The sequence below is a fragment of the Thalassophryne amazonica genome, chromosome 12 (genome assembly GCF_902500255.1).
Source record: "Thalassophryne amazonica chromosome 12, fThaAma1.1, whole genome shotgun sequence".
Taxonomy (NCBI): Eukaryota; Metazoa; Chordata; class Actinopteri; order Batrachoidiformes; family Batrachoididae; genus Thalassophryne; species Thalassophryne amazonica.
Genome location: NC_047114.1, coordinates 35,475,118 through 35,547,206, shown reverse-complemented (window position 1 = coordinate 35,547,206; position 72,089 = coordinate 35,475,118). Strand labels below are relative to the sequence as shown.

General features: G+C 41.8%; 1 protein-coding gene across 1 annotated transcript; it reads left to right on the top strand.

Annotated features, from left to right (window-relative positions):
* Nucleotides 1–37,226: 37,226 nt before the first annotated feature.
* Nucleotides 37,227–61,926, top strand: rgs18 (regulator of G protein signaling 18). Its single transcript, XM_034183803.1, has 5 exons — nt 37,227–37,481; nt 39,104–39,211; nt 43,984–44,045; nt 45,153–45,319; nt 60,833–61,926. Exons 1-5 carry the CDS (start codon nt 37,360–37,362, stop codon nt 61,088–61,090), a joined length of 717 nt encoding a protein of 238 aa, XP_034039694.1. The 5' UTR covers nt 37,227–37,359; the 3' UTR covers nt 61,091–61,926.
* The last annotated feature ends 10,163 nt before the right edge of the window (nt 61,927–72,089 follow it).

Genomic DNA, 72,089 nt, shown 5'->3' with positions numbered 1-72,089 from the left:
GTGTGCATACACCCCGTAACAATAATGGTGGGAATTCCACCTCCACCTTTAACACACACTCGTGCAGCGTCTGTTTAACCACTTATCTGACGAGACGAAGGACGAAACAGTCGTGACCCACGCCGGTCCTCTGGTTGACAGCTGCAACACAATAGCTCTGGAAATCACTGAATGCTGGCAGAGAATATTACCTCTCACAGAAGTCGATATCTCGGAGATGTGGTGGAGGTGTCATCCTGCTTTTATCCCGGGTGAGATGCAGATGATCGGTGACAGCTGTCATAGTTGATGAGTGACAGCTGTCACCTCGGCTGTTCCTGTAGGCGGCAGCGCCCTCTCGTGCCTGAAGCCCGCACTTCAGGCAGGGCGCCCTCTGGTGGTGGGCCAGCAGTACCTCCTCTTCTGGCGGCCCACACAACAGGACCCCCCCCTCAACGGGCGCCTCCTGGCGCCCGACCAGGCTTGTCCGGGTGGCGTCGGTAAAAATCGGCCAGGAGGGCCGGGTCCAGGATGAAGCTCCTCTTCACCCAGGAGCGTTCTTCGGGTCCATACCCTTCCCAGTCCACCAAATATTGAAAGCCCCGGCCCATTCGACGGACATCCAAGAGCTGGCGTACTGTCCAAGCCGGCTCCCCGTTGATGATACGGGCAGGAGGCGGCGCCGGACCGGGTGCACAGAGGGGTGAGGTGTGATGTGGTTTCAACCTGGAGACGTGAAAAACTGGATGGATCCGCAGTGAGGCTCCAACTCCCGGCCTCAGTGCGGATCCATCCAGGACCTTGAGGATGCGGAACGGCCCTATGTAGCGATCTTTCAACTTCGGGGAAGCCACTTGGAGAGGTATGTCCTTGGTAGATAGCCATACCTCCTGCCCGGGCTGGTATGCGGGGGCCGGGGACCGTCGACGGTCTGCATGGGCTTTTGCCCTCGTCCGGGCCCTCAACAAGGCCGAACGGGCGGTGCGCCAAACCCGACGGCATCTCCGCAGGTGGGCCTGGACCGAGGGCACACCGACCTCTCCCTCCACCACAGGAAACAAAGGGGGTTGGTACCTCAGACACACCTCAAATGGGGAGAGGCCGGTGGCAGAGGACACTTGGCTGTTATGCGCGTACTCGATCCAGGCCAGGTGTTCACTCCAAGCCGTTGGGTGTGCGGATGTTGTACAACGCAGGGCCTGCTCCAACTCTTGATTGGCCCGTTCAGCCTGTCCATTAGTCTGAGGGTGATACCCAGACGAGAGGCTCACATTGGCCCCCAGTTCCCGGCAGAAACTTCTCCACACCTGCGAGGAGAACTGGGGACCGCGATCCGAAACGATGTCTGTTGGTATCCCATGCAGCCAGACGACATGGTGGACCAGGAGATCCGCCGTCTCCTGGGCCGATGGGAGCTTCGGGAGGGCCACGAAGTGGGCCGCCTTGGAGAACCGGTCCACTATCATGAGGATGGTGGTGTGCCCCCGGGACGGCGGGAGGCCCGTGACAAAATCCAGACCGATGTGGGACCAGGGGCGATGAGGCACAGGAAGTGGCTGCAGGACTCCCTGTGCCTTCTGGTGGTCCGCCTTGCCCCTGGCGCAGGTGGTGCAGGCCTGGATGTAAGCCCGGACGTCAGCCTCCAGAGACGCCCACCAGAAGCGCTGCCGGACCACTGCCACGGTCCTACGCACCCCTGGGTGGCAGGAGAGCTTGGACCCGTGACAGAAGTCTAGGACGGCAGCTCTGGCTTCTGGTGGGACGTATAGTCTGTTTCTCGGTCCTGTTCCGGGATCCGGGCTCCGTGCCAGGGCCTCCCGGACGGTCTTCTCCACGTCCCAGGTAAGGGTAGCCACAATAGTGGACTCCGGTAAGATGGGTTCCGGTGGATCTAACAGCTCGGTCTTGACTTCATGTTCGTGCACCCGGGACAGGGCATCCGACCTCTGGTTTTTGGTCCCGGGGCGGTAAGTGATCCGGAAGTCAAAACAGCCGAAAAACAGTGACCAGCGGGCTTGCCTGGGGTTCAGTTGCTTGGGGCAGTCCAGGTTCCGGTGGTCAGTAAAAACCGTGAAAGGCACTGACGCTCCCTCCAGCAGGTGTCTCCACTCCTCAAGAGCCTCTTTCACCGCAAGGAGCTCTCGATTGCCCACGTCATAGTTCCGCTCTGCTGGGTTCAATCTGCGGGAGAAATAGGCACACGGGTGAAGAACCTTATCGGTCTCTCCGCTCTGGGATAGCACGGCTCCTATCCCTGAGTCAGAGGCGTCCACTTCAACCACAAACTGGCGACTAGGATCGGGCTGCACCAAGACGGGTGCAGTCGAGAAGCGCTGTTTCAACTCCCTGAACGCGGCATCGCACCGATCCGACCAGGTGAAGGGAACTTTTGGTGAGGTCAGGGCTGTCAGGGGGCTAACTACCTGACTATACCCCTTAATGAACCTCCTGTAAAAATTTGCGAAGCCGAGGAACTGTTGCAGCTTCCTACGGCTCGTAGGTTGGGGCTAGTCTCTCACCGCTGCGACCTTGGCCAGATCCGGGGCGACGAAACAGTCATGACCCACGCCGGTCCTCTGGTTGACAGCTGCAACACAATAGCTCTGGAAATCACTGAATGCTGGCAGAGAATATTACCTCTCACAGAAGTCGATATCTCGGCGATGTGGTGGAGGTGTCATCCTGCTTTTATCCCGGGTGAGATGCAGATGATCGGTGACAGCTGTCATAGTTGATGAGTGACAGCTGTCACCTTGGCTGTTCCTGTAGGCGGCAGCGCCCTCTCGTGCCTGAAGCCAGCACTTCAGGCAGGGCGCCCTCTGGTGGTGGGCCACCAGTACCTCCTCTTCTGGCGGCCCACACAACAATGGGCTTTTCAATATTAAATTCAAATATCCACAACATCCACAATTTGGATCAGGTCCAGATCAAACTTTGCCAGGTGATAGTGAGTGCCAGTCTGCACCTCACTTTCCAATATGAGAGTGATGGAGGCATGTTTGATTGAGATATAATGTAAAAAATAAAAAACATTAAATGGGGTTTTCAATGTTAAATTTAAATGGCCACAAAATCTATAATCTTGATCAGATCCTGATCAAACTTTGTCAGTCCATAAAGACTTCCATCCTACATAACAGTCCCAAATATGAAAGAAATTAGATCTTTTTTTACACAGTTGTGATTTTGCTAAAAAAAATGTTCAATGTTAAAAATAGGGATTTTTTTCCAATTTTCCAAACTTTTTCCTGACTTTGACCTTTGACCATGAAAATTTAAGTTATTTGCCTATCAGGATATGAATCTTCAGTAAAAACTCAGTAACAATATACTATAAAATTGTGGACTTCAGGATCTTCACAAACAAACGGGTGAAAACATAACCTCTTGGAGGAGACATGCTAATGCGCCTCAATATTGAACTTTTTTATTCTTCATTTGTATTAAATCCACGTCTTCATACCACCCACTCAGGCCCTCAGGCAATCTGATAAAGTCTGTTTTATACATAATATTCAAGCTTTGTTATTTGTTCAGCTTTTGGAGGAGAAACACAACCGTTTTATTACTTATTAATTAATTTTTATGCACATGGGTATATTAATTTTAAAATGTAGTTTTGTTTATTTTAAATCTACTATCAGTTCTTTGGTGTTGTACACTAATTTTTAGCTTTTTACATTACAAAATAATTTCTTTCACTTTCTTGTGTCCTCTGTATATTTATTAATGTGCATATACCTTTGTATGTGTATTGAATTTTACTAAATTCAGTCAATCAGTCATGTTGCACAACTTTAATTCATGCTACTGAAAACCGGATTAATGTAGGTATATCACAACCCACATACTGGCTAAAAGAAAAATAACTATGCAGGCCTGTTTTGACCTTTGAACCCGATGACCCCTCTCTATATCTCAGTAACCACTGAGGCTAGAGAGCACATCTTGGGCTTAAATTACTCCATGACACCAAGTTCCTATTTGACCCAATTCAACATTTTTCATGAAATTACAGAAAAGTCATGTTTTGACCTTTGCCCAAAATGTCAAGAATGAAAATTGAATGCCCATTTCAAATAATTCCTTACGCATAGAAAGGAAAAGATTGAGTGTCTCCTCGGAAGAGCCTTTAATGTCATGAGGTTGCTAGACAGAGGTGTTTAGCAGTGCTTATATCTTTGCAGGAGAATGAAGGTCCAAGTCCTGGTACTACCTGTCTTGCTGTATGGTTGTGAGACTTGGACGCTAACCAGTGACTTAAGGCCATGACTAGCTAGATGTCTTTGGTACTAGGGTTCTTCGGGGGATCCTTGAGCGCTGGAATGACTTTGTATCAAACAAGCAGTTACATTTTGGCTCCACATTCTCGCACAGTTTGTTGTGACAATCCCACCTGCTTTGTACCGCTGGATGCCACACTTTGTGTGTGGGATGCTGCGCATATAAAAATAATTATTTTGTAGTGGGTTAGTCATTCACTCACTGAAAACACCTCTAATCGCTTCCGGAAAATCGCTTGGTAAAACAGTTGCATGTTCATTCCTTCTTATGAGCAGCTGTGAAATTATGTTTATGACAGATTTAACATAATCTTGTTATAATTGATCAGATGAGCTGCGCTGTGATGCAGTGCACTGACGCAAACACTCGCACTCACACGCAGTGTTTTTGATTGTTTGTGCAATGTTCACATGAAGTTCATGTAATGAATGCGTGATGGAGATTTTCGAATATTTAAAACTTTTCTTTGCGCATTTGCATGAAGCCGTGCGCAGTTCACAACTGTTTGCAATGAGTTTACTCTCCTGCATGGCAGAGTGCTTGCAAGTACATGGATCAAAGTCGTGCAAGTGTCAGGGCACCTTAAGATGAGGAGTATCACTTGCATTGTTGAGTGTTGAGGACCCCAACATCTGGATAAGGCCAAGGGGACACCCAATTTCACTTGGCTGTGGCAGAGACATGGTTATTTTAGAGATGTGGGAATGGACCAGTATTCTGCACTCTGAAAATGGAACTGTTGTCTCAACAATAAAAATTGACATTACAATTTTCATAATTTTTTTAAGTTATTTAAACTTTTCACTGAGTTAATGCCACAAGACTTCTCTAATTAAGTTGAAATAATTTTAGTTATGTTGAAATAACTTTAAAAATATCTATGCAAATTGTTACATCTCTTTTTCTCATTGAGAATGTAGTGTGTGTAGTGTGGTGTGTGGATGTAGTGTGTGTAGTGTGGATGCAGTAAAGTGCAGCAACAGCACATGCTCCTAGACTTAATATGACTTGTAGTAGGGGAGCTAGGGCCACTCCATTTGTATCCCACCCCATAAATAAATTAAACCAACTTTTTTTTAGGTTCCTTGGGTGATCCAAAAAATAAAATCTGGTCTCAAACCACACACTGAAGATATTGTCCACATTGGCAATGAAAATATAATGTTCTGTTCATAAAATTCTGTTGCTTTGTTGTTGTTGTTATTGTTTATTTTGTTTAGTTTTTTGCTATGATGTATTTTAGGTGCATTTTCACCGAAAACAATCATTATGAACTACTGTCTCTACGAGAAAAAGTGATGTACCAATTTGCATAGAGGTTATTTCAGCTTAACTAAAGTTATTTCAACTTAACCAGATAAGTCTTGTGGCATTAATTCAGTTGAAAGTTGAAATAACTAAGTTGAAATAACTTTAAAAAAAATCTATGCAAATTGTTACATCAGTTTTTTGTTTTTTTTTGTTGTTGTTGTTGTTTTTCATTGAGACAGCACTTTCTTATTTAGAGTAAAGTCATTTTGGACACAATTTAGATTTTAACACTCATGAGTTACATTATTTAGGCACAAATAATTGGCATATTTGAATTGTAATTGTAACAACCAGTGGTCCAAGTCTCAAAACCTTGTATACGTAATATCTTGAAAACAACTGAAGCGTAGAATTAGTTCTGGTAGAATACTGACAATTCAGCATCTAAATGAATCAGCTAATTTAATGCAGCCACGAAACTAATCGTTAGCAGCTGTCACATATTAACATCACCTTGAATCAATACAGCACAGGCTCCACCGTTAAGAGCTCATTGTCTTACTCACCCTTCTGTTTGCAGTTTGCCACCCAAAGCTCCCTCCACCGCCACCATTTGGTCCCTGTCCACTGCACGGACACTGCTCATCCCGCTCCCATATCAGGGATCGAGAACACTGAACACTGAATTTTAATAGTAACTATCCTAATAAACTCTTTTTCTCTATGCAACTGAGTCTTCTAGTAGAATTCAAAGTGGCACTGAAGGTCACCTGATTAAGATCTCAGCAAGTTCTATGCTGGCTGTGTTTCAATTCTAACTGTAGCCACAAGTGGGCCAAGTCTCTGAGGAATTATAGACACTATATCATGAAAAAAGCTTGTGTATTAGTAAGAAATCTTGTCCACAAGTCCACCTCAGTAAGTCCTTGCACAAGTACAACTTTGGACACATTTCACTTCTACTTATAGTCACCACTCAGTCTCTGAAACTTTGTGTACACAATACCTTGGCAAAAAGGTTTTTTATTAATTAAGGTGAAACCTCATCCACAAAGCCACCAAATAACTTGGAGAAGTTAAATATTGGGCACATTTCAATTCGAATTGTGGTCAAGAGAGGGCAGAGTCTCTAAAACATTAGACGTGATGAAACTTGCTACCGTAGATTATACCGTGATATGACCTCACACAAGTTCCACAATGGGATCAGCAATGTAGGTTGAAATAAAGGATTGTTCTTAGTAAACAAACATTAGCCCATGTTAAATAAACATTTAGCGTTAAAAAAAACCCCATGAAAACGCACTGTCATCGCAAATACAGCATTGTTTGGGAACTACTTTTTGCGCAGGAATTCAAGCACGTTGGCCGCAGGTGTGTACTAACACAAAATATACAAAAACTATGTAGTAGTTCAGCCAAAAACGAGAGCATCCACTTTTAGCTTGCCATAAGCTAAGCTAGTGGTGCGCGTGAGAGTGTGCAACCGCCAAGGACCCTGCTGTCCCTCTGCCTGATCATAAATTGAATAAATGTATTTTTCTTATATTTTTGTCTGATACTTCATTTTAAAAATTTAAGTTATTCATGAATTTGCAATGATATATATTTAATTTAACTTGATACAATGAAGTTTGAGAAGTTTTGGTGGATGAGGGGGTGGGGGCACAAAAGCTTGTCTGGATGGGCATTGCAGCAGAGAAAACCCAAGAAACTACTACATTTAGCAAATAGGACATAGGACAGAGACAAAGGGTGGATTATTACAGCCCAGTGTCACTTTTTTTTTTTTTCGTGCTCCCATCACAACATGAATCAAATTTTCGTGACGGGCTTTTTTAAATACAGTATTACTAACCCTACTCCTACCCCCAACCCTAACCTTAACCATAACCTAACCCTACTCTTTCCCCCGACCCTAACCATAAGCATCCCGACCCCCCGCTTTACTTTTAATTTCATGTAGCCATCACAGAATGAATTATAATGAATTTGTGCTGCAGTAACGAAAATGAGGCACAATATCACGAACCAATAGATTAATGTATATTTCGTGCTGCTGAATCATGACTTGCCATGAGACCAGGTTGATTATTACAGTGTACTGGTGCTTCAGTGCTGAGGGTCCCAGAACCTGGAAAAAGGCCAATGAGAGATGGGGCTGGCTGTCTGCTTGTTATTCTGAAGGCAAGGCACTTCTGTACTTTGGTGGAAATGGCAACACATGGACCCAGTCTGTGCTCTGGGACATAACCTGACCTGAGATTTTGTGCAATCTGTTGACAATAAAACAAAGACGCCAACCCAAACCCAACTTTGTGATGGCTTCACAAAAAGTGAATTAATCTATTAGTTTGTGATACTATCACAAAATATAGCAGTAATGGTATCATGAAATTTGGGATGACATGAGGACGGAGGTGGGGGGAGGGGAGGTATTTGGGGCTATGGTTAGAATTAGGGTTAAAATTAGTCAGCAACAGGTGACTACTTCACAAAAATGTACTACATTTCGTGACAGTATCACAAAAAAGTGTGAGACGTATGGGGCCATTATTGTAGCAAAAGTATTTGCAAATGCATATTTTTATCTGTGTGTGTGTGTGTGTGTGTGTGTGTGTGTGTGTGTGTGTGTGTGTGTGTGTGTGTGTGTGTGTGTGTGTGTGTGTGTGTGTGTGTGTGTGTGTGTGTGTAAACAGATCCACAAATGCGTATAGTAATCTGTGTGTGCGTATTCTGATCTGTGCTTGTGTATCCGTGTGTCTGTGAAAATCGGGCCACTCGATTGGATGTGTTCTTACACGTGACTTTTGCTACAGTTCTGCCGCGTTAGTTCTGTAAATGCATGCAGCGATTTGTGTGTGTGTGTGTGTGGAGACTTGTCTGTGTGCTTCCACCAGAGGACGCAAGCACCAATGACATCACTCATCGCTGTCGTTTTAAGCCTGGCTGGTCCCTCGAAGAGATCAAAATACACATTTGCAAATGATTTTCCTACAATACAAGTAATGGCCCCGTAAATGTCCAAAAGACAAATGTCAGGCTGGAAAAGACAAGACAATTTTCCAAGTCAACGATGCAACAGTGTGTCGTTTATGCTGGACACACAACATAAAAAACATACTGCTGAAGATTGGGCTGAAAACATGAGCTTTTTGGTGGAACTAAAGAAAAACCTCACAAAGGCCACAAACGTCCAGCTTACAGGTAACATCTGGCACTGGGGCCACCAATTTGATGTCTCCGATCTTAAAGATATTTAACCTCACCTTGTACCAGAGAAGGCAGAGAGCTATGGAGTAGGAGTCAACCAATACGGCTTTTTCAAAGCTGATATAGATACCGATTGATACTAATGTAGGAGATGAATGACTGATATTTGAAATCGATATCTGCTTACAGTAAAGAAAAGTGTATCAAAATTTAGAACAAGGCAAAACATTATTGAAATGCCTTCGAGCATATGTTTAATTCACAGAGCCGTTCAACATGACCTTCATCCAACAGTCACCACCACCATGCACTAATTTTAAAAGTGGATTTACTGCAAAATACCAAATCCTCTATCAAGACCAGCAGGATCCAGGTGTAGCGGGATGAAGGTCCCAGATCCTGATTGAAAAGACGTTCCCGCTAGCTTGGCTAATGGGGAATTTCCCTTTGGCTGACCTGGTAGAGGAATGGTCTTTAGTGTGAGCTGTCTGGGTTCGATCCCACTGCCGTCCCGGCCACAAAGGTCCTGCGGTCACACAGGTTTGGATCCAGATTCCATCATTTTAGATTCTTTATAGATGAAAAGGCCATTGTCAACATTTTTTCCCTTTATCTCTGGTGTTGACTGTCTATGATATTTTTTAACAAGATTCATCAGGAGATGACATATTGCCCCCCCCATTTTCCATATCTGCTTACTCCACGGGGGCTGGAGCTTATCCCAGCAGTCATACGGTGAGAGGCAAGTCCATCCAATTCACCTAACCTGCATGTCTTTGGAAGTGTGAGGAAGCCAGAGCACCAAAAGGGAAGCCACGCAAACATGAGAAGAACATGCAAACTCCACACAGAAAGGACCAGACAGGCATAGATATGGAATATGGATCACTTCGAAGATGTGTGGAACCAAAAAGCCATGTTGAGGGTTTGCAATCTGCCATTGCTTTAGTTTAGTTTTTTTGTTGGCATTGTTATTCCTCAGCACAGCAGGTGGCAGCATTTGAGCCCATTTATTTGACTGTCCAACAAGCTTATATGGAAATAAAATATCTGCTGGGCTGCATTACATGAAATTACACTGTTAGTGGATCTGTATAATATTAATAATTACCACTTAATTACCACATAATTAACACTTCACTGTAACATTTTAATTGTGACAAGTTTTTGAAATTTAACCCCTTAACGCCCATCGTCGCATATATGCTACAATCTCTGACTCAAATATGCAACTTACCAAATTGACCTGTATGCCCGTTGTCGCAAATTTGCAACATACCATCATTATTATTATAACATAAAGTCATTACCAGAATACCCAATATTACTATCTAGTTTTTGTGCAAAAGTGAAATGAATAATCTCAACATTACTTACCATCTACTTAAAGGCAAAAACACACACAAAACATTTTTTTATATACAGCTATATAAATTCGGGCGTTAAGGGGTTAATATTGCTTTCAAACAAGTGAGTAGTTACCTTACAAGATCCACAACCAACCTTTTGGTTGGTCTAGCTGAACACTAAAAGTGGTTTAAAAGCACCATTTAAGAGAAATCTGGGGAAATCTGTGTAGGTTTTGGAATCCAAGCATGTGTTGATGAGTCATTTCCCCTATTACAGACATTTCACATCAAACCAGAGCTAAGAGCGTTTGATTTCCTGTGCATTCCCGTTCACCCCAATACGTTCACTTGATGCAGCGAGCGTGTCTCGGTGATGTACAGTGAAATGCGGCACAGCCTCCGACTGTGCTGGGAGCACCTGCGTGACAGGATGAAAGAGAAATGATGTCATTTGCTAGCAGATGCTTCTTGTCTGCTTCTCAGACGCATCACAATAAAGCGGAGCTCATTTCCTGGAACCTCTCAACTTTCTTGTAAAGTCTTAAAGGGAGATACCAGACCAAAAGGGTGTACAAGCCTGTGAAACCACCAAGCCCCAAAACTATCTGTTTCACAAAGTTGTGCATATTTTTTATGATTTCACTTGCAACTCTCAATGTAATGGTGTATTTCCCAAACTATTGTGAAAATAATGGTTGATTTACTCTACTAACAAGGGCCAAAAATATTACCTTGGAAGACACACCTGTTTTCTGACAGCAATACCTGACCAGCTGGGCTGCAATTGGATTCAATTTGTCCATTGACTCTGTAACTACCCTGCGGCCTAAAGGGTCCGAGCTGATTTGAGCAGTAATAACCAGGTTAGTCTGACTGATTCAGTGACAATTTATCTTGGTTTTGAATTAATCCAAAATAATCCCAGCACCATCTTTTGGTACAGCCAACCCACTGGCTGACAGAGGCAACTGTATGGCTTCTTCCAAATACTCACATGAGTTTACTCTATGGGTTGCCGCGGAACCACGTCACTTCCGCCGAAGTGGCCAATCCGAAGGCAAGAGTTCGTACCAACTGGCCGCCCAATGAAAACAAGCTCAGGCTGCATTGATTGTCTATTGAAATCAGCTGTTTTTTTGTCTCTAACTTGCTTCTAACAGCCAGCTGACAGCTATCACTTCCTCGAACGATGAGATTCATACACCAAGCTGACCTGAAATTAACCATTGTACATTAAACTGACTTTATTGACGATTCTCACCCCTTTGAAGTGACCAAATTACATGTATTTGTATTGAGCTCAGCGATGTTTTCATCTGCCAAGAATGGCCACCAGAGGGCGCTCGGTGTAAAGTCTGCGGCAACCCATTGTAGGCAAAAAGCTGTATGCCCCAATCTGTACGGAGTAGGCATTTACATAGAAGTAGCCGAGCAGTGCCCAGTACTCCACTATCCCATGAGGCATCTGGAGCCTGGCAAAGGAAAAACAAGAAATTCCCAGGAAAATTCAAAGAAGACAGTGGACATATCAATCAATCAATCAATTTTTTTATATAGCGCCAAATCACAACAAACAGTTGCCCCAAGGCGCCTTATATTGTCAGCTACTGATAAGCCAGTTTCAAGTTTAAGCACCGCTGAGGCTCCTGAGTAAAATCAAAAGGTGATCACAAATCCCAAAGGAAAAACGAGCCAAAGCTTCTGTCTTTATGCACCCTGCCGGCTGCTGCCCCCCGCCCAAAAAAAGTGTCATTTACTTTCCACATACAACAACACAGACAGTGGCAGACGCAAATCACTTTCACTCATGGTTTCACTTATAAACAAAACTAATTCCGGACAGTTTATAGACATTAACTTTAACTCTGTCATTTTTACAAAGTGAAAATATCGCACATATCTTTTAAAGTAATGCACTAATTCTGAAGGTTTGAGCATTAACAGACACAAGTGCCAAAAGGCAATGACCAAATTTTGGCACTTAAGGCCCATTCTTGCTTTCATGGATATGCATCCCTGAAAGCCACGGCCTATAACTGCAACAACCCACAATGTGAAGATCATGTGGTGATCTTTTACATGGATTGATGAAGCAATGCACCAAATTCATACCACGTAGCATGTGCACAACTGTAACACAACCTTATGTATGTCTGACTAGGGGCTCCAAAGAAATGCAAAGGATTACCAACATATGTCAGTGGTTGCAATGGATAAAAGGAATTTTCAAAGATCTTGAAAGTCTCAGTGATGTAATATCCCAGTTCTCCCACCTCTAATGATATACTCACATTCTGAACTCTGCACCATGCCCAAGGATGTGACACCCACCCCCACAACATGCAGTTTTTCGCATTAGTGTGAATGCTCCAGGCCATGGCCTGGGGCATGGTCTAGCTGAACTCGGTTCAAATTAACAATGACTACTAATGGTACTATAACTACTTGGAAAGTACAATCTTCAATTTGTTACTTTATTAATGAGAATCATGGTGAACAAGCAAGCCGCAGAGTATCATCTGCTGCCCCCATAAACATCTTGTTGTGTGCAGTACAACTGATTGATAAATCTCTTACTGTATAAGTTATTTGGATGGGGAAGGGAAGGTTCCTGGAAAACAGCATCATCTGTTCATTCTATTACTTCCTATATTTAGTGCCTTTTACTGTTTCATTGGTCAGCAGAAACTGGTCAACTAGACTGGCATTTACCTGTTGCAATTTATTTTTCATTACTGCTAATGTGTCAGGTCCACCAATTCATCCATCCATTATGGGGCCAGATTATGGTGAAGGTGAAGTAGCTATCTCTTGCACCAGCCAAATCCTGCTGTTCTTGCTGGTTGCTAACCTGAAAGCTAACCCGGGTTTATTGAATGCCTAAATTGTCTTGTGTATTCCACCCCAGAGCTTCTTCCTGGTTGGTCATAAAATCATCCAGAGTTAACTATCCATAGAACTCTCAAGTGAGATGCCCAACTCATATAAGTCACATCAATTGGCTTGTAAGAGCTTGATTTGGCTTACTGCATATACTCTGACTTCCATCATGGCAGAATACCTTAACTTATGTTGAAGCATGAGTTCAATAACCTTGCTGAAGAACATTTCAAGAAGATTTCATTTTGGCTGTGTATCAAGGAGGTCATTATTTTGGCCACAACCCAAGATATCAAAGGTTTAGAAGGTAAATTTGAGTGAAAAAGCAAGGCCTTCACCTTTTAACTTGCCTCCCTGTTTTGAGCACTCCAGTGCTGGAAATGGCCACGAGGACACCCACGTTTCAGCTGGCTGTGTGACTTAGATGGCTACTTTCATCAGTTGGGAATGGACTCGACAGGTTAGATAGTTGCCATCCAAGACCCAATGGTTCTGTAGTGTGTTGCATGTGGTAAAACACTTGCCCACATTCCTGACCTGAATGAACCTTTTTTCATGACACCAATAATGCCCAGTTGGCCAAAAATACTTGAATTTCTTACCTTTGGATTACAACTTGACCAGCTTGTCAGGCAGTTCTGTCAACATGGCATTAATAAGTAGCAACATAAACCTTGAAAGGAAAACAACACACCTACGAACACGAATACTTAGTTGACAATCCAACAAATGAGGAATTGTAGCCTTTGCATTGTCTCACATTTTGTCCACTACAGGCCTTTTTAGTATCAAATGTCCAGTGGTAATTTGGACTTTTGGTCTCTACAGTAGTCTACCTGATGGACCTGACCTTAATGTCTTTGCCATTTCTAACATCACTCTTACCAATCACAGAGCTTCATCCTGTGGGTTTCAAAGTTATCCCTGCTTGTTCTTACATAAAGTTTCCCAACTGAAATACATTTTAAAATATACTTTTTTTTTCGCTTGGCTTTCCTATTTAATTATTTAACAATTAAATGTGTTGACAGCACAGTTTGGCTTTTAAAAACAAGAGAGAAGCTCATAATTCAAAGCTGATGTTATTAAATAGAATGCCAGACATAGCAGCTACTGAAAGTACAAAGAGTGAGTTCTTCGGGGACCATAACACACACAGTCCTGCAGGAAAAGATCCATCATCTACAGTCGGCTCCCATGTGTACTCCTGCTCATCACATCATGTGCACTGTCCCACTTGTTTGTCAAAAAAAAAAAAACCCACTAAAGTGTGTTGTTTAATTCACAGCAAAAACAGAATATACTAATTATAATCTTATGTAAATTTAATGCTCGTTACAGTTTCTTATGGGTTTGTTGTGAGTTTGTTATGTTGGATCTGAGAGACAGATGAGGGGGAATGTGTCTGTTGCAGGTTTTCATGGAGTCTGGCAGGTTTTCCATCGATTTTCTTTGTCTCTGAGGCTGTCTTCACTGTTTTCAGTGTGCAGACTTGACCAAAGCAAACAGATGTTTTCAGACAGGAAGTACCACCACGCCACCTTCCCTCTTCGTCCGTGTCAGCACTTTGCAGTTTGAAGTCATCACTTCCCTTTTCACAGAGCGACATCCATGGCTCACTCATACACAGCTGTTTGAATTTTATCATTTTATGCACATGTGCGATTTAGTGATGCACTAATATGGGAGTAGCAGTGTGTCTGTGCGTGCAAAATGATCTCAATTTACGAGTAGCAGACGTCAAGTTATTTCATATTAGTGTGACTGCTGTGAACTCTATGAGCTCAACTACTTTTTGTGTCCTTTGCTTGGAAAAAAAAAAGCAGAAGTCTCCTCTCGTATACTCAATATAATCTGACTGCTTGAGGAACCAAATGCAAATCTTCAACTTGATGCAGAAGCCACATAGTATTGGACCAAAATGATAAAATAAATAAATAATAAATGAAATGAAAATAATAAATAAAATGTGTGTCCAGATGGTGGAAGCACACTGTTGGCTGTAATGACTGTGTTGATTTTCTTGATCATTTCATTACCCTGTGCGACGCTGCTTGAAAATTGCTACATGGATTTTTACCAAACTTGGCAAAGGGAAAACACACTTTATTTGGCTGTGGCAAATAGATTACTAATTTTAAGAGGCGGGGATGGACCAGTTGCCTGCACAGGTTGTTACAGCATCTGCTCATACTGCCAGGCTTGACTTAGTGGGAATATTCTCTTGATTAGTGTCTCAAGGTGACTAACATTTGGAACTGACTGGTCAAAGGTCAAGGTGAGGAAAAAACACAGCTAAAAGATTAGATTAGATAGAACTTTAATGATCCCTTGAGAAGACTCCCTCTGGGAAATTGAGGTTCCAGCAGCATTGTATAGCAGCACACAGGGTAAGAAGCACACAAAGCATCAAAAGTGAAAAAAGAAAAACACTTTGCAAATATAACTACAAATACACAATATAAATACCAGACATATTGATCAGTACTGGTTTACAGGCTACTACTGTCCCTCTCCTTCCCGTCCTCTGTCTTCCTGTTACTCCTCCTCCCCCCGAGTGAGGAGTTGTACAGTCTGATGGCCTGAGGGACAACGGAGTTTTTCAGTCTGTTGGTTCTGCACTTGGGCTAGACATTTAATCAAAAGTTCATACTGATCAGTAAAATATATGTGATTGATTGGTATCAGTGATGTCATGATGAAGTCAGAATTTTAAAAAGTCACATAGTAAGTTCTTTTGGCTTCTCTTTTCTTAAACAGAGTCATATATGGTTAAAATAAACCCTTATTTGTCTGTGTGATCTTTCAAAACTCACTGCATGTATTGATGACAGTAATTACTCATACTTCATAATGTAAACTTATATCTCAGTGTGTCGAGAGCACAGGGTATGCATCAGACCTCTGATGCCTTTCAGTTGATGACAAGAGGCAAATAAATACAGCAAGACTAAACAGCTGCTGTTTAATTTGTGTTTCAGTGAGTCACTGGTCTACAGGGACAGAGCTCATAAATGTGGTAGATGTGGCCATACCAAGTGATAACATTGGAAAGAAAGAGCATGTGAAACTGAGATGTATGAGGAACTGCAGGAAGAAGCAGAAAAAAAAGCGATTTGCCTCCAGTACATCCCAAGTGGGCACAACAACTGAGGTGTTATGTGTCGACGCGGGTTGAGGAGCGGACCTGCGTCAGACGGAACCCAGCGCTAAAAATAACCAGAAAGCGGTTCCAATAACAGAAACAATTTATTTATTTCACCCGCTGGTGCACAACAAAGTGTAAAAACCAAAATAGCGTCCTTCTGGTGGAGTGAAAGCTGGCACGCTCTCCAGCGCCAAAAAGGATCGAAGCCCGGCGCTCCTGGACCCACTACCACCGCCAAACACCCCCCAGGTGGACACGACAAACCAACTCTCTGCGAAGCATAGAAGAGGTGAGGTAAGTCAGCAGTTACAACTAATATCCTTCAAAAGACACACACTATCAGCAACACATTCAGGTCTGTATTTTAAGTTTTATGCAAATGAGCAGCTTCTCACAACAGGTAGAGGATCACTTGTCCGCACGCCACAGCAGTGAGAAGCAAGCTGCACAATTCTCATCACAATTCAAGTATACTGCGTAACAAAATACCAAGTTACTATCAACAATTAGTCAAACACTTAATCACCTCTGATGTGTGCTGACAGCATGTGTCCCTCACCCTTCCTGCTTCACTGGCTCGATGTGTCAAACCCAGGCGCGGTCCTCAGCGTCTCACAAACGAACATCACAAGGTCGAGTTCCCGGCAATTCTGCTTGAATCACACATGACTTAAATGCAGAACGCCATCCAATTATCTGCTTCAGCTGAAAGTCTTTAAGGCTGCACGTGAGCACCATTCACAGGTGCTGCACATGATGTTGATGAGGGTGAAGGACTCTTCAGCCAGCACCTTCTCCACAGACAAATCAGTTTTCATGCCACCTAGAGAGCAAAGAAAAGAAAAGAACACCAAAATGTCCAGCCACACCCCCCAACACACAACAGTACCCCCCCCCCCCCTTTAACGGGAAGCCTCCCGGCGACCGAACAGACCAGGCCCGAGAACAGCACCTCCCTCCGGGGTCCTCGTCAGGAAGCAGACAGCACAATGCTCCTAAAGTCCACCACAGACAGCAGGACAGGGCACCGCAGCTGGAAGGCCGGCTGGCATCAACAAAAGCCCCAAAACAGTCCCCAGTACAATCCAACACACAAGAAAAAACACAAAACCATCCCAAAACCTCCCCAGGGGACCGTCCCATCCAACCCCGGGAAGAAAAGAAAAACACCCAAACGCAAAAACCCAACACAGCCCCACAAACATAATACAAACATAAATGCATAAAAGAAAAATAACAAACAACCCCCCCAGAACGACCTGCAGAGCCAAACCCCCCCCCCCCCCAGAAGGCCTTTACCGCCAGTTCCAGGAGGAACAGCCAGAACCAGAATCCCACAAAGGTCCCCAGGTGTACATGGAGCAAACGGCGCCCCCCAGAGGACCGTACCATCAACCCCAGGAGGTACCCTCCCCACAACCCCGGAACCCCAGACCCAGCAACACTTGGCTAGTCGGCCCCAAGCCAATTTCCCCCCAGAGGACCGTCCTATCAACCCTGGAGGTGGAACCCGGAAGGAAACAAAACAAAATCAAAATCCAACCCCCGGAGGACTACCAAAAACAACCCCGGGGGCAAATAAAACAACCGTAAACCCTGTCACCTTCCCCGGCACCCCGAAAGACCCCAGGTCCCTCCCAGAGCCCCTCGGAGGCTCAATTTTGGCGAACGGCTCAAAACATTAAGCCGGGGAAGGGAACAGGAAAAACTAACCCAGCCCCAACCCCAAGGCGCAGCGGAATACTGGAAATACGTCCGGTGCCCCAACTCGACCATACCCCAGCCTCTCGGGAAGGGTGGAACTACCGAAATGGTGAACAGCAACAGATCGGCCCACCCCTCCGACTGAGGTAAGTTCCCGCTGCACCACACCCCGGCAACACCAATGACAAACGGTACAAAGGCTCACCGAGGCTGGAGTGGAACCGGGCCCTAACCAAACCAAAAAAAACGCCCCTAACCCCCCCCCCCCCCCCCCCCCTAGGTGCAGAGGTCTTCTGAGAACGCTCAGCGTGACCAACCTGCACCACCCCACAACCCACAAGACGAACGGTCTTGGGGCAAGTGAGGTTGGGGTTAGGGATGTAGGGAAATAAAAAACAACAAAATAAAACGACCCAAAAACCCAAACAGAAAATACCTAAAGACACATAAAAAATACCGATCAAGTGAGCCCAGACGGGCTTCTAACCGCCTAACATTCACTCCACCAGACACGCCTCTGACTCCCCAAACAAATTATAACCCCTATTTAAAGAAAACAAAACATTAACCCATACAAGATTTTTTTGTGTGTGTGTGTGTGTTATTTTGCCTGTCCCAGAACACCTGGAGATACTTCACCATTATTTTTCTTGATGCTTATATGTCGGGGCAATACAGTGACCTCCGCTCGTCCGAGCTGCATGGGCTCGTCAGCAAGAGGAGCCAGAGGTCCCGTCGGAGGAGCCTCAGTGGGGCGAAGAAGAGGCGGCCCAGATCTGTGTCGGGGAAAGCCCCGAGACGAAAAAACCCGCTCTGATGGCCGCCCTCTCTCGCGTCCACGCTCCTTCATCCGATCATCTAGACGAATCACCAACGATATTAGCTCATCTAAATCGTTTGGCTCGTCACGGACTGCCAGCTCGTCTTTTAATGACTAATTTAACCCATCTACAAACACTCCTCGTAAAGCTGCTGCGTTCCAACCTGACTGAGCAGAAAAAATCCAGAAGTCCACGGAATACTCCGCCGCACTCCGCCTCCCCTGCCTGAGATTCAGCAACCGTTGGGCAACGGTATTCGTTTTCACCGGATGGTCAAAAACCAGTCGGAACTCCCGGGAAAAATCCTTAAAGGATCCTAACAATGGCGAGTTGTTTCTCCACAACGTTGTGACCCAAGCTAAGGCGTCACCTCGGAGCAAATTTGTCACATATGAAACACGGCTCCCATCAGAAAAGAAGGAAGCCGGTCACTGAGCAAAAACCAGAGAACATTGCATCAAAAATGAAGCACAGGCTTCGACGTCTCCCGCATAAGGCTCCGGATGACAAATAATCGGTTCGGACGCCGAATCTCTGGGTGACGAAGTTATCTGCACCGGTATCGATGGTGCCGCAGCTGGAGCAGCAGGAAGTGGAACGGCTTGCGCTGCAAGCTCCGTAACACGGGCGTCTGTTTGTTTAATTTGGTTTGCGAGATGCTGTAATTGCTCCCATATTTTCTCCAAGTGTTCTTGAACTTTTTCGGCAAAAGGAACCGCCTCTGCCGCTGGGTCCATTATGGAATGGCCGGGAACTACTGTTATGTGTCGACGCGGGTTGAGGAGCGGACCTGCGTCAGACGGAACCCAGCGCTAAAAATAACCAGAAAGCGGTTCCAATAACAAAAACAATTTATTTATTTCACCCGTTGGTGCACAACAAAGTGTAAAAATCAAAATAGCGTCCTTCTGGTGGAGTGAAAGCTGGCACGCTCTCCAGCGCCAAAAAGGATCGAAGCCCAGCGCTCCTGGACCCACTACCACCGCCAAACACCCCCCAGGTGGACACGACAAACCAACTCTCTGCGAAGCATAGAAGAGGTGAGGTAAGTCAGCAGTTACAACTAATATCCTTCAAAAGACACACACTATCAGCAACACATTCAGGTCTGTATTTTAAGTTTTATGCAAATGAGCAGCTTCTCACAACAGGTAGAGGATCACTTGTCCGCACGCCACAGCAGTGAGAAGCAAGCTGCACAATTCTCATCACAATTCAAGTATACTGCGTAACAAAATACCAAGTTACTATCAACAATTAGTCAAACACTTAATCACCTCTGATGTGTGCTGACAGCATGTGTCCCTCACCCTTCCTGCTTCACGGGCTCGATGTGTCAAACCCAGGCGCGGTCCTCAGCGTCTCACAAACGAACATCACAAGGTCGAGTTCCCGGCAATTCTGCTTGAATCACACATGACTTAAATGCAGAACGCCATCCAATTATCTGCTTCAGCTGAAAGTCTTTAAGGCTGCACGTGAGCACCATTCACAGGTGCTGCACATGATGTTGATGAGGGTGAAGGACTCTTCAGCCAGCACCTTCTCCACAGACAAATCAGTTTTCATGCCACCTTTGAGAGCAAAGAAAAGAAAAGAACACCAAAATGTCCAGCCACATCCCCCAACACACAACACTGAGGTATTTGTCCAGAATGCAGTCCTAGGAGCAGATAATGGACAGGACCCTCAAACCCCCATATTAGTTGATGGGCCAAACAGGTTTTGGTACCATTTAAGGTGACTAAACAACATTTACAATGCAGCCCTCGTATGCCCTACACAGAAATGTTTGATGGCCATCCCAGAGTGCTAGCTATAGCCAGGTGGGGGTCAATGAAGAATTGCACAGGGGTGAACACATAGAAAATGCTCTAATCAGTTGGGAAAGTATGCAACATTATTTGTCTAATCTAAAGATTCCAAAAAGGTATAGCTTGGACTACCTACAATAAAAAAGAGAATAGTTGAACCAACTTTAAAAAGTGTTACAATTGGTAAAACCTACTTAAGTTTGTAAAACTTAAGTTCAAACAAATTATTTGTAACACTTTTTAAAGTTGGTTCTTTTTTCAGTGTATGACTGAATGTTGTGGAGTTATGGGGTAAAAACAGCAAAAATGGTGACAAAGGTCAGTTTCAGTTTTATATTTTTAGACCCCTGTGTAATTCTTCATTGGTTCTGACCTGGTTCCATCTACCACCCCAGGATGGCCATCATATATTTTTGTGTAGGCCACAGAATACTGAGGTTGGATTGTGTCGTTTAGTACCTTTAAGTTGTACTGACTAGGTCAAAATTTACTATTGGTTCATGGACTATATGTTCTTATTTCATGTTCATGATGTCTAACTCAGGTTGTCCTAGTTCCCCAAAACCTGACACAAACCTTGTTAATCCAGCCTTTGGATTTAACAAAAAAATATTGCATTAGACATTTATGAATTTAAACAGTTTTTATACAGTTTTCAAAGTCCATAAGTAACTGGATAACTTAATTGTAAGTATTAGTGATAATGCAAATGATCACTTTTACAGCTTGCTTTTCTGGCAAAAATCAGGGATGAACATGAACATTTCCAAGTCAATGAATATTTCTTGGAGTTCTTTACTGTCAATCATTAAAAAGTCTAAACAATATTTTACTGTTAGGTAAATCTGTCTGGAGCAGTTCTCAACCACGACCATTCAAGAAGGAGACTAGTGAGGGAAGCCACCAAAACACCCAGATAACTCTGAAGGTGTTAGAGACATCTGTGATTATGGATGGAGAAACTGGGCACCTTTTGTCTGTTGCATTACCAGTTATAGAGCCACATGGTGGAGTGGCACCGACAAAGATTTTCATACAAGAAAACCAATCAAATTATGTGGGGGCGCAAGTTAAAAGGGCGATCCAAGGCCCGACTGAACCCAGTCTAAAATAACTAGAAGCAGTTCCAAAGAAACACGTTTATTGATCACCCTGTCGTGCTGTACATAAACGTCAAAATAAAATACATCTGGTGGTGGCTAAACAGGCGGCGCGCTCTCTCTGCGCCTGGACTGACCGGAGCCCGAACGTTCAGGACTCAGGATCTCCGCCGACACCCCCCCCAGGTGGCCTTTCCCGGACTATACTCTCTGACGTGTGCTGACAGCATTTGCCTCTCACCCTCGTCCTCCTTCACAGATGTACGGTCAGGCTCTGAAGCGACCCTCAGCGTCCCCAAACGGTCGACACAACGTTGTTTTGAGCTGTGAAAAGTTGAATTCTCTGGCAGCCAGCACTCATCACCGCTGGCTTAAATGCAGCTCCTCATTTCTCTATTGACACCAGCTGAAAGTCCTTACTCTGCACGTGAATGCCACAGGTGCAGCAGATTGTCCTGAGTAAGTGCTGCACGTGAATGCCACAGGTGCAGCAAATCCTTGTATCAGAGGTGAGAGACTCTTCTGCAGCACAATTTACCCAGAGAACAGTCCCAAACCACCTGGAAAGGAAAACAAACACACAAACACCAACACAATATCCAACCCCGCCCCCCAACACACAACAGTACCCCCCCGTCAACGGGAAGCCTCCCGGCGACCACACCAACCAAAGGCCACAACAGAAGACAGGGCAGGAAGACGCGGCCCGGAAGGCCAGGCAGCAACAAAACAAAAACAACCCAGAGGACCGTCCCATCAAACCCCGGGGGACACCCCCACCACCCAGAACACTCCCACCCCAGCCAAACACGGCCGGCCGGCCCCACAGTCAACCGCCTCCCCCAGAGGACCGTCCCATCAAACCCCAGAGGAGGAAGACAGGAGGAAACACAAACAACACAAAAACACCCCAGAGCCCTTGGGGTCCAAAAACCACCCCAGGGGCAAACAAAAACAACAAAAAACCCCGTAGACCTCCCCAGCACCCCGAAAGACCCCGGAACACCCCCAGAGTCCAACGGCAAAAACGCTGCGGCAATCGGCTCAGGACCCCAGAGCCGGGAAGACAACGGGAAAAAACACAACCCAGCTCCACCCCCCAAGGGCAGGGGAAAACCGGCAACACAGCCGGTGTCGTCCCCCCGACTGTACTCCAGCCAACCGGGAGGGGTGGACAGCAGAAAAGGCGTACGGCTCTGATCGGCCCCACCGCTCCGACAGAAGTACATTCCCACAGCCCTACACCTCAGTGACGCCCCTGGCAAACGGTCAGCGGCTCACCGAGGCCGGAATGGAACGGGGAATTAACTAAATCTACATAAAAACCCAACAAACCCCCCAGATGCAGAGGATTCTCGGGGATACCCTGCATAACCAACCTGCACCCCCCACTCCACCTAAGACAAACAGCCAAAAGCGAGTGAGGATGGGGTTAGAGGATTGAACAAAAAAAAACTAAAAAGAAAAAACAAAACAACATAACCCAAACCACTAACAAAAAAATAAACAACTACAAACAATAAAACTCATGCTTACCTGAGTCCAAAAACGTACTCCGATCAGCCAGCCATTCATTCCACCAGACCACTTCAAGTGCTACAATTTAAACCTTTCACAAACAACAACCACCCAAAAAATTCCCACACTATTCTCCAAAAAACACCTGGACAGTGACCAATCATGTCTCCCGTCGCTCACCTGACCGGGGCACTGTGGCTGCTCTAACTCTGCCTAGTTGCATTGGTTCGTCCGCAGGAGGAGCTAGAGGTCCCGTCGGAGGAGATTCAGTGGAACGAAGAAGAGGCGGCCCGGACCCGCATCGGGAAAAGCCCCGAGACACAAAACCCCGCTCAGACCCACGCCCTCTCTCACGTCCACGCTCCCTAATCCGATCATCCAGACGAATAACCAAGGATATTAGATCATCTAACTCCTTGGGTTCGTCACGGACCGCCAGCTCGTCCTTCAAAGATTCATTTAAGCCATCTACGAACACCCCTTTTAAAGCAATCGCGTTCCAACCGGACTGTGCTGAAAAGATTCGAAAGTCCACGGAATAATCAGCTGCACTTCGTCGCCCCTGTCGGAGATTCAACAATCGTTGGATCTTGGTTTTTGTTTCAACCGGATGATCAAAAACCAAACAAAACTCACGAGAAAAATCGTCAAAAGACTCCAGCATTGGTGATTTATTGCTCCACAGCGCGGTTACCCACACCAGGGCATCACCACACAACAAATCTGTAACATATGCGACTCGGCTACTCTCATACGAGAAAGACGCCGGTCGCTGAGCAAACACTAAGGAACACTGCATACGAAATGGAGCACAAGCCTCTACGTTTCCTGAATAGGGCTCCGGATGGCAAATAACCGATTCGAGAGCTGAATCATTGGACGACAATCTTGTCTGCACAGAACGCGATGGAACCGACGCTGCAGCCAAGGGAAGCGGAGCAGCCTGCGCTATGAGCTCCGTTACACGAGCATCAGTTTGCTTAATTTGGATTGAAAGGTGCTGTACCTGCTCCCAGATCATTTCCAGGTGTTTCTGGACCTTTTCTTGAAACGGAACTGCTTCTGTCGCTGGGTCCATACTGGTATGGCCGGAGAATTCTATTATGTGGGGGCGCAAGTTAAAAGGGCGATCCAAGACCCGACTGAACCCAGCCTAAAATAACTAGAAGCAGTTCCAAAGAAACAAGTTTATTGATCACCCTGTCGTGCTGTACATAAACGTCAAAATAAAATACATCTGGTGGTGGCTAAACAGGCGGCACGCGCTCTCTGTGCCTGGACTGACCGGAGCCCGAACGTTCAGGACTCAGGATCTCCGCCGACACCCCCCCAGGTGGCCTTTCCCGGACTATACTGTCTGACGTGTGCTGACAGCATTGGCCTCTCACCTTCGTCCTCCTTCACAGACGTATGGTCAGGCTCTGGAACGACCCTCAGCGTCCCCAAACGGTCGACACAACGTTGTTTCGAGCTGTGAAAAGTTGAATTCTCCGGCAGCCAGCACTCATCACCGCTGGCTTAAATGCAGCTCCTCATTTCTCTATTGACACCAGCTGAAAGTCCTTACTCTGCACGTGAATGCCACAGGTGCAGCAAATCCTTGTATCAGAGGTGAGAGACTCTTCTGCAGCACAATTTACCCAGAGAACAGTCCCAAACCACCTGGAAAGGAAAACAAACACACAAACACCAACAACAATATCCAACCCCGCCCCCCCCAACACACAACACAAATCTAGGTTTAATCTTTCACGTGCCTTCGAGCAAATGCTATCTGACATTTTGCATCTTCTTGATACAAAAAATTCTTCTCAGTTTCACTCCACTTTGAAGCTGTGGAACTGTAGTGTAACGGGTTAAACTTTTTATTTTTTTATCTTGCTCCCTCTTCTTCTCAGACTGAGACATCACATTCGTCTCCATATCCTCCTGAATGCATCAATTCCCTGTTGTTTTCTGCTGTGTCACAGCAAGTTTGTCTTTCACCATTAAGGCTCTGATGTTCTGGAAAGAAACAAACCCGGAGTCTGCAAAGATGCATTTTATTATTCATTACATTCCACTCATTGGTATCTCTGTAATGTCTAACCCAGCTGGTGGTGCAGATCGAATAACAGAATAACTGTCACCTGTCTCATTATTGCCACCGTCTCACACTTGAATAAGACATTCAACATGGGGTACAGACAGTGTCGGCCATGTAATCCCATTACACCCATGAAAGTATAGACACAGAGACATTTAAGGAACTCTGACTGCAGCCTGTGAGATATATGCACATTATTTTGTGATTTTATGAGCTCCACTGTGATGTTATTAAGATCAGTGGGCCAAATTTATTTGAATATCATGTTTCATGATGTACAATTTAGACCCCCCCCCCCCCCACACACACACACACACACACACACACACATATATATATATATATATATATACATAAAGGGCTACGTGTGTCTGGGATAAACTCCCAAAGTATAACATGTAGCCCTAAAAACTATATATACTCTGAATCCTCATGACATGGGGAACAAACTGGTATCATTTTTTTTTTTTAAGTTGAACTGAAAATAACCCCCAGAATATATATATACGAGGTCTGTCCGTAAAGTATAGGTCCTTTTTATTTTTTTCAAAAACTATATGGATTTCATTCATATGTTTTTACGTCAGACATGTTTGAACCCTCGTGCGCATGCGTGAGTTTTTCCACGCCTGTCGGTGACGTCATTCGCCTGTGAGCACTCCTTGTGGGAGGAGTCGTCCAGCCCCTCGTCGGAATTCCTTTGTGTGAGAAGTTGCTGAGAGACTGGCGCTTTGTTTGATCAAAATTTTTTCTAAACCTGTGAGACACATCGAAGTGGACATGGTTCGAAAAATTAAGCTGGTTTTCAGTGAAAATTTTAACAGCTGATGAGAGATTTTGAGGTGATTCTGTCGCTTTAAGGACTTTTCACGGTGCGAGACGTCGCTCAGCGCTCTCAGGCAGCGTCATCAGCCTGTTTCAAGCTTAAAACCTTCACATTTCAGGCTCTATTGATCCAGGACGTCGTGAGAGAACAGAGACGTTTCAGAAGAAGTCGGTTTCAGCATTTTATCCGGATATTCCTCTGTTAAAGGAGATTTTTTAATGAAAGACGGGCGGACGGGTCCGCACGTCGGGACGCAGCCGACGCGGTGCGGCGGCACAGGAACAACACCTCCGTGTTGATAACCATTTGTTAAAATCCAGTTGGCTTTTGATGGCTTTCAGTGGAGTGAGTATATGAGAAATTGTTTATCAGCTGGACATGTTCCAACTTGTCCTTAAGGCTTCCAACAGAGGTGTTTTTCCTGTGGCGGAGCATCGCGGCGGCTGCGAGCCGACGCTGCAATCCGCCCGCACGTCTTTCATTAAAAAAATCTCCTTTAACAGTGGAATATCCGGATAAAATGCTGAAACCGACTTCTTCTGAAACTTCTCTGTTCTCTCACGACGTCCTGGATCAACAGAGCCTGAAATGTGGAGGTTTTAAGCTTGAAACAGGCTGATGACGCCGCCTGAGAGCGCTGCACGACGTCTCGCACCGTGAAAAGTCCTTAAAGCGACAGAATCACCTCAAAATCTCTCATCAGCTGTTAAAATTTTCACTGAAGACCAGCTTAATTTTTCGAACCATGTCCACTTCGATGTGTCTCACAGGTTTAGAAAAAATTTTGATCAAACAAAGCGCCAGTCTCTCAGCAACTTCTCAGACAAAGGAATTCCGACGAGGGGCTGGACGACTCCTCCCACAAGGAGTGCTCACAGGCGAATGACGTCACCGACAGGCGTGGAAAAACTCACGCATGCGCACGAGGGTTCAAGCATGTCTGACGTAAAAACATATGAATGAAATCCATATAGTTTTTGAAAAAAATAAAAAGGACCTATACTTTACGGACAGACCTCGTATATATATATATATATATATATATATATATATACACACACACACAGTGCATCCAGAAACTATGTACAGTGCTTCACTTTTTCCAAATTTTGTTATGCTACATTCTTATTCCAAAATTGAGTGAATTAATTTTTTTCCTCAAAATTCTACTCACAACACCCAATAATAACAATATGAAAAAGGTTTTTTATTTTTTGCACACTTATTAAAAAATAAAAAACTAAGAAATCACATGCATAGGGTGTCTCAAAAAGTACCCAACAGTATTTTGACAGCACAGAAAAACCAATCAATATTATCAGACATTTTCTGCATGACCATGTGGCTGAAGCATGTCATTTTTTTCCACAATGCAAAGTTTTTAGTTAAGTCTTTCCTTTTTGATGTTTTAACCCTTTATCTTTTACACCACATGAATGTAATCTCCTCATCTGAAGTTTCCTAAGAAACAAATCATCCATCTCCAGTCTTCCAGAAAACCACCAAGCAAATTCAAGTCTCCTTGCCATTTGCTGGGGAGTTAGTTCACTCTGAGACTGAATTTTATATGGAAAGAGATGCAAGTCAGCCCTTAGGATGCGTTGCACAGAACTCAACGATGTTTGTTCTCGGAATTAAGGTCAAATGAAATCAAATCAATTTTATTTATATAGCGCCAAATCACAACAAACAGTTGCCCCAAGGTGCTTTATATTGTAAGGCAAGGCCATACAATAATTACGGAAAAAACCCAACGGTCAAAACGACCCCCTGTGAGCAAGCACTTGGCGACAGTGGGAAGGAAAAACTCCCTTTTAACAGGAAGAAACCTCCAGCAGAACCAGGCTCAGGGAGGGGCAGTCTTCTGCTGGGACTGGTTGGGGCTGAGGGAGCGAACCAGGAAAAAGACATGCTGTGGAGGGGAGCAGAGATCAATCACTAATGATTAAATGCAGAGTGGTGCATAAAGAGGAAAAAGAGAAAAAAAAACACTCAGTGCATCATGGGAACCCCCCAGCAGTCTAAGTCTATAGCAGCATAACTAAGGGATGGTTCAGGGTCACCTGATCCAGCCCTAACTATAAGCTTTAGCAAAAAGGAAAGTTTCAAGCCTAATCTTAAAAGTAGAGAGGGTGTCTGTCTCCCTGATCCGAATTGGGAGCTGGTCCACAGGAGAGGAGCCTGAAAGCTGAAGGCTCTGCCTCCCATTCTACTCTTACAAACCCTAGGAACTACAAGTAAGCCTGCAGTCTGAGAGCGAAGCGCTCTATTGGGGTGATATGGTAATATGAGGTCCCTAAGATAAGATGGGACCTGATTATTCAAAACCTTGTAAGTAAGAAGAAGAATTTTAAATTATATTCTAGAATTAACAGGAAGCCAATGAAGAGAAGAGATATGGGTGAAATATGCTCTCTCCTTCTAGTCCCTGTCAGTACTCTAGCTGCAGCATTTTGAATTAACTGAAGGCATTTCAGGGAACTTTTAGGACAACCTGATAATAATGAATTACAATAGTCCAGCCTAGAGGAAATAAATGCATGAATTAGTTTTTCAGCATCACTCTGAGACAAGACCTTTCTAATTTTAGAGATATTGCGCAAATGCAAAAAAGCAGTCCTACATATTTGTTTAATATGCGCATTGAATGACGTCCTGATCAAAAATGACTCCAAGATTTCTCACAGTATTAATAGAGGTCAGCGAAATGCCATCCAGAGTAAGGATCTGGTTAGACACCATATTTCTAAGATTTGTGGGGCCAAGTACAATAACTTCAGTTTTATCTGAGTTTAAAAGCAGGAAATTAGAGGTCATCCATGTCTTTATGTCTGTAAGACAATCCTGCAGTTTAGCTGGTGTGTGTCCTCTGGCTTCATGGATAGATAAAGCTGGATATCATCTGCGTAACAATGAAAATTTAAGCAATGCTGTCTAATAATACTGCCTAAGGGAAGGAAGCATGTATAAAGTGAATAAAATTGGTCCTAGCACAGAACCTTGTGAAACTCCATAATTAACCTTAGTCTGTGAAGAAGATTCCCCATTTACATGAACAAATTGTAATCTATTAGATAAATATGATTCAAGCCATCGCAGCGCAGTGCCTTTAATACCTACGGCATGCTCTAATCTCTGTAATAAAATTTTATGGTCAACAGTATCAAAAGCAGCACTGAGGTCTAACAGAACAAGCACAGAGATGAGTCCACTGTCTGAGGCCATAAGAAGATCATTTGTAACCTTCACTAATGCTGTTTCTGTACTATGATGAATTCTAAACCCTGACTGAAACTCTTCAAATAGACCATTCCTCTGCAGATGATCAGTTAGCTGTTTTACAACCCCTGGCAAAAATTATGGAATCACCGGCCTCGGAGGATGTTCATTCAGTTGTTTAATTTTGTAGAAAAAAAGAAGATCACAGACATGACACAAAACTAAAGTCATTTCAAATGGCAACTTTCTGGCTTTAAGAAACACTATAAGAAATCAGGAAAAAAAATTGTGGCAATCAGTAACGGTTACTTTTTTAGACCAAGCAGAGGGAAAAAAATATGGACTCACTCAATTCTGAGGAATAAATTATGGAATCACCCTGTAAATTTTCATCCCCAAAACTAACACCTGCATCAAATCAGATCTGCTCGTTAGTCTGCATCTAAAAAGGAGTGATCACACCTTGGAGAGCTGTTGCACCAAGTGGACTGACATGAATCATGGCTCCAACACGAGAGATGTCAATTGAAACAAAGGAGAGGATTATCAAACTCTTAAAAGAGGGTAAATCATCACGCAATGTTGGAAAAGACGTTGGTTGTTCACAGTCAGCTGTGTCTAAACTCTGGACCAAATACAAACAACATGGGAAGGTTGTTAAAGGCAAACATACTGGTAGACCAAGGAAGACATCAAAGCGTCAAGACAGAAAACTTAAAGCAATATGTCTCAAAAATTGAAAATGCACAACAAAACAAATGAGGAACAAATGGGAGGAAACTGGAGTCAACGTCTGTGACTGAACTGTAAGAAACCGCCTAAAGGAAATGGGATTTACATTCAGAAAAGCTAAACGAAAGCCATCATTAACACCTAAACAGAAAAAAACAAGGTTACAATGGGCTAAGGAAAAGCAATCGTGGACTGTGGATGACTGGATGAAAGTCATATTCAGTGATGAATCTCAAATCTGCATTGGGCAAGGTGATGATGCTGGAACTTTTGTTTGGTGCCGTTCCAATGAGATTTATAAAGATGACTGCCTGAAGAGAACATGTAAATTTCCACAGTCATTGATGATATTGGGCTGCATGTCAGGTAAAGGCACTGGGGAGATGGCTGTCATTACATCATCAATAAATGCACAAGTTTATGTTGATATTTTTGACACTTTTCTTATCCCATCAATTGAAAGGATGTTTGGGGATGATGAAATCATTTTTTAAGATGATAATGCATCTTGCCATAGAGCAAAAACTGTGAAAACATTCCTTGCAAAAAGACACATAGGGTCAATATCATGGCCTGTAAATAGTCCGGATCTTAATCCAATTGAAAATCTTTGGTGGAAGTTGAAGAAAATGGTCCATGACAAGGCTCCAACCTGCAAAGCTGATCTGGCAACAGCAATCAGAGAAAGTTGGAGCCAGATTGATGAAGAGTACTGTTTGTCACTCATTAAGTCCATGCCTCAGAGACTGCAAGCTGTTATAAAAGCCAGAGGTGGTGCAACAAAATACTAGTGATGTGTTGGAGCGTTCTTTTGTTTTCAATGATTCCATAATTTTTTCCTCAGAATTGAGTGATTCCATATTTTTTTCCCTCTGCTTGGTTCCATAATTTTTGCCAGGGGTTGTACAACTACCCTTTCAAGAATTTTGAGAGAAAAGGAAGGTTGGAGATTGGCCTATAATTAGCTAAGATAGCTGGGTCAAGTGATGGCTTTTTAAGTAATGGTTTAATTACTGCCATCTTAAAAGCCTGTGGTACATAGCCAACTAATAAAGATAGATTGATCATATTTAGATCGAAGCATTAATTAATGGTAGGGCTTCCTTGAGCAGCCTGGTAGGAATTGGGTCTAATAGACATGTTGATGGTTTGGAGGAAGTAACTAATGAAAATAACTCAGACAGAACAATCGGAGAGAAAGAGTCTAACCAAATACCGGCATCACTGAAAGCAGCCAAAGAGAACGATATGTCTTTGGGATGGTTATGAGTAATTTCTTCTCTAATAGTTAAAATTTTATTAGCAAAGAAAGTCATGAAGTCATTACTAGTTAAAGTTAAAGGAATACTCGGCTCAATAGAGCTCTGACTCTTTGTCAGCCTGGCTACAGTGCTGAAAAGAAACTTGGGGTTGTTCTTATTTTCTTCAATTAGTGATGAGTAGTAAGATGTCCTAGCTTTACGGAGGGCTTTTTTATAGAGCAACAGACTCTTTTTCCAGACTATGTGAAGATCTTCTAAATTAGTGAGACGCCATTTCCTCTCCAACTTATGGGTTATCTGCTTTAAGCTGCGAGTTTGTGGGTTATACCATGGAGTCAGGCACTTCTGATTTAAGGCTCTCTTTTTCAGAGGAGCTACAGCATCCAAAGTTGTCCTCAATGAGGATATAAAACTATTGACGAGATAATCTATCTCACTCACAGAGTTTAGGTAGCTACTCTGCCCTGTGTTGGTATATGGCATTGGAGAACATAAAGAAGGAATCATATCCTTAAACCTAGTTACAGCGCTTTCTGAAAGACTTCTACTGTAATGAAACTTATTCCCCACTGCTGGGTAGTCCATCAGAGTAAATGTAAATGTTATTAAGAAATTATCAAACAGAAGGGGGTTTTCAGGGAATACTGTTAATACTAATACTGTTAGTCTTCAATTTCCATCCCATAAGTCAGAACAAGATCTAAGGTATGATTAAAGTGGTGGGTGGACTCATTTACATTTTGAGCAAAGCCAATCGAGTCTAACAATAGATTAAATGCAGTGTTGAGGCTGTCATTCTCAGCATCTGTGTGGATGTTAAAATCGCGGCTACCTTGTTCCGCACTGACTACAGGGGCCTGGCTAGCTGTAGGATTTTCCAAGGTGCGGAGCCGAGTCTCCAATTCGCCCAGCCTGGCCTCCAAAGCTACGAATAAGCTACACTTATTACAAGTACCATTACTGCTAAAGGAGGCCGAGGAATAACTAAACATTTCACACCCAGAGCAGAAAAGTGCGGGAGAGACAGGAGAAGCCGCCATGCTAAACCGGCTAAGAGCTAGTAGCTGTGCTAAGCTAGCGGATTCCTAAAAACACACAAAGTGAATAATGTGTAAATACGTAATTTAGAGGTGATTCAGCAGAGGGAGTGCTTTAGTTAAGGCACGTAAAGATTACACTGTGAAACAAATCGTTATCTAGTTAACTAGATCAATCTAACTGCGCAGATCAAACAGCTAACAGATACAGCAAAACACCGCTGTGCTCCGGAACAGGAAGTGATACAATACCGCAGTGAGAGCCAACCACCAGTAGAGGCAGTCAAACAAGAGATCAAGCATTCAACACAGATCAACACTTGAAGAGTTAAGTGAGGTCAGCTGCTGCATTTTTTTTCTGGACTTTAATGTCTTGCAAAACACATTTTAGGGTTCCTGAAATGAGAAAAACACCATTATTTCCCAGTAAACCCATTTTCTGGTATTCATATTTCAGAGTACCTTTGGATACATTTTTTTGAGACACCCTGTATATAAGTATCACACGCTTTGATCAATACTTTGTTGATGCACCTTTGGCACCGATTACAGCTTCAAGTCTTCTTGAATATGATGCCACAACTTTGGTGCACCTATCTTTGGGCAGTTTGTCCCATTCCTCTTTGCAGCACCTCTCAAGCCACATCAGGTTGGATGTCAGAGCACAAACCAAGCATGAAGTCAAAGGAATTGTCTGTAGACCTCTGAGACAGGATTGTCTTGATGCACAAATATAGGGAAGGGCACACAAATACTTCTGCTGCTTTGAAGATCCCAATGAGCACAGTGGCCTCCATCATCTGTAAATGGAACAAGTTCTGACCCACCAGGCCTCTTCCTAGAGCTGGCTGCCCATCTAAACTGAGCGATCAGGGGAGAAGGGACACAAGGTCTGTCGCATGAAAAGGCTGAATACAAATGCTGAGCTCAGACACATGAGTCAGATGTTCAGAAGGTCTTACTGGATATACTTGCAGGGTTTGGTACACAAGAAGGCAGTCAATAATTAGCAGCAATAACCCAAGCATTAGGCAAAAGGCAGAGACCAAAAAACAGGCAGAGGTTTAAAAAAAAACATGGCAGAACAATCAAGACAAAATCTCTGAGGACAGGCTGGAAGCAAACACAATAAAGAACAATGATCTGGCAGAGAGGAGAGGAAAAGGAGCCTTAAAATACATGCAGTGATGAACAGGAGATGAGAGGCAGCTGTGAGAAAAAGATCCAGAGCTGGGTGTAGAAAACAAGAGGGAACACCCAACACCAACCACCAAAATGGAAGACAAGAAAAAGCAGTGACAAAAAACCCTGAACAGAAAATAAAAGACAAAACTCTTCTCAAAACACATCAAAAATATCAATTCTGACAAAGGCCCTTAGTCAGGGAGGTGACCAAGAACCTGATGGTCACTCTGTCAGAGCTTCAGCATTCCTCTGTTGCGAGAGGAGAACCTTCCTGAAGGACAACAATCTCTGCAGTGGAAGAGCAATGCCAGGACTTTTTCTTGTGAGGTTGTAAGGCAACAGTGCTAACAGCAACACCATCATGCCGCCCACAAAACTGAATTAAAAACAAAAATTAACGATGAAACTGTAATAGCCGTGACATTAAGTAATAACTAATGAGGGAAAAAAAAAAAAAACTTTAATAACTCTTGCTTGTACCAACAAATCCAACCAAATGGGGGATTCGCTTTTAACATGGGGTCAGAACTGTCCAAAGAAGTGCGTGCGGGTGTGACTGTGTCTGTTTTTTCTAGATGTGGCCCTGCCACAGACTGGTGACCTGTCCAGGGTGAACCCCGCCTCACAGTGGGATAGCCTCCGCCCCACTCCGCATGACCCTTAATTGGAGTAAGCGGTTGAAGATGAGTGAGTGAGTGGAGACTGCTGATAATGCATCTTTAAGCAGGTTATCCTCATGACATATTCATGGTAAAATGTACAAAAATAATGCACAAAAAATTTGTACATACAGTTGTGCTCAAAAGGTTACATACCCTGGCAGATTTTTTATTTATTTTATTTTATTTATTTATTTATTTATTTATTTATTTATTTATTTATTGCCACTTTTCAGAGAATATGATCAATAACACAAAACTTTTTTTCACTCATGGTTAGTGGTTGGGTGAAGCCATTTATTGGCAAACAACAGTATTTACTCTTTTTAAATCATAATGACAACAGAAACTACCCAAATGGACCTGATCAAAAGTTTACATACCCCTGTTTTTAATACTGTGTATTGCCCCTTTAACATCAGTGACAGGTTGGAGTCTTTTGTGGTGTTTGTGGACGAGGCTCTCTGATGGTAAAGCTCCCACTGAATATGTTTCAGACTTTATTTACATCAATTACAAAGAAATACAAACAGTATGACACTCTATGGTAAATCTGCATGGAGTAGGCAGTTCTCAAAAATTGAGTGACTGTGCAAGAAGTAGAAGAATGAGGAAAGCCACCAAGACACCCAGACAACCCAAAAGAAGTTATAGGCTTACGTGGCTGTGATTGGAGAAACTATGCACAGTGCACCTTTGCATTTTGTATCACCAGTTATCCATCTTCATGATGAAGTGATATAGAGGAGGATTTTCTTAAAAAGAAGACCTGAAAGTTTAGTACAAATTGCCATAAGGTACATCTGAGATGCAAGCCTGGATTTGATCTGTTTTGGTGAAAGAAAATCCTTCTCTGCTCTGCTCCACTATGAAGCTTTAGAGTAGTGATACACAATGCAAAGCTGCACTGTGCACAATTTCTCCAATCACAGCCACATAAGCCCATAACTTCTTGTGGGTTGTCTGGGTGTCTTGGTGGCTTTCCTCACTCTTCTCTTTCTTGCACAGTCACTCAGTTTTTGAGAACTGTCTGCTCCATGCAGATTTACCATATTGCTTGTATTTCTTTGTAATTAATGTAAATGAAGTCTGAAACATATTCAGTGGCAGCTTTACCATCAGAGAGCCTCATCCACCAACACCACAAAAGACTCCAAGTTGTCACTGATGTTAAAGGGGCAACACACAGTATTAAGAACAGGGGTATGTAAACTTTGGATCAGGTTCATTTGGGTGGTTCTCTTGTCATTTTGATTTAAAAAGAGGAAACACAGTTGTTTGATAATAAATGGCTTCACCCAACCACTAACCATGAGTGAAAAAAAAGTTTTTGTGTTGTCATTCATGTTCTCTGAAAAATGGCTAAAAAAGCAAAAAATCTGCCAGGGTACGTAAATGTTTGAGCACAACTGTATATCACATATTCACCAGCCAACAGGTGGTAATGACATCACTGAAAAGAAGATGGTGGATGTCCACTCTAAAAAAAATGTGCAAAAATTAATGTCATACTTATTATTGCTATTATAACTCCGACCTTAACCATAGCCTTAATGTGTACCGTGCAGTTGTCCTCCCATCCCCGCTTTACACGTGTGAAACATGGACAGCATACAGTCGACATGAAAAACAGCTGAATTTCTTCCACGAGATGCCTCTGGAACCTCCTCCACAACAAATGGCAGGACAGAGTCTCTGACACAGAGGTATTCCATAGGACCAAGATGGAGAGCATTCATGACATGCTGAAACATGCACAACTCAGGAGGGCAGGACACGCGTGCCACATGTCTGACGACTGGCTGCCAAAGAGACTAATGTAAGTAGGTAAAGCAAGCGCTAAAAGAACACACTCAAGACCTCTATGAAGTACTGTAACATTAATCATGAAACCTGGGAAGATGCAGCCCAAAACTGCTCCCTCTGGCATCAACCATAATCTTAATGCATGTTGCTGAATATGAAATGCAACACATGCATGTGCATGCGCATGGAAGAATTGTACTTAAGGTTTTGTATTATATGCAAAATGTGTCATGAGAATACATTGCATGAAGATGCTGTGGTTTGATATAACACAAATTATAAATTCTGATCACACAGTCAGTCATTAACAGAAAATGAAAACGCTCACTCCGTGTGTGCCTTAGAGCACACAGAGGTATGTTTGAATCAGCATGAACAGTTTTTATCTTACCTTTATAAGTGCTGCAGGCAGGTGTGGCACCAAGAGGTTAAGTGCACTTGTTTCCATTATGGAATGTTACCAGTTCCAACCCACCCCTTCATGAAGGGCATCTGGCGTAAAACTTGTGCCAAATCTAGATGCAGATCCAATTCGGATCTTTTGTGGCAAACCGAAAACAAGTGAGATTCTGAAGGGATTTACTATATGTGCTGCAGGCAATATGTCTCCATGAGGAATCTCCTCATGATCTTCTCCCACCATTCCTTCAGGAATCTGCGTCTGAGTTCTGTCTCACACGATGTGCCGAACATGCATGGCACATAGACCAATGGCACGCAGTAAAAATGTTCTGCAGCACTAAAATTGTTCATCACCCAAGAGTGGATGCAATAAGTGTTAATTCAAGTATCATAGCAATCACTCCAGTTGACAAAGCTTCCAAGGTTTTGTGGAACTTTGACTGGAGTTTTCATGTTGTCCATGTCCACACGTGCACTTTGTGCAAACAAATTTGTGTCCTCATCTAGAAACTGCTCACATCTGTGTGCATCCTCCACATAGCAATGCACTGACATTGCACACTTGTATCTTTGGGAATGACATCTGACACTGACTTTTGAGTTTATCTTGTGCCTACAACATGCCTACAACTAATTAGATGACTGAATCCAACTGAGATATTGCTCTATAAATAGCAACAATAATTTGAACCCTCAAATTTAAACTGCACAACAAGTTCGTGTTTTATTCAACTCTTCTAAAACCTTAATTATGTCCACATATACAGTATATGGTTCAAAGTGTTTGGCTGTTTAAAAAGTCTGTATATCATTACCTGGCAAAAAAAAAAAAAAAAACTATGATGGAGGCTGCGTTTAAAAATTCTACGTAAATAACTGACAGGATGTCAAACACACTGTGGGGTTTTCTGTTTACTGGTGGAGCGCTAAGTGGTTATATACCGTTACAGGAAGTAGCTATGGGAAATCAAATGTGTGCTGGGGTTATAAATGTCGACGCGGTTCAACAAATGAAGAGTTAAACATTTTTCAGGCGGCTATTTGTGGCTTGGTGTTTTCACACACTAGACACAGACAGAGCAGAATGGAGACGCTTCTTTTTCTATTTCCTCAATTCAACTATTTGGCCCCGAAGGAGGAAGCATATTTCAAAATGCTTGGTCCAGACGACTTACAGACACCAAAGATGAAGGACAACTCAAACAGGTTGGTGTGTGAACCTCGCAAATCTTTAACTGTTAATTCGGGATAGAAAAGTAGCATTGCAGGTTTTAAAAAAAGTAATGTGTTTTCATGTGAATAACATATGTTTGTGTAGCATTTTGTCTTAGACTCCTCAAAGCTGCTGTGTCTTCCTTACAAATAGTGCAACAACACAAAAGTGTGTCTTATTTTCTAACAGTTATACAAGCTAAGAAATACAATGTCCCAACTTGGAAGTTTAAATGGGAAACAGAATATACAATTAATTGTATGCAGATACAGTTAATTGAAACAACTTGTAACAACAACACTCCACAATTACAAGTGTAACACTTTGTTTCAAGACAAGACTACAAAGACAATTACAAATGTAACAACTTGTTACAACACGAGACCCCAAATACAGTTACAAATGTAACAACTTGTTACAACACGAGACCCCAAATACAGTTACAAATGTAACAACGTGTTACAACACAAGACAACAATTACAATTACAAATGTCACAACTTGTTATAACACGTGACTACAAATACAAATGTAACAACTTGCTACAACATGAGACAACAATTACAAATGTAACAACTTGTTACAACACGAAACTACAAATACAAAAGTAACAACTTGTTACACCATGAGACAACAATTGTAATTGTAATTTGTAATTACAATTACAATTGTAATTGTAATTACAACTGTAATTGTAATCCCTGCAGGATTTTAAACCATGACAGCATAATGTGTTACTTATGTAATCTTTGTGACTGTGGTCCCAGCTCTCTTCAGGCCATTGACAAGGTCCTACCATGTAGCTCTGTGCTTTCTCAGAATCATCCTTACCCCACAAGGCGAGATCTTGCATGGAGCCCCAGACTGAGTCATCTCATGTTTCTTTCATTTTCTAATAATTACATCAACAACTGTTTTTTTCTCCCAAACCTGCTTGCCTGTTGTCCTGTAGTCCATCCCAGCCTTGTGCAGGGCTACAGTTTTGTCCCTGGTGTCCTTAGACAGCTCTTTGGTCTTGGCCATGGTGGACAGGTTGGAGTGTGATTGATTGAGTGTGTGAACAGGTGTCTTTTATACAGGTAACGAGTTTAAACAGGTGAATCAATACAGGTAAAGAGTGCAGAATAAGAGGGCTTCTTGAAGAAAAAATAACAGGTCTGTGAGAGACAGAATTCTGGCTGGTTCGTAGGTGAACAAATAATTATTTCATGCAATAAAAAGGAAAATAATTATTTCTAAATCATACAATGGGATTTTCAGATTTATTTATTTTTTTAGATTCTGTCCCTCACAGTTGAAGTGTACCTACGATAAAAATTACAGACCTCTCCAATCTTTGTAGGTGGGAAAACTTGCAAAATTGACTATGGATCAAATAATTATTTGCCTCACTGTATATGCAGTTGGCTGAATTGTAACAATTTGTTAGAAAAAGTTGTGCGTTCTGTTTCCCATTTAAATAATATTTTTATGTAGGACTGGTTGACAGAACTAGATCATGTAAATGTATCATTTCTTTTCTTAGAGTATAGAACCTTCTTCAGAAACTGGTATGTGAGAAGTAATTTTGTGATAAATTCTTTGAACGTGATGCATTTTTTTCTGTTTTTTTTTAGCCAACACAAAGACAAGGAGAGGAAGAGTCGACTAAGCCTTTTTCTCACCAAATCAGGCTCTCATGAAAACGTCAGTCCACATAAAAGCACAAATACGACTTCCAGCAAGTGAGGCACAATCTATTAATACACAGCCAGTCTTCTTCTTATATGTGTAATTTTTTTTTAATTCAGTTTTCTTGCTGTGTGTCTGCACACTTCTGTATCTGTTAAATCTGCACAGTTAGATTGATCTAGTTATCTAGATTATGATTTGTTTCCCAGTGTAATCTTTACGTGCCTTAACTAAAGCACTCCTTCTGCTGAATCACCTCTAAATTATTTACACATTATTCACTTTGCGTGTTTTTAGGAATCCGCTAGCTTAGCGTAGCTACTAGCTCTTAGCCGATTTAGCATGGCGGCTTCTCCTGTCTCTCCCGCACTTTTCTGCTCTGGGTGTGAAATGGTAGTTATTCCTCGGCCTCCTTTAGCAGTAACGGTACTTGTAATAAGTGTAGCTTATTCGTAGCTTTGGAGGCCAGGCTGGGCGAATTGGAGACTCGGCTCCGCACCGTGGAAAATTCTACAGCTAGCCAGGCCCCTGTAGTCGGTGCGGACCAAGGTAGCTTAGCCGCCGTTAGTTACCCCCTGGCAGATCCCGAGCAGCCGGGAAAGCAGGCTGACTGGGTGACTGTGAGGAGGAAGCGTAGCCCTAAAGAGAAGCCCCGTGTACACCGCCAACCCGTTCACATCTCTAACCGTTTTTCCCCACTCGGCGACACACCCGCCGAGGATCAAACTCTGGTTATTGGCGACTCTGTTTTGCGAAATGTGAAGTTAGCGACACCAGCAACCATAGTCAATTGTCTTCCGGGGGCCAGAGCAGGCGACATTGAAGGAAATTTGAAACTGCTGGCTAAGGCTAAGCGTAAATTTGGTAAGATTGTAATTCACGTCGGCAGTAATGACACCCGGTTACGCCAATCGGAGGTCACTAAAATTAACATTAAATCGGTGTGTAACTTTGCAAAAACAATGTCGGACTCTGTAGTTTTCTCTGGGCCCCTCCCCAATCAGATCGGGAGTGACATGTTTAGCCGCATGTTCTCCTTGAATTGCTGGCTGTCTGAGTGGTGTCCAAAAAATGAGGTGGGCTTCATAGATAATTGGCAAAGCTTCTGGGGAAAACCTGGTCTTGTTAGGAGAGACAGCATCCATCCCACTTTGGATGGAGCAGCTCTCATTTCTAGAAATCTGGCCAATTTTCTTAAATCCTCCAAACCGTAACTATCCAGGGTTGGGACCAGGAAGCAGAGTTGTAGTCTTACACACCTCTCTGCAGCTTCTCTCCCCCTGCCATCCCCTCATTACCCCATCCCCATAGAGACGGTGCCTGCTCCCAGACTACCAATAACCAGCAAAAATCTATTTAAGCATAAAAATTCAAAAAGAAAAAATAATATAGCACCTTCAACTGCACCACAGACTAAAACAGTTAAATGTGGTCTATTAAACATTAGGTCTCTCTCTTCTAAGTCCCTGTTGGTAAATGATATAATAATTGATCAACATATTGATTTATTCTGCCTTACAGAAACCTGGTTACAGCAGGATGAATATGTTAGTTTAAATGAGTCAACACCCCCGAGTCACACTAACTGTCAGAATGCTCGTAGCACGGGCCGGGGCGGAGGATTAGCAGCAATCTTCCATTCCAGCTTATTAATTAATCAAAAACCCAGACAGAGCTTTAATTCATTTGAAAGCTTGACTCTTAGTCTTGTCCATCCAAATTGGAAGTCCCAAAAAACCAGTTTTATTTGTTATTATCTATCGTCCACCTGGTCGTTACTGTGAGTTTCTCTGTGAATTTTCAGACCTTTTGTCTGACTTAGTGCTTAGCTCAGATAAGATAATTATAGTGGGCGATTTTAACATCCACACAGATGCTGAGAATGACAGCCTCAACACTGCATTTAATCTATTATTAGACTCTATTGGCTTTGCTCAAAAAGTAAATGAGTCCACCCACCACTTTAATCATATCTTAGATCTTGTTCTGACTTATGGTATGGAAATAGAAGACTTAACAGTATTCCCTGAAAACTCCCTTCTGTCTGATCATTTCTTAATAACATTTACATTTACTCTGATGGACTACCCAGCAGTGGGGAATAAGTTTCATTACACTAGAAGTCTTTCAGAAAGCGCTGTAACTAGGTTTAAGGATATGATTCCTTCTTTATGTTCTCTAATGCCATATACCAACACAGTGCAGAGTAGCTACCTAAACTCTGTAAGTGAGATAGAGTATCTCGTCAATAGTTTTACATCCTCATTGAGGACAACTTTGGATGCTGTAGCTCCTCTAAAAAAGAGAGCTTTAAATCAGAAGTGCCTGAGTCCGTGGTATAACTCACAAACTCGTAGCTTAAAGCAGATAACCCGTAAGTTGGAGAGGAAATGGCGTCTCACTAATTTAGAAGATCTTCACTTAGCCTGGAAAAAGAGTCTGTTGCTCTATAAAAAAGCCCTCCGTAAAGCTAGGACATCTTTCTACTCATCACTAATTGAAGAAAATAAGAACAACCCCAGGTTTCTTTTCAGCACTGTAGCCAGGCTGACAAAGAGTCAGAGCTCTATTGAGCTGAGTATTCCATTAACTTTAACTAGTAATGACTTCATGACTTTCTTTGCTAACAAAATTTTAACTATTAGAGAAAAAATTACTCATAACCATCCCAAAGACGTATCGTTCTCTTTGGCTGCTTTCAGTGATGCCGGTATTTGGTTAGACACTTTCTCTCCGATTGTTCTGTCTGAGTTATTTTCATTAGTTACTTCCTCCAAACCATCAACATGTTTATTAGACCCCATTCCTACCAGGCTGCTCAAGGAAGCCCTACCATTATTTAATGCTTCGATCTTAAATATGATCAATCTATCTTTGTTAGTTGGCTATGTACCACAGGCTTTTAAGGTGGCAGTAATTAAACCATTACTTAAAAAGCCATCACTTGACCCAGCTATCTTAGCTAATTATAGGCCAATCTCCAACCTTCCTTTTCTCTCAAAAATTCTTGAAAGGGTAGTTGTAAAACAGCTAACTGATCATCTGCAGAGGAATGGTCTATTTGAAGAGTTTCAGTCAGGTTTTAGAATTCATCATAGTACAGAAACAGCATTAGTGAAGGTTACAAATGATCTTCTTATGGCCTCGGACAGTGGACTCATCTCTGTGCTTGTTCTGTTAGACCTCAGTGCTGCTTTTGATACTGTTGACCATAAAATTTTATTACAGAGATTAGAGCATGCCATAGGTATTAAAGGCACTGCGCTGCGGTGGTTTGAATCATATTTGTCTAATAGATTACAATTTGTTCATGTAAATGGGGAATCTTCTTCACAGACTAAAGTTAATTATGGAGTTCCACAAGGTTCTGTGCTAGGACCAATTTTATTCACTTTATACATGCTTCCCTTAGGCAGTATTATTAGACGGTATTGCTTAAATGTTCATTGTTACGCAGATGATACCCAGCTTTATCTATCCATGAAGCCAGAGGACACACACCAATTAGCTAAACTGCAGGATTGTCTTACAGACATAAAGACATGGATGACCTCTAATTTCCTGCTTTTAAACTCAGATAAAACTGAAGTTATTGTACTTGGCCCCACAAATCTTAGAAACATGGTGTCTAACCAGATCCTTACTCTGGATGGCATTATCCTGACCTCTAGTAATACTGTGAGAAATCTTGGAGTCATTTTTGATCAGGATATGTCATTCAAAGCGCATATTAAACAAATATGTAGGACTGCTTTTTTGCATTTACGCAATATCTCTAAAATCAGAAAGGTCTTGTCTCAGAGTGATGCTGAAAAACTAATTCATGCATTTATTTCCTCTAGGCTGGACTATTGTAATTCATTATTATTAGGTTGTCCTAAAAGTTCCCTAAAAAGGCTTCAGTTAATTCAAAATGCTGCAGCTAGAGTACTGACGGGGACTAGAAGGAGAGAGCATATCTCACCCATACTGGCCTCTCTTCATTGGCTTCCTGTTAATTCTAGAATAGAATTTAAAATTCTTCTTCTTACTTATAAGGTTTTGAATAATCAGGTCCCATCTTATCTTAGGGACCTCATAGTACCATATCACCCCAATAGAGTGCTTCGCTCTCAGACTGCAGGCTTACTTGTAGTTCCTAGGCTTTGTAAGAGTAGGATGGGAGGCAGAGCCTTCAGCTTTCAGGCTCCTCTCCTGTGGAACCAGCTCCCAATTCAGATCAGGGAGACAGACACCCTCTCTACTTTTAAGATTAGGCTTAAAACGTTCCTTTTTGCTAAAGCTTATAGTTAGGGCTGGATCAGGTGACGCTGAACCATCCCTTAGTTATGCTGCTATAGACGTAGACTGCTGGGGGGTTCCCATGATGCACTGTTTCTTTCTCTTTTTGCTCTGTATGCACCACTCTGCATTTAATCATTAGTGATCGATCTCTGCTCCCCTCCACAGCATGTCTTTTTCCTGGTTCTCTCCCTCAGCCCCAACCAGTCCCAGCAGAAGACTGCCCCTCCCTGAGCCTGGTTCTGCTGGAGGTTTCTTCCTGTTAAAAGGGAGTTTTTCCTTCCCACTGTAGCCAAGTGCTTGCTCACAGGGGGTCGTTTTGACCGTTGGGGTTTTACATAATTATTGTATGGCCTTGCCTTACAATATAAAGCGCCTTGGGGCAACTGTTTGTTGTGATTTTGCGCTATATAAAAAAATTGATTGATTGATTGATTGACTTTAAAATGTGGCTTGAACATCTCATGTGACAAGAATCCAAAGCTCTGTTGCTGCATCATTAGGGAAGAGCTCATCACTTCTCTGATTTTATTTTGTTTTTAAGCATCTCAGCAGAGGCAGCTTTGAAATGGAGCGACTCCTTTGAAGAGCTACTGAAGCACTCAGGTCAGATTTATGCCCAAAATCTCTCAAAACATGTCAAATTGCTGCCCAGAACAGTTTGTGCTGCTGTCAAACACTTGTGTGTGTGTGTGTGTGGGTGGGTGGGTGTGGGTGTGAATTATAAAAACCTACAGAACGCTGGTGGTAATAAATACTTAACAGAGAGAACAGCTGCAGTTTCACTACATCTTTTTAATGTTTGCACACACAGCAACACAGAAACTGTTTAACTTCCTCATCAGTCAAAGAAGTCACATTTCAGAGTGGACTTGAATCTATCATAAACCATCGTGTGTTCATTTGGGAACAGCAACACTGTGAAAAACCTTCATGTATTTAATACCGTATACCCCAGTGTTAATTTAAATTAATTATTAAGAAGTGGACATTGTACAACACAATATGCCATATCTACCTAGACCAGGCTGTCCTTAAAAACTGAGTCAGAACCACCAAGAAACCCATGATAACTCTGAAGGGATTATAAGATTCAGCACGGTGTAGTTGGAGAACTTGTCCATGTCCACTGAATGACCTTTGCCTGTTGCTTCACCAGCCACAGTTCCACGGTAGAATTCATGAAGCAATGCATAAAATTTGGTTTAAAGTCTCCCATTTGTCTTCTGGCAAAATCAGACATAGATTTCCTGTTTGGTTTTTATAGTGACTTCCTTATGAAACTGTGACTGGTGAACCAATAGAAAAAAAAAATTCAAAACCACCCATTTTGACTGTGAGGAACGTTTGAAGGTTCATTGGCATTAAGAAAAGAAAACCTATTCACACTTTACATATAGTGTACTGCTACAGTTAGTTGACTTATTTTTAATCAGAAATTAGTGTTGAGTAGCTACCTACACTGAAAAAAGAGAATGTTTGAACAACTTAAAAAAGTGTTACAATTTGTAAAAACCTGAATTAATTAAGTTGTTTGAACTTAAGTTTGAAAGTTAGATCAACTCTAACTTACAAACTTAAGTTAAAAACAACTTAATTCAGGTTTTTGCAAATTGTAACACTTTTTAAGTTTGTTCAAACATTCTCTTTTTCAGTGTATTTGCAGAAGGCCGGTACCTAACAATGTGCCTTTCTTGTGTTTCTCTGCACCAGATGGAGTGCAAACCTTCTCTCGCTTTCTCAGGACGGAGTTCAGTGAAGAGAACATTGAGTTCTGGCTGGCCTGTGAAGAATACAAGAGTATTGATTCAGAAACTAAGCTGGTGTCCAAAGCAAAATATATTTATACTATCTACATTGAATCGGAGGCTCCTAAAGAGGTATGGCATGGTATCTTTCCTCATAATAAACTACAATATAAAAGTGATATTATGTTGAAACACGCAAGTGCAGCCCCAAAGGATAAACAACCCCCGTGGTCTTGCATTTGTTCAGTTTTTTGTCACTGAGGTGGTTGGAAACTACGGAAGCGCATTGTATTGACTGGATAAGAAAAAAAATTAGATCCCTGATCTTGTAATTACGAGAACAGATCTCATAATCATGAGAAAAGATTGTGGCATTGAGAGATCAGGTTCTCGTAATTGCGAGATCTTGATCTCTTAAGATCTCGTAATTACGAAATCTTGATCTCGTAATTAGGAGATTGTGTGTCTTTTTTATATATATACAGTAGCTTCTGTACAATGGGTTTTCATACTTCCCATACTCAGTAAAGACAATCATGAGAATTCCAGAGTCATAACTGAAAATCGGCTGATTTGTAACCGCTGACACCGCACTGTGATCACACACAACGTCTGGATTTTCTCCTAAGGTGTTCCAGGATGAATGAAATTCCCCCAGGGAGACGGGGCACGGAGCACCCAGACTGGCATGCGCCCGGCTGGTAGTGAGCCCCTCGTTGTCCCTCAGGGGTCGGTAGGACTGTGAGTGAAAGGTGGAAGTCTGGAGGGAGCGAGACACATCTCATTTTAGTGGGATGCCCCATGCACCTCCGTGGAGGAAATTCATTCATCCAGGAGCACCTTAGGGGAAAATCCACACTTTGTGTCCAATCACAGCTGTGCTATCATCAACTAACCTTCGCTCACTTCTTCACTGAGGGATTGGAAGTACAAAAGCTATATATTAAAAACAAAGACACCTGATCTCGTAACTACGAGATCATGATCTTGTAATTATGAGATCTTTTCTTGTAATTATGAGATCTTTTTTTGTAATTATGAGATCTTTTTTTGTAATTATGAGATCTTTTTTGTAATTATGAGATCTTTTTTGTAATTATGAGATCTTTTCTCGTAATTATGAGATCAGGTGTCTCCTGGTCTTGTAATTAGATCAGGGGTCTATTTATTTTTAAATCAAGTTAATGTAATACAATTCCGTAGGAAACAGTTCTCTCTGTGTCATAAAAATGTCTGTGGCAAACCCGTTCAGTGTGCGGATGCGCTGCAGTGGTCATGAGCCTGCAGCAGGTTGACCTTTGAGCATCCCTGCAGAGAGCGTCGGTTTGCGGGGGTCGTACATGCACTACTGCAAAGTTGATTGTGCAATTTGTACACGAGGTAGTTCGCATCTTACAGAGATTTCTACTCGCTCTACAAAGATGATGCAACCGCCAGCCCCCAGGGTCTGTAGCAGATCTGACCGTTAAGACATGTCTCATGTCTGGTTTGAGGTTTTCACATTCCACTGCAGAACAGGATAACTCCACCCACACGCTTTCAGTCTGAGATGCAGCAATATGATCGTGAGACATTTTGTGGTGTGAAAGTGCAACATGTAGGCAGGACCTCCAAATAAAAATGAATTGATGTTTGAGGTTGGGACACACTTCTTGCAGCTTTAATGTCAATACTGAGGTGAAAGAAATGTGATTAGTTCTGTTGTCGTCTGATATATCTTCTCAAAGAGAAAATCCTCTTTGCTATAATTCGCAGCCTGTAACAGCCATAATTCAGCTTTTCAAATACAAAATGGGAGGTGGAAAATTAACATCCTTATCTCTGATGTTATCCGGGATATGTTTTGTGTCTGTATGCTTCAGGTTTAAAGCCACATTGTCTTTGTGGCACATAGTGCAGACTAAAGCCGTGTTAATCACCCTGAGTAACAGCGTGAGCTCAGCCTTTTGTGGTGATGTTTCCACCTTTGGGACGTCTGTAATTACCAAGCTGATGCACGCGTGGTAGAAAACATGATTGTTTCCGAAAGAACTAATTTCTCAAGAGAACACGTTCAGAAAAGCAGCTTTATTGTGTGAAATTTAATTTGATTTGGTACGAGCAATTTTTTCAAACCATTGATTTTCTCAGTCATTATAACCTGCTGTAGTTTGTAGCACTAGTAATATAGTACAAGTCAAACGTTTGGACACACTTTCCCATTCAGCTGAAAAGGAAAGTTTGTCCAAATTTTTGACTGGTAGTGCACATACAACCCCTGGCAAAAATTATGGAATCACCGGCCTCACAGGATGTTCATTCAGTTGTTTAATTTTGTAGAAAAAAAGCAGATCACAGACATGAAACAAAACTAAAGTCATTTCAAATGGCAACTTTCTGGCTTTAAGAAACACTATAAGAAATCAGGAAAAAAAATTGTGGCAGTCAGTAACGGTTACTTTTTTAGACCAAGCAGAGGGAAAAAAATATGGACTCACTCAATTCTGAGGAAAAAATTATGGAATCATGAAAAACAAAAGAACGCTCCAACACATCACTAGTATTTTGTTGCACCACCTCTGGCTTTTATAACAGCTTGCAGTCTCTGAGGCATGGACTTAATGAGTGACAAACAGTACTCTTCATCAATCTGGCTCCAACTTTCTCTGATTGCTGTTGCCAGATCAGCTTTGCAGGTTGGAGTCTTGTCATGGACCATTTTCTTCAACTTCCACTAAAGATTTTCAGTTGGATTAAGATCCGGAATATTTGCAGGCCATGACATTGACCCTATGTGACTTTTTGCAAGTAATGTTTTCACAGTTTTTGCTCTATGGCAACGTAAACTTGTGCATTTATTGATGATGTAATGACAGACATCTCCCCAGTGCCTTTACCTGACATGCAGCCCCATATCATCAATGACTGTGGAAATTTACATGTTCTCTTCAGGCAGTCATCTTTATAAATCTCATTGGAACGGCACCAAACAAAAGTTCCAGCATCATCACCTTGCCCAATGCAGATTTGAGATTCATCACTGAATATGACTTTCATCCAGTCATCCACAGTCCACGATTGCTTTTCCTTAGCCCATTGTAACCTTGTTTTTTTCTGTTTAGGTGTTAATGATGGCTTTTGTTTAGCTTTTCTGTATGTAAATCCCATTTCCTTTAGGCGGTATCTTACAGTTCAGTCACAGACGTTGACTCCAGTTTCCTCCCATTCGTTCCTCATTTGTTTTGTTGTGCATTTTCGATTTTTGAGACATATTGCTTTAAATTTTCTCTCTTGACGCTTTGATGTCTTCCTTGGTCTACCAGTATGTTTGCCTTTAACAACCTTCCCATGTTGTTTGTATTTGGTCCAGAGTTTAGACACAGCTGACTGTGAACAACCAACATCTTTGCAACATTGAGTGATGATTTACCCTCTTTTAAGAGTTTGATAATCCTCTCATTTGTTTCAATTGACATCTCTCGTGTTGGAGCCATGATTCATGTCAGTCCACTTGGTGCAACAGCTCTCCAAGGTGTGATCACTCCTTTTTAGATGCAGACTAACGAGCAGATCTGATTTGATGCAGGTGTTAGTTTTGGGGATGACATTTACAGGGTGATTCCATAATTTATTCCTCAGAATTGAGTGAGTCCATATTTTTTTCCCTCTGCTTGGTCTAAAAAAGTAACCGTTACTGACTGCCACAATTTTTTTTCCTGATTTCTTATAGTGTTTCTTAAAGCCAGATAGTTGCCATTTGAAATGACTTTATTTTTGTGTCATGTCTGTGATCTGCTTTTTTTCTACAAAATTAAACAACTGAATGAACATCCTCCAAGGCCGGTGATTCCATAATTTTTGCCAGGGGTTGTAGTCAACCATAACCCCTAAGAAGCCATGTAACTGCCAAGATTCATTCAGTTATTGAACATATAAATGTTTGAGTATTTTGTGACTGCTAGAACACGTTTGGATTAGAAAAGGTTGACAGAGACATAAGAACTTTTTTGAAATTTAATGAACAAATCAGCACTAGTAATGAAGACCACAAACCTGAAACCATTGTATTTTATCCTGATTTATTCTATTTTGAATGAATGAATTTATGTTACGCAACGGCAGGCTGTCCCCAGAAGTGGTCAAATCCCGCGATATCACGCAGGGGTTCAAATGAGACTGCGCTGCCCTTTTGATTGATTTCTTCTCACTCTGTCAGGGTGGTTGTGTGCAAAATTCCAAAATCCTTGATTTTGATCTTTGCCTAAATGAATTCAATTCCAAGGCCACCTTTATACCAGACTTCATGCCGACCTGGTATGTCACATCAGGTTTGGTAGAAATCAGCTAACTGACCTGAGAGGATTTGACCAACAAACAGACAGGCGGACAAGACTTTGTCCCTAATGACTGACCTTTGGCATATTTGCCCTTGCTGGGCAATTGGAGAGTCCACTTCTATACGAGGTCTATTAGAAAAGTATCCGACCTTATTATTTTTTTCAAAAACCATATGGATTTGAATCACGTGTGATTACATCAGACATGCTTGAACCCTCGTGGGCATGCAAGTTTTTTCACGCCTGTCGGTTACGTCATTCGACTGTGGGCAGTCTTTGAGTGAGGAGTCGTCCACCCTCTCATCGATTTTTTCATTGCTTAGGAATGGCTCAGAGACTGCTGCTTTGTTTGATCAAAATTTTTTCAAAACTGTAAGGCACAACTGAGTGGACACCATTTGATAAATTCAGCTGGTTTTCGGTAAAAATTTTAACGGCTGATGAGAGATTTTGGTCTGGTAGTGTCGCCGTAAGGACGGCCCACGGCGATCTGCGCTTCGAGGCGGCAGCGTCTCGCCGTTTCAAGTTGAAAACTTCCACATTTCAGGCTCTGTTGACCCAGTAAGTCGTCAGAGAACAGAGAACTTTCAGAAGAAGTCGGCATGAGGAGTTTATTCGGACATTCCGTTGTTAACAGACATTTTGTAATGAAAGAACGTGCGGGCAGAGTCGCATGTCGGGCCGGACCCGACCGCGGGGGGTCGCGACAGGAAAAACACCTCCATTGGAAACCTTAACGGGCAAGTTGGAACATGCCCAAGCTGTTAAACAATTTCTCAGTTACTCACTTGTTGAAAGCCATCAAATGCCGCCTGAATTTTACAAATGGTTTTCAACATGGAGGTGTTTTTCCTGTCGCGGCGCACACAGATTTGCCGAGTCGTCACGGAAACGACTTGGCGAATTTGCGCACACGTCTTTCATTAAAAAATGTCCTTAAACAGTGGAATGTCCACATAAAGTCCTCATGCCGGCCTCTTCTGAATCTTCTCTGTTCTCTCACGACGTCCTGGGTGAATTAAGCCTTAAATTAGGATGTTTTCAGGTCGAAACAGGCCGACGACGGCGCCTGGAAGCGCTGCAGGACGTCCCGCTGCGTGGGAAGTCCTTACAGCGACAGAAACACCCCATAATCTCTCATCAGCCGTTAAACTTTTCACCGAAAACCAGCTTAATTTCTCGAATAGTGTCCACTCGGATATTCTTCACAGGTCCAGAAAAAATGTTGATAAAGCAACGTGCGCCGTCTCGAGCAGCGTGTGAAACAAAGGAATTCAGCCGAGAAGGCGGGACCACATCTCACTCAAGGCCTGCCCACAGGGAAATTACGTCACTGACATGCGTGAAAAAACTCACGCATGCACACGAGGGTTCAAGCATGATTGGTGCAATCGCATGTCATTCAAATCCATATAGTTAAAAAAAAAATAAAAGGGTCGGTTTATTATCTAAGAGACCTCGTACGTATGCAAGTTTGGAATTGGACCCGAGTGGTGAAAATTACAACTGAAATGTGCCCCACACTGAACATGTTCTGAGCATCAGAAGGTTGTGTAGTATTATAGAAGACATATTGAATTTTCATGTCCTATGTTTTACTGGGATGACCTTGTGTCCCAACTGTCAGCTTGATATATAAAGACTTTTTCAAGCTATTACATATGCACAGTTACAGCGCCCATAGTGGCCACAATTAGAATCAAAATACAGCCAATACTACATTTGTCTGAGGTCCTACTGAAATGACCTTGTGTAGAAAGTTTCACGTCGATGGACAAAATCTTTGTCGAGATATCACATACACATCTACCACACCTTCGCTTTACTACTTCACTGCTTCGTGTCAAGGAGATTTGGTGGCTACTGTCTGCTCACTTGTTACAATGAGTTACACACAGATCTGTTGAGTCCACTGTATGACTTGAGTCTGTCGTCTCAATAGTAACGCAACAGGTTTCAAGACCGTCCTGTTCTTAAAGGTCATTACAGTCTTATTGGATTATTTCATGGTATGCCCAAAATATGTGACTAAATACAACCTTTGCACCCTGCATCTCACTTTGCACTCAGATTATCCATCCTGTAAACAGCAACATGGCACTGACCACACCTCAAATGCACTTGGGCTTGGCGTTTAGACCATGTGCCATAGATTATCAAAATAGGCCCCTGAGGTTCAGTAGAATGTGGACGATCTATACAGCATGAGGCTCCTTCTGAAACACATATCCATATATAGATTCTTTATTTTATAGTATAAGGGGGTGGGTATTTATAAGCTTCGCTTCTGCCTACACCCTTTGCCCGGCAACCATAGCGGCTGAACCTGCAGTGCAAACTCCCAGATTAGGTTTAGGTGTAGGAGAAAACATGGTCTTTATTCCAGGATCTGGTTCGGTACACATGTGATCAAGCAGCGGAGCAGAGGTACAATCAGGATTTCGCAAAAATGCAGTCATGGTCGAGCAGGAGGTCAGAGGCACGAGCAAACACAGACATCCGGGATGAGGCAAGAGGCGTGGTCGAGGAAAACAGAGCAAAAGTACGATACACAGCAAGGCAAAAATCAGGACTGTAAACAAGAGCTGGAATGTGTACAAAGACGACAAACTGGCACTGGTGTGGTGACTGGGAGGAGATTAAATAGGACAGGAGTTAACAAGGTGCATGTGAGGAACAATCTATGTGGCTAGTGAATGAAGATTAAACACTGTGCAAGATGGGGAGGAAGAGAGTGCACAAAGTGAAGTGATGTAGGATACAAAGATGCGTGAGCAGGTGCCAAGAGTGAGAGTGAAAGAAAACACAAAGCGGACAGAAACTAAGTGCAAGACAAAGATGTGAGGCAGGTGCAGAGACGTGAAGTGAGAACATAATCAGATGGGTGTGAGGGAAACAGGGAACTGTGAACCGAGGAGATAAACAAATAAAGACTAAATAATTAACAGAAAGCAAAACCCAATAAGTAAGCAGAACTGATGACAATAATGATAACAACAAAATCAACAAGTGATAACCTAATGAAAACTACATGAGAATCAATAGAGATAAATACTAAAACTAAACTAAGCATAAACTTACTAAGAAAACAAGGTGGTAAAAAAAAAAAAGAAAAGAAGTGACAAAACAATAACAGGAAACAAAATCTGACATAAAAGCACAACAAATGTTACAAATGAAAGAAACTAGATAACCAAGTGATAAATGAACGAACAATAAATGAAAGCACAACTGACTGAAGAAAACTATAACAGAACTGAACGAAAGGCCAAAGTAAAAAGTAGCGAAGAAAAGTGACAACATAACCAGGATAAATAAATAGCATAAACCAGGATGAAAATAAACAACTAATAAGTCAAAGCTGGGGCAGAAAGAGAACAACAGAAAGGGGGAAAAATGGGCTCAACGCCCTGATCAGGCCAAAATCATGACACCCTTTCGGACACACGGGTACGCTGTTAAGTTGTTCATTTTAATTGTATGACTTTTGTTATTGTTGATCTGTGTGCCAAATAAATACATTTATTCATTCAGTCTGTGCAACATCACTTTTTCAACTTAAAAAAATATCCAGGTCTCCCTCGTAAAAGAGATCTCAATCTCAATAGAACAAACCTGGTTAAATAAAGGTTAAATTTAAAATTTCTGTGGCAAACTCTTTGAAATTTCAACAAAAGCTTAAGGGCAATGTTCAACAATTGTCAATTATTTGTTTTTTTTCTGCTCAAAATTGATTGGCATTGTCAGTTAAAGCTTCTCGCATAAAACATTTCAGGCTTTTCTCACAGTATAAATCATCACATGTATTCGTCTGCAGAACTCTAAAGTTAGTGTGTTCTACGTTCCACAGGCACAGGGAGGTAAATCCTGCTAACTTGATAAAGTGGTTGTCAGGTGAAAATTGAATTTCTATTACAAATGGGCAGTTTACCATGTCGTCGATCAGCTGGTGGCACATGCTGTCAAATGGCTCAACAGGTGCGCTTCAATCAATCAATCAATTTTTTTTTTTTTTATATAGCGCCAAATCACAACAAACAGTTGCCCCAAGGCGCTTTATATTGTAAGGCAAGGCCATACAATAATTATGTAAAACCCCAACGGTCAAAACGACCCCCTGTGAGCAAGCATTTGGCTACAGTGGGAAGGAAAAACTCCCTTTTAACAGGAAGAAACCTCCAGCAGAACCAGGCTCAGGGAGGGGCAGTCTTCTGCTGGGACTGGTTGGGGCTGAGGGAGAGAACCAGGAAAAAGACATGCTGTGGAGGGGAGCAGAGATCGATCACTAATGATTAAATGCAGAGTGGTGCATACAGAGCAAAAAGAGAAAGAAACAGTGCATCATGGGAACCCCCCAGCAGTCTACGTCTATAGCAGCATAACTAAGGGATGGTTCAGGGTCACCCGATCCAGCCCTAACTATAAGCTTTAGCAAAAAAGAAAGTTTTAAGCCTAATCTTAAAAGTAGAGAGGGTGTCTGTCTCCCTGATCTGAATTGGGAGCTGGTTCCACAGGAGAGGAGCCTGAAAGCTGAAGGCTCTGCCTCCCATTCTACTCTTACAAACCCTAGGAACTACAAGTAAGCCTGCAGTCTGAGAGCGAAGCGCTCTATTGGGGTGATATGGTACTACGAGGTCCCTAAGATAAGATAGGACCTGATTATTCAAAACCTTATAAGTAAGAAGAAGAATTATAAATTCTATTCTAGAATTAACAGGAAGCCAATGAAGAGAGGCCAATATGGGTGAGATATGCTTTCTCCTTCTAGTCCCCGTCAGTACTCTAGCTGCAGCATTTTGAATTAACTGAAGGCTTTTTAGGGAACTTTTAGGACAACCTGATAATAATGAATTACAATAGTCCAGCCTAGAGGAAATAAATGCATGAATTAGTTTTTCAGCATCACTCTGAGACAAGACCTTTCTGATTTTAGAGATATTGCGTAAATGCAAAAAAGCAGTCCTACATATTTGTTTAATATGCGCTTTGAATGACATATCCTGATCAAAAATGACTCCAAGATTTCTCACAGTATTACTAGAGATCAGGGCAATGCCATCCAGAGTAAGGATCTGGTTAGACACCATGTTTCTAAGATTTGTGGAGCCAAGTACAATAACTTCAGTTTTATCTGAGTTTAAAAGCAGGAAATTAGAGGTCATCCATGTCTTTATGTCTGTAAGACAATCCTGCAGTTTAGCTAATTGGTGTGGGTCCTCTGGCTTCATGGATAGATAAAGCTGGGTATCATCTGCGTAACAATGAAAATTTAAGCAATACCGTCTAATAATACTACCTAAGGGAAGCATGTATAAAGTGAATAAAATTGGTCCTAGCACAGAACCTTGTGGAACTCCATAATTAACCCTAGTCTGTGAAGAAGATTCCCCATGTACATGAACAAATTGTAATCTATTAGACAAATATGATTCAAACCACCGCAGCGCAGTGCCTTTAATACCTATGGCATGCTCTAATCTCTGTAATAAAATTTTATGGTCAACAGTATCAAAAGCAGCACTGAGGTCTAACAGAACAAGCACAGAGATTAGTCCACTGTCCGAGGCCATAAGAAGATCATTTGTAACCTTCACTAATGCTGTTTCTGTACTATGATGAATTCTAAAACCTGACTGAAACTCTTAAAATAGACCATTCCTCTGCAGATGATCAGTTAGCTGTTTTACAACTACCCTTTCAAGAATTTTTGAGAGAAAAGGAAGGTTGGAGATTGGCCTATAATTAGCTAAGATAGCTGGGTCAAGTGATGGCTTTTTAAGTAATGGTTTAATTACTGCCACCTTAAAAGCCTGTGGTACATAGCCAACTAACAAAGATAGATTGATCATATTTAAGATCGAAGCATTAAATAATGGTAGGGCTTCCTTGACAATTATGAACAAAGTCACATGCACATTTCTAAAACTGGAGTGTTGTTATTGTGTGCATGGGACACAATCAGCTTTCATCTCTATGATGACATCAGGCAACAATGTGGCGCTTACTGTAGAGTGCTGACGGAGTTCCGCCACCAAACTCTCAGTTCTTGAAACCCAATCGAAGATTTTTTTTTTTGCTGCCAGGAGATGGAAAGTAGATAAACATAGACCAAAAGACCATATAATATGACTGGCTGCTGTGAATGCTGCATGTGATGAATCTTTGGAGCTATAGGATCTATATTATAATAGCCAAGTGGCCTCAATGACGGAGAAACCGGGGAGAGCTGACATTTGCCGTTTGGTGTGCTTATGGATCTGCATGTTGGCACAAGTTGCTGGATGTCTTTCCTGACACAACTCCACATTACATGGAGAAATGTGGCAGTGGTGGGGTTTGAACCGGGAACCTTTCACACTGAAACCAAGCACACACTTATCAGTTAATAACAAAAAAAAACCTACTTAAATGGTGAATGGACTGTATTTATATAGCACTTTTCCATTTGCATCAGATGCTCAAAGTGCTTTACAATAATGTCTCACATTCACCCCGATGCGAGGGTGCTGCCATACAAGGTACTCGCTACACACTGGGAGTAACTAGGGGATTAAAGACCTTGCCCAAGGGCCTTTAGTGATTTTCCAGGTAGGCTGGGATTTGAACCGAGGATCCTCTGGTCTCAAGCCCAACACTTAACCACTATACAATCAGCTCCTACTTCTTCCACATTGTGTTTAACAGCAGATTGCAAACCAGTTTTAGAGGTGCATACCACTACCTACTGTATGGGAGTGTGTGGAATAATGGCATTAATTATTCTACATCTACGAGGTCTGCGAGAAAAATAACGTACCTTTTCATTTTTTTCAAAAACTATATGGATTTAAATCACGTGCGATTACATCAGCCAACCTTGAACCCTCGTGCGCATGGGTGAGTTTTTTCACGCCTGTCGGTTACGTCATTCGCCTGTGGGCAGGCTTTGAGTGAGGAGTGGTCCACCCCCCTCGTCGGAATTCCTTTGTCTGACTTCTTCCTGAGAGACTGGCGCTTTGCTTTATCAAAAATTTTTCAGAACCTGTGAGGCAGATCGAAGTGGACACCATTCGAGAAATTCAGCTGGTTTTCGGTGAAAATTTTAACGGCTGATGAGAGATTATGGAGTGTTACTGTCGCTTTAAGGACTTCCCACGGAGCGGGACATCGCGCCGTGCTCTGAGGCGCCGTCGTCAGCCTGTTTCGAGCTGAAAACCTCCAAATTTAAGCCTCTGTTGACCCAGGACGTCGTGAGAGAACAGAGAAGTTTCAGAAGAGCTCGGGATCAGCAGTTTATCCAGACATTCCACTGTTAAAGGAGATTTTGTAATGAAAGACGTGAGGACAGATTGGCGCATTGGCAGGCAGCCGGCGCGGCGTGCCGCCACAGGAAAATCACCTCCGTGTTGATAACCATTTGTAAAAACCAGGCGGCTTTTGATGGCTTTCAGTAGAGTGAGTATCTGAGAAATTGTTTAACAGCTGGAAAATGTTCCAACTTGTCCTTAAGGCTTCCAACGGAGGTGTTTTTCCTGTGGCGGCGCACCACACCGGCTGCCTGCCGACGCGCCAATCCACCCGCACGTCTTTCATTACAAAATCTCCTTTAAGAGTGGAATGTCCGGATAAACTGCTGATCCCGACCTCTTCTGAAAGTTCTCTGTTCTCTCACGACGTCCTGGGTCAACAGAGGCTTAAATTTGGAGGTTTTCAGCTCGAAACAGGCTGACGATGGCGAATCACAGTGCAGCGTGACATCCCGCTCCATGGGAAGTCCTTAAAGTGACAGTAACACTCCATAATCTCTCATCAGCCGTTAAAATTTTCACCGAAAACCAGCTGAATTTCTCGAATGGTGTCCACTTCGATCTGCCTCACAGGTTCTGAAAAAATTTTGATAAAGCAAAGCGCCAGTCTCTCAGGAAGAAGTCAGACAAAGGAATTCCGACGAGGGGGGTGGACCACTCCTCACTCAAAGCCTGCCCACAGGCAAATGACGTAACCGACAGGCGTGAAAAAAACGCTTGCATGCCCATGAGGGTTCAAGGTTGTCTGATGTAATCGCACGTGATTCAAATCCATATAGTTTTTGAAAAAAATGAAAAGGTCTGATACTTTTCTCACAGACCTCGTATACAATACAAAAGTGAAACAATAAAATTACCAAAAAAATATCAAAATGTAAAATAAATATCTTAACACTTTGGAAACAGCACATTTCATCATTTTACCACATTCATACAACACTTTTAAGACTGAACAAGAGCATTCTGCAAGTGCTGTAGTTTATTTATACCCTAAACCCACAGCATTGATGCTGACATTTTTTGTTTTTGTTTTTTGCACAAAAACAGACAATTTAGTAACCAGTGTTGCCACAGTTACTTTGAAAAAGTAGTCCAATTACTAATTACTCCTTGAAAAAGTAACTTAGTTACTTTACTGATTACTCAATTGTAAAAGTAACTAAGTTAGATTACTAGTTACTTTTTTAGTTACTTTCCCAAGCTGCTGACAACAACCCTCTGCCACCTCAACATGACAATGATACCTGTTTTGCCAAAACTCACTTTATAGTCACCCTTTCTTGACTTCAATGAAAATAAATACTTGTTTTATAAAAAGTAAAATAATTTAACTGTTGACAGCACTGTAACAGTAAAACTTGCAATTTCTAACCTACATTGTTTATAAATGTAACTATTAAATTCTTTCTAACATTTTTCTAACATTTAAATTCTTTCTAAACATTTTACTTGTCGAAATTATTATTATTATAAGTAGTATTAGTAGTTGTAGTAAAAAAAAGGCTTCAAAACTGGACCTTTAATCTAGGGGTGTTGTGGGGGGGGAGGACATCCTTGCCCCACACCCCCATTCCATCTGGATTCGCCCCTGCTTTGGCGTTTGAGCACAAAGAATGGATAACATTTATTTATGCAGAAAACATGACCAGATTTACAGGTAAGAAAGTTTTATTGCGTTTTCACATCATGTGGTCCTCAGAAAGAGAGTTTAGGTGCATTTGAGTGGAAAATAGTGTTAATTGTTGGCGCGTCACGGAGGATCAGCTGTTTTTAATGAGCAGATACGGAGCGGCTCAGCTTAGAATTCTAAATAAAGGAGAAAAAAGCATAAAAATGTCTTTGTAAAGCTCAGTGCAGGTGTGCTGTTTTCACCGCGCTTTAAGAGGTGAGGATGAGTCGTAGCTGCTGCAGAAAACCATGGATGAAAAGCTCACAGCTCGCTTAAAGTGGGCAGTTCAGTCGAACCCCGACCCCCTGCCCACGGACCACAATGCAAAAATAATAATAGTAATGCACAGTGACTTGGAGAAGTAACTTTAATCTGATTACTGATTTGGGAAGATTAACGCGTTACTAAAAAGGTGGTTAGGTTAGACTGGCATCACTGTTAGTAACTACTCGTCCTCCCTGGTGAAAACGGGTACCTCTGCTCAGGCATGAAAGTAAGATTAGATTCTTGCAGGAACTGTGTCACTCAAATGACGTTTTTCCAGCGTACTAAAAGCTACTTCAACACGTCATGGGTGGCACCCTCCGATACAGCAGAGCTGATACAGTTCATTGAGTCATATAAAAAGTGTTTTTGAGCTCTACAGACTCTGTAAATTAGCAGTTGTGACCCCAATGAGTCCTGCTTCTTGTGAACGGAGTTTTTTTATAAGTTAAGCCTTCTGAAAACCTGCCTCAGATCCACTATGAACAATAAGAGATGAAGCAGAGCATCAAGTCTAGGAGGCAAAGTCACCGAGTCTTGACTCATTTGTGGATCAGTTTGCCAGAAATCACCAAAAACCGCGGAATGCAGTTGCTGTAATAGGAGAGCAGTCAATGTATTTATATAATTTTGGACTGAGAAACTGAACCAAGGCTGCACCTAACAGTTATTTTCATTATCAATTCATCTGCTGAATGTTTTCTCAAGTCAGTACAGTCTGTAAAATGTTTTTTGGTGTGTGTGTGTGTGTGTGTGTGTGTGTGTGTGTGTGTGTGTGTGTGTGTGTGTGTGTGTGTGTGTGTGTGTGTGTGTGTGTGTGTGTGTGTGTGTGTGTGTGTGTGTGTCAAATGTTATACTTTGAACCATTCACTTTGGTTACAATGGTTAATCACTAGTTTTATGAAAATAAATCAAATAAGATTTAAAATCTTTGTCTTTTTTGGTTTGGGTTGAATGTGCCCCTCTGAAAAAACCCTTGGCCCCAGCCAGGCTCCCTCAGTAAAACTGGTCTAGATCCGCATTGGTCTAGTGGCCGGCGTTCACCTTAGTATTTCCTATTTTTCTTGTTGTTTAATGCTGACAGATTATACAGTATTTCTTGTCTTTCTGATGCTTGATTCTGTTTTTTTCTCTCTGTTTAAGGTACAGCTCCATCCAGAGATGGGTGTGTTTTTTGTGCTGGAGACCCTCCTATCCTGTGCACCAACAGCTTTTCCTGTATATTTGTTTTGCGAATTGTTCTGTAATTTCTGTTTGTAGCATGGCCCAAGCAGAGGGTCACCCCTTTGAGTCTGGTCTGCTTGAGGTTTCTTCCTCAGAGGGAGTTTTTACTTACCACTGTTGCTCTGGGGGTTAGTAAGGTTAGACCTTACTTGTGTGAAGCACCTTGAGGCAACTCTTTTGTGATTTGGTGCTATATAAATGAAAATAAATTGAAAATTGAAAAAATTAAAATCCACCACTGGGAGAAATTCACTTGAATATTGAAAGGGCTCCTGCCGAGCACGATCAAAAAATCGGTGGCTTCTTAAAGCTTTTTTGTTTGTCTTCCTCCCCCTGATGTATTCTGCACAGGATGTACGTTTGTGTGCAGGTGCTAGTTCAGAAGGCAGAATAACACACCGTTCGTGCGCTCCGAAACGCATCGCTATTTGGTTTTGTGAATCAAACTTCCAGCTCTTTAAAAATGCAAAAGTAACCTGAGACAGACACAAAGCACCCTACCTTTTTTTTATTATTATTATTGTTGCTGGAAGATCCTCTTCCTCTCCAATTATAAGTTGCTCTTCCGAGGTGTAACGCTGCGTTCCAGCTGTATATCTCTTACCGGTACCGGTACTTTCACCCCTGCCTCTGCTAATATTGATGTTTCACCATCACCACTGTATTAGCCAAATGTTTGTAACTATTACCAATGAGAATAAAATTAATAGTATATAAGGCATTATGACGTCCATTCAGTCAATCCTGTCATCTCGACCAACCAGTACAGTCAAGTGTGCATTTATCTTGCATATTGTGTGTAACTATTATGTTGCACTTTTTCAGATTCCAGACTGCTAAATTGTTGGGTTTCTTCTTTTTCTTTTTTTTTTGTCTCGCCTCTTAGATCAACATCGACTACCCCACCAAAATGGCCATCCAGGAGAACATCACACAGCCCACAAAGAGCCTCTTTGACGTGGCACAGATAAAAGTGTACAACCTGATGAAAAATGACTGTTACCCCAGGTTCCTGAACTCTGACATTTACCTCCACCTCACCAAAAAGAAAGGGCCCGGAGCCACCATGTTCCGCAGGAGGTCACGCTCTTGTGTGTTCAACGAGAGGGGCGAGGCCACAACTGAATATTCAGCCTGGGAGTAATAGGACAACAGGCAATGGATTGCTGGATATCTGTGGGCATCATCGATGGGGGGTTCTGTAAAAAAATATTTTTTCATATTTTTTAAGACATGCACTTTAAAATATGAATTCTGTATCATGCCGTCGTTGTCATGCTCGGAGCAGCAGTGGCAGCAGCTGAAAGCAGAGAACATGTAGATTTTGATATTAATTTTGAAAGGAAGAGATTCCAGAAAATGATGCACATCTCATGACAGAGCAACTTATTTTCTGTGGAACTCTCTCAATCAGACATATACTGCACTCTGACTCATAAATCATTTGGGTGAGAGCACCCCCCCCCCCCCACCCCACCCCCAGAATTTTAAATCTTGAATTGCACCGAAGCCCCTCAAAGCAATATCTCAGGTGAAATACTGCTAAAATCCCTTCAAGCAAGCAGGCAACCTTTTTTATTTTCAACATTATAATTGAATTATTTTTTTCTACCAGTCATACAAATGCATCAAAATCTAACATTATTCATGTTACATTTTGCAAGTTATTTATCTATATGTCATTGAAATGTTTTGATTCTCCCCAGTGTTCAAACCCATCCAGATGAACTTGTGTTTAATGCCTGTAACCATGTAAAGCACTGAAACTTTTTTTTATTTAAAAAAAATCCATTTCCAAAGACATGAAAATGAATATATGCATACATCCCTTCTGAATACTAATGTTTCATTTAAATAATTACAGTGGCTGCATTTCAGTTTGTAAATAATTTATGGATACAGATAATTATATGTATGGCTTTGCTGTTGTAGAATAATGTAATTTGTGGAATAATTAAAATAAACATGTTCTCATAAAGGTTTTTGTTATGAGGCCTTTCATGCTGCTTAATTGTAGTAGGTTGAATGACCAAACCCAAAAGTGACAGAACCAGTAAATGGGAAAAGTGTGATTACTGTCTGTAGTTGTAACATCATAGGGCTTCGATAGCGGAAATGTAGACTGTGCAGACAGTAACTCAAAAACAAGGACCACTATCATCCTGCAACTCACCAAATTAAGAGAACACATAATAAAGACAATATTTCAAAGACCTGCTGGATGGTTAGTGGATGCTGGATAACTTATGGAACATAGTTGTAGTTTCTCTGCTTCTGAACACTATGGAATGCCGTTTGAGCATTTCTTTCATATCCTTGATATCACACATCTGTTTTACTGGACATGGAGTGGGCTCATCACTATGATATGCCAAAGTATAATTAGAATTAAAGAATGAATAAAATGTGTGAATGGAGATGAGGCCAGGACTTTTCATCTATACTGGAAGTTAGTGATGGTCAACTCATACATGTCAGCCTATACGGACTGTCTGCAAATTATACAGATTTTTCCGAGTTTCAGAGTCATACAGACGTACAAATAAAGTCTTATGAATATTCAGGGTTTTCTGTTGTAAATTTTTTTTTTTACTGTTGTTTTTCTTAATTCTGCGGACTTTTGGCCAGCCACCCACCATCTTTGTACTCCTCATAGAAGCTGTGTGATGCCGTGCGCAATGTGAGCGTCCAGTCGGAATTGGTTCACCGTCACATGGTTTTCCAATATGCAATCGTAGGGCAGAGCAGTCTCAGATGGTAGGGACAAAGATTGTTAGGAGCAGTGATCTGTTACTCTGTGAGTTCTTGTTTCTGTAAAAATAGAACAGCTGTGTGACACTATATTTACGGGAAATATATTGAGTTGTACAAAATACCTACAATGTACTGGTAGACACTGATTTTATTGACAGCAAGCAATTTTACTGTGGAGCAAGAGGATTTAACTGTGGAGGACTTCAACCATAAAAGAGCCCATGGAGATCCCTGGTGTTAGTTATTAATGTATGGACAAAACCCCAGTTATGTGATACCGCTATGCGGTTGTGTGTACTGTAATAAAAACTGATTTTGGTGCAATTTAGGAGGTTATAAGGATTTTGTGTTGATTTTATGGATTTTATCACTTGGTTATACAGGTGGACCCTCAAAAGGGTTGACATGTATGTCAACTCAGAATCTGAAACACCTTTTGATCATTGTTCTGGAGTCTGTATCAAAAGGAAGACATCGTGTGTTGTGCTAAATGGGGCCTCAATATGTCACCAGTTGTTTCCTAAACAAATTATTTTAAATGTTCCAGTTGATTTTTTTTTCCACTCTAGTTTTGAAACATAATAACATATTACGCTGTTTGAAATGCATTGTTTTGGGATATCATACACAAGGCTACAGTTAGCACAGGATCTCTACATGCAGGTATATTAATTGTATGTAACTATAGCTACAAAATTACTTTAAAAAACACTGTGAGCTCCTACCACATTGGGACAGAATTATACATGTTTCTTAATTCAAAATACTTGACTTATGAATTACAATAACATTGTATTGTTGTTATTATTGACTCTAGGGTTGAAATTGTTGCTGTTTTACTTTTTACATGCTACCCCACCCCCAATAAAAATTTCTAGTGCCGCCACTGGAAACCTGTATCCACATGTTTGTAGAGATGCAGAGAGCACTGGCAGTGGCGGTGGACTGGCTGTATTTGCCATTTTATTTCAAATATCTGCACAGTTTGTTCTGCAGCATCATCCAAGAAGTCTGTGCTCCAGTATTTCTGTAGAGTGAAATGTTCATGTTATTTATGTTAGTGTTGTTACGCTGAAAAAAAGAGAATAGTTGAAACAACTTTAAAAAGCATTTCAAGTCATAAAACATGTATGAATTAAGTTGTTTGAACATATGTTTTTAAGTTCAAACAACTTAATTCATTCAGGTTTTACCAATTGTAAGACTTTTTTAAGTTGTTTTTTTTTTTTCAGTGTAGCAATGTTGGGTGAGCAGGTATTATAGATTAGCTGATGTTAGCTCCACTCCACACTAACCATAACACTCCACGGTTAAATTTTAACACTCGCACACAATCTATTGTTCAGTCTGCAAAAATATGCTTTAATAATACATCCAAAGTGTGTGTGTGTGTGTGTGTGTGTGTGTGTGTGTGTGTGTGTGTGTGTGTGTGTGTGTGTGTGTGTGTGTGTGTGTGTGTGTGTGTGTGTGTGTGTGTGTGTGATATAAGTATTACAGCGAAAATATGTAAATAATCTGTCAGTGATCCTCCACACTGATATGCATGCAGATGAGTGAATATCAGTGCGTGCACAGAGTGGAGCACAGAGTGTGCAAATGCAGGCACTTTGCTGAGCTGGATTAGCTCATTAACACAGATGTCAGGGTTTTTCCGTAGCCTCGACAACGATGAACTCGATCTTGTACAAAAACCTGTGTGAAATTTTTGCAGTTCACATTAATTATGCATCAGTGTCGAAGGTGCTGCGCTTCCTTCTGTCTTCTCGCACAAACCGTTACACAGGGGACAACTTAATGATGTGTTAACCAAGGCAGGAGCTGAGTCAGCCTGCCAAATTTGTGACATCTTACGATTAACAACATCTTTTGCCCAACTGGTATTTAAATTTATGACTCATTTTGAGCTCTAAAGTGATCCAGAAGTTAAACTGCAGAACGCCTGAAGGAAAACCACCGTACTTGAAAATATACAGTAGCACAAAAACAATCCATAGTGAGGATTTTCAGAAGGGGAATTTACACAGATTACCTGATACTGGTTGCCAGGAAAAACATTTGTATCTTTGGCAAGTTGTATTATTTAAGAAAGTTCTCATTTTTTGAATAAATGACAAGTTTTGACAGTATTTCAATACTTTAAGTGGAGGCTGTAGCTCTCACAATGCTACCACAACTGTGGCAATAGAACAATAACTAAAGAAGGCAGTAGGACAACAGCAGAAATGTAGAGAGACTTAATGGACTGGAATTATAATGGTCAGGCCGAAGGAGAAGAGAAGACACCTGCAGATATATGGGTGATTCTTAGACTACAGGCACGTATTATGTCCTTTGATCATATTGTATGAAAAACAGAAAAAAGGGGAAATTTCACACTTTTATAGTTATCTTTACAATGAAAGTGTGTTAAGAAATTTGTTCTAGTAGTCTATGATGACTTTTTCACCTTTTTTCAGCATCATTATATGCAAATATTGCCATTTTGTGCTTGTCCCACACCCAGACTTTTGATCTTTAATGATAAAAATGAATGGTAAAGAAATGTTTTTTCTAATGTTTTAAAATATCTCTGAATAAAATATCAGTAAAATAATCAAAACATAATTGGAGTATTCAATGTCATACAACTGTTGTGATTTTTTTTAAACAAAATGTAGTTGTCCCACACTATTGCCGTAATTTCCACCACAACACTGTAATGTCCCTAAACAGTTTGTATGAAAGATTGTTTGTGTAGTTTCTATGGAGATAAACAGTGATATCAGAGCACATGTATATAGTGCCAAATCACAACAAACAGTTGCCCCAAGGCGCTTTATATTGTAAGGCAATGGTGTGGTGGAAATTACATTTACAAGGCCACTAGTGCCCATAGTTAAAGAATCACCCATATATGATGTCCTTCCCCTGAATGTGTCAAACACCAAGGTGGGATAGGTTGGGCAACCAGTATGTAAACCGGTGTTCTGTCGCGATGAGGTGCGTCGTCAAGATGAGGTTCCTCGCGTAACTGCGTATGTGTGCACTGAAACAATTACTTAACGAAGTTCGCTTATTTTGATGGGCAAGTAAATGTATAAATTGTTCATCCGAACGAAGTAATGTCTACTCACTGTAAAATGATAAGTATTTTTAACCTGGAGTTAGCTTATTTTGACAGGCAAAATATACATATACATACGTTTATGCTCCTAGCGTAAAATACAGAAAATGTTTTACTCACTAGGCTATAAATACACTGAATACTAAGGTAAGTCCCTTCGGCTGCTCCCTTGTTTGCACTCGGGATCGCCACAGCAAATCCAAGGTTGATCTGCATGTTGAATTAGCACAGGTTTTACGCCAGATGCCCTTCCAGATGCAACTCCACATTACATGGAGAAATGTGGCAGGGGTGGGATTTGAACCCGGAACCTTCTGAACTGAAACCAAGCGTATTAACCACTTGGCCAATTAATAAAAACAAACTTTGACAAAAAAAAAAAAAAAATGCGCATGCGCAGTTGCACGTCGAGCGAGTTACATCATCTCCACATGTGCAGTTGCACAAGTGGACTAGAGTCCCATTCAGGAGGAGTTGTAGACTCTCATCTGCTTCAGTCTTAAAACTGTGGATAAGCACCGGCACCAACAAGCCTCCTGGTCTACATTAAGATGACCAAACGGCCTGTTTTCCCAGGACATGTCCTGCTTTCATGTCGTCTCCTGGCCATCCTGGATTTTTTTTTTTTTACAAAGTGATGAAAATTTCTTGGTTTTCAGTGTTTTTCATCTTTGAGCAAATGCTGACAAATTATACTGTATTTCTTGTCTTTCTTATGCCTGATTCTGTTTTTTCTCTCTGTTTAAGGTGCAGCTCCATCCAGAGATGGATGTGGTATTTGTGCTGGAGACCCTCCTGTCCTGTGTACCAACAGCATTTCCTGTATATTCATTAATTTATGTCTGTAGCATGGCCTAAGCAGAGGGTCACCCCTTTGAGTCTGGTCTGCTTGAGGTTTCTTCCTCAGAGGGCATTTTTCCTTACCACTGCTGCTCTGGGGCTTGGTAAGGTTAGACCTTACTTGTGTGAGGCGCCTTGAGGCAACCTTGTTGTGATTTGGCGCTATATAAATGAAAATAAATTGAAATGAAATTGAAATTGAGAATCTTTGAGTAAACCTCGAGTATCATTTGAGTATCTCATTCCCGGGTGGAGCGTCCTGGTATTCAGTGATGAAAATATGGTCACCCTAGTCTACATAGCACTTTCTTACACCAGCACAGTGAAGTGGAAATGAAATAATCAAGATGTGCTTATAGAGTAGAATTTTTTTGCTTTAATTTAAGGGGATTTCACTAAAATTTCACATTGACTATTTAGGAATTTGTGTACACAGTCCACAAGAGACCACAAGGCACGGGACAAATTCAGGTCACTGGTTGCCAAAGGATTATCTCAGAAGTACAGCAGTGACTTTGATGAGACTTTCTCCACTTTTGAGAAGATCAGCTCCATTTGTGTTTTGCTGGTATGTGCTGGTCACCATGTGGATGTGGTCACAGCCTTTCTGAATGAAATCTAGAAATTGAGAGATCCATGAAGCAGCCAGACAGCTATGTGGAATTCGGAAATGAGGACATGGTCTGCAAACTAAAGAAATATTTCTGTGGATTCAAGCAGCCTCCATGTTGCTGGAACTGAACCTTCACAGAGTCGATGGGATCACTGAGTTTGAAGTAGAGTCAGCCGTACGAATGTATCTTCACAAAAAGGTCGTCTGATGCAAACAACGTGACAGCCACTATTACCTATGTGGATGATTTCATCATCATAACCACTACTAGAGAGGATATAGGTCAGATCAAGGTCAATCTCAGCTCAAGCTGTGGGCAGCCTCCATTACTGTCTTGGAGACAATAATGAGCTGAGTGAAGAGGGAGTGAAACTGTCCCAGAGGTTGTACACTGAGAGACTGCTAGAACTTTATGGGCTTCATGATGTCAATTAAATTCGACAACAGGTCAAGTCTGGGAGCATGCACTGATGCTGAGCCCCACCACATCAACAATACCATGAACTGACCTGGGTCCTGGATGGCAACCATCCAGGCAGACAACTGGTCCATTCCCACATCTCCAAAATAAGCATCTAGTGGTAAAGTGTTGGGCTTGAGACCAGAGGATCCTTGGTTCGAATCCTAACCTGACTGAAAAATCACTAAGGGCCCTTGGGCAAGGTCCTTAACCTTCACATTGGGGTGAATGTGAGGCATTATTGTAAAGTGCTTTGAGTGTCTGATGCAGATGGAAAAGCACTACATAAATGCAGTCCATTTACCATTAAAAAAGTGTGAGTCATTGCGTCAGTGCAACGCTCCACAGCACAGCGCATCTGAAAGATTATGACGAGATGTTAAGTCTATCATAAACATAATTTTACAGATACTCATAAGAAGGAATGAACATGCAACTGTTTTACCAAGCTATTACAATTACAAATAATTACCTTTTAAGCAATTCCAAAAGCGCACAAGAGAGCGAGAGAGAGAAAAAAAGATGCAGCAGAAATGATCCTCTGTGATTCCGGAAGCGATTAGATGTGTTTTCATCAGCCAAAATCTGAGCGCAAATGATTAATCTGCTACAAATAATTATTTTATATACGCAACGCCCAGCAGCACAAAACACAGCAGCCAGCGGAGCAAAGCGGGTAGCATTGTCACAATGTGTCAAGGTGCCTTTACGTGTTCTAATGTTGGTTGAGATGTTTCATTTCAAACGAGGTCAAAAGAAATGAGGCAGCAAATGTTTGTTTGATGTCCACCCAAATCACTTGCCCCATTATCACCAATAACACTGATCAACTTCATTCGTAGTTTGCATAATGAACTGAAAGATTGGCTCCCTTACAAAACTGCCAACCTGTGACACCCATTTTGTCACCAGCAGGCCATTGTGAAGTAAACAGGCTTCAGCCAAACCTGACTGTACAATTCCTCTAAAGATCTTTGCTCACTCTGAAAAAGAGACAGCTATCAGGTCAACAAGCAAATGTATTTGATTTGTCACATTTTTCACCATAAGCGCACATAATGGCATGAGTCACCACACTGACCCGCAACAAACAAGAGGAAGTTGTGATCGTCTCGGCCAGCTTCTCTACGATAGAACAAGTAGCTGAACATGCCACAGCAGTGGGGTGGACCCACTCACCTACCAGAGCTTGAGAAACAGCACCCTCTACAGGCAGCTAAAGTAGCATACAACTACCTCACTTTTGACAAAACCTGAAAAAAATACTCTGTGGGAAAAAAAGACAGAAAATACTCACACTTAAATCACTCTGACCAAAACAACTGTTTCCTTTTACATTGAGGTGAAAAGGAAAAGACTGACTAAGTAATGAAAGCATCTTCTCAACTGGAACCCTGTCCACACCCACGCAGGAAAGAAATCCACATGGCATCAACCTTGAATAATCCCACTCACAAAGAGATGAACTTCAAGAAAACAGTCACCAATATGCCTTCTGGAAAACTGTGGTGGAACTTCCTTTTGTTAAAAAACTTTCTTTATCAAATGAAAATGTTCTACTGCATTCACTTGTTTTCAACTTTTTCTGACTATTCACGGTTTTAGAGTATCCCAGAATCCTTTGCGCGCTGGGGAGGGAGGCTTGATAATGATAATGGCTCAGCTTAACGCTAACTTTAACATTTAACATTAACACTGAAAATGCCATAGACATGCTAACGCATTAACATCGGTCCCGTTTTTAAGTTATAAAATACATCTATCAACTGTTTCAGAAGACCATAACAGGTCAGTTTAACATTAAAAAATAGGTAAATATTACTCACAGACATATGCTCTTTCGGGTTTTAAGTTAAATTAAATTATCTTAAATTAAATTAAGATATAGAGAAATAAAACAAACCAACGAAGCAGCAGATTGAAGATCGAAGCACTGCTTCATTGGTTCAAAGTTCAAAGCAAAGCCGCGCTGCAGAAACAGTTGATCATACAGACTCGCTGCAGGGTCTGTAATCAATGTAGAGAAATGATCATTTTCCTGACAAACACCCCCAAAAACAACAGCCACTCTGAAGGACCAATAAGGGAATCGTTAAGCAAAAAGGTTATTGATGTCGATGGGTCGAATCATTTCTTAAGGATACCCGAAAAGAACCAGATCCCAGCACGCAACCCTAACAGCAACACGCTTTGTTTTGTTTTGTTTTGGTTTGGGTTTTTTTTTTTTTTTTTTTTTTTTTATAAAGCTCACATTAAAGACACAATTAAATTAGTTAAACACCTAAATACATATTTTGGTTGAACTCACCTCCATAACAACACAATGTTGCAAACAAGTTGCCGCAAACATTTGTTTACACTCAAAATCTCGACCTCCTCAGTGAGAACGTGATTACGTGCAAGATTTCACACCGTAAAAACGTCTATAGATAGATAGATAGATAGATAGATAGATAGATAGATAGATAGATAGATAGATAGATAGATAGATAGATAGATAGATAGATAGATAGATAGATAGATAGATAGTCATGGCAATCGCAAAAGGACACAAACAAAATAAGATAAAAGTAGCTAGAAGATGAACTTGGAACACAAAAGCGGTGGCGGTTGTAGGTGTACCATTCATTTTTGGGGGTGGTTATTACAGGCAGAGTGACGGCACATGAGTGAAACGCGTGAGCTGGGTGTGAATGATTTCTCAATTGTCAAATAAAACTTGATCAAAAATCATGAAAAACAATGCCAACTGGTCTGGGACGTACAGAGCTGCATACCTGGAGAAAAAGTTCATGCTCAAATTAAAACCTAGCCTCATGTCACATGACTGTGAAAGGTTTAAGGCCTCTTCCATAGATTTTCATACGACCGGCGAGCCTACCAGGAAGTGGGCTTTACTCTCACTAACCTAAATTGTGATAATTGAAATTAAAACACTAGCACAGTAGCTGGTCTAGCTAGCTGCAAACTGTGTTTGATTTGTATGTAAATATAACCTCTTTGTCATATATTATGTAAAAGCTAGCGATAAATAAACACTTCTAAAACTAAAAACACTGTTTTTGGAAACTGATAACACCCTTCTGGAGTAATTTACAAGACATTTTGTGAATGTTAGCAGGTTGGTTTAGCTAGCTACAAACTCTGTTTAGTTTGTCTGTAAATATAACCTCTTTGTCATATATTATGTAAAAACTAGTGATAAATAAACACTTCTAAAACTGAAAACACTGTTTTTGGAACCTGATAACACCCTTCTGAAATAATTTACAAGACATTATGCAGACGTTAGCAGCAAGGTTGGGTAGGATTACTTTGAAAGAATAAATGTGGATTACATGTATGTATGTACATACATTTGGATTACTTGTAATCTGATTACTTTTGGATTACATTTCAAAGTAATCCTACCCAACCCTGGTTAGGAGGCTGGTTTAGCCAGCTGCAAACTCTGTTTAGTTTGTGTGTAAATATAACCTCTTTGTCATATATTATGTAAAACCTAGCAGCAAGAAATAAACACTTCTAAAAGTGAAAATGCTGTTATTTATCCTGATTGTTGGGATTCGGTTCTGTTCAGGGGTTTTGGGTTCTTTTTATGTGGTTCCTGTTCCTCTGTCCCTTTTTGTCTCTGGTCACCTCCTGTTTTGTCTTCCCATCGGTCGTGCAAGTGTGTGTGTGTGTGTGTGTGTGTGTGTGTGTGTGTGTGTGTGTGTGTGTATGTGTGTGTGTGTGTGTGTGTGTGTGTGTGTGTGTGTGTGTGTGTGTGTGTGTGTGTGTTGTGTTGCAGGCTGACAGTAATATCTTACTTCAATGGGATGTTATGATACTTAAAATAACAAGAAAAATATAGGAGAAAATAAACTATGGAATTATTGATGATAGTAGAAACATAGAACATTCCTATGTAACTGTCTGTTACTGTTGTGTACGACTCTTCTGTATGACTGATTTGTTTGTTTGTACTCTATTGTAGTGAATAATGGAAGGAAATGAGACCCCTCACATCTTCATGTTTGTGGATAAAGCTGGAATCAACCTGGCAAAGGGCCGAAGACATGGCCGTAATATTATTGGCCACTGGGCCATGGTGGATGTCCCAGGACAGTGAGGGGGCAACATAACTATGTGTGCTGCCATTTCTGAGAATGGTGTGGCCACTCACATCCTCGGTCTTGGCCAATACAAGACACAGACGCTCACATACGCATTCACCAGAACAGCTCCTTTAAAATGTGAAAAATTCAAAATTTTACACTTACGTGAGGGGGGGCACCCTCCTCCCACACCCTCCCCCTCACAGTCGTCCACCAGTCTTTTTCCTTCCAGACTGTTCTCATCCCTGCATTGTGGCCCATTTAAAAATTAAATAA

Excerpts from the sequence above, each read along its gene's own strand:
- rgs18 (XM_034183803.1), top strand. The coding sequence starts at position 37,360 with ATGGAGACGCTTCTTTTTCTATTTCCTCAATTCAACTATTTGGCCCCG. Across the intron at positions 39,212-43,983 it reads ACAAATACGACTTCCAGCAA|CATCTCAGCAGAGGCAGCTT; the intron begins GTGAGGCACAAT and ends TTTGTTTTTAAG. Across the intron at positions 45,320-60,832 it reads AATCGGAGGCTCCTAAAGAG|ATCAACATCGACTACCCCAC; the intron begins GTATGGCATGGT and ends CTCGCCTCTTAG.